Here is a 72,089-nt window from a genome sequence, read left to right as displayed (position 1 = left end):
AATTAGATCCTTTCCAAAGCAAGGTAAAATCTCTTAAGTTCATTCTCAAGTGCTTCATTTTTCCTATGTGGCTACAAAAGACACAAAGGAATATACCAATTAAAAGCAATGTGCACTTAAGAATTAATTGTTACCATCCTTTGGATATCACTTGGTTGTAGGCCTTTTGCTTGATTCCCACAAAGGTTAATCCTTATTCCCTACAACACAAGTTCTTGCTAGAGATAAATATGAAGTTAGTGATATAACAACTCAATTCATCTTTGGGTCAATCTTAAAGGATAGACAATGTAAGATTGATAGCTTGAGATAAGAATTGAGTTAAACCGCTCAAGCACCCCAAAGCTTCATATCATCTCTAGGTACCTGCAAAACTTATTAAGTACATACCCATCTCATGATAGGTCCATCAAGGTTAGCCAATAAGGACTTAGGCACCCAAATAGCCTTGGTCCTAGAATATGGTGAACTCATCACCTTTCTAGCACAAGAGTCAAATTTGGGTCTCCTAAGCATATTTGAATGTATTGACAAGTTAGGCTTAGGAGTTTTACCCTTTGGACAAACCTTGAATAGATGACCTTTTTCACGGCAATTGTAGAAAATGCGATGCTTGTCCTTGCAATGCATTTGCCTTTTGCTTTCATCCTTTTTGATGGTCATCTTTCTTGATCGTTCAAGGTCTTGATTCTTCATGTGGGGGCATGAATCAATTTCATGGCCCTTCTCCTTGCATCCATAGCACCTCCTATCGCTTCTCTTTGATCTTTCTTTATTGAAGCACATAGGTACATTGTTAGAGCAAATCATATAAGCATTAATTTTCTCACCATGGATTTTGCTCATGCCCTTCTTGGAAAGCTTGGTATTCTTTTGAAGGGGTTTTGTGCATGCCACAGTTGTCCCCTTCTCAAGCTTTTTCACCATATTATCACGGTTATCTTGAGAAGGTTGAGCATGACATTTTCCCTTCAATTGAGTCAAGCTCCTTTTTAGCCTCTCATTTTCTTCCTTGAGCTCTTTATTTTCTTGTGTGATAGAAATATCACTAATTCCTAAAATTTCTAGCTCAATGGAAGATTGGCTTGCTTGATAACAACAATTGTTAGCACATGGTAATATAGTTTCTATTTGAGTACATGTGCATATGTGAGGTTGGTATGATTTCAAATTAGTTAACACAACCTCATGAGCCATTTCTAACATGATATGTGAATCCATAAATTTATTATGAGAGTACATAAGCATATCATGTTTTTCTTGCAAAGCTACATTTTCAATATTTATCTTTTCTATTGTGTTCTTGAGCATAGCATTTTTATTTTCTAATTGAGCAATATATGATGAACGATGAACAACTTTAATTTGCTCAATTGAAATGTCTTCATACCTTTAGACCAAATCATCATGAGAGCACTTTAGCTTCTCATGCTCTTTGGTCAACTTCTCCAAGTCTTTAATTTTTTCGATGAGGATATCTTCTTGCTTATGAAGCACTTCTTTTTGTTCTTCTGCTTTTTTCATGAGTTTGAGCAAGCTCATCCGATTTTTCTTGCTTAGTTGAGCGAAGAATTGTTGGATATCATCCTCATCTTCACTATCACTTTCATGCTCCTCCTCATCCTCACTTTCGCTTTCACTGTCACTCCCATTAGCGATAAAGCACATATGAGAAGTGGATTTGAAAGACGAACCTTGTGAAGAGGTGGATTCGTCGTTTGGTCTCCATCGATCATTTTCTTCTTCTTCAATCTTGTTCTTCACCTCATCTTCCTTCATTTTGAGGAACATCCTTTCGGCGATTCTCATGGCAAGATCTATTGCCCTAGGATCAACATCTGCACCAAAAGATAAAGTCGAGGCAACCTCAACTTTTTCAAGCTTAGAAGCACTTTCGTTTCTTAATCCCCCCGACATGATCTTTTCCTCACGCGGTTAAGCGTTAGAACGAGGATTAGGCTCCGATACCAATTGAAAGTTGCCTAGAGGGGGGGTGAATAGGCAAGTTAAAACTTTTTCAACAAAAACTAGAAGTAAACTGGGTAAAACTGAATTGATCTCGAAATTCACCCAGTTAACTTTGGAAATGAGATGTTCTAGTTGATCCACAGGGTTCAAAGTAGTAGATCAGAGAAGGGCACTTCTCAAAATCCACACACCAATATATATATAAACAAATCTTCCACGCAATCGTGAGAGAACGAAGAACACGAATAAGCACAATGAACAAGAATACAAGAGACACAAGATTTATCCCGAGGTTCGGTCACACCACCAAGGTGCCCTACTTCCTCGTTGAGGCGCCCACAAAGAGCCGGGTCTCTTTCAACCCTAATCCTCCCTTTGCCGACCACAAAGGTCAAGCCCACACAATAATCTTTGCTCAAACGAGCGGGTAATACAAACTTTCTTGTGGTCTTCCACAAGATTTGGAGACTCACAAGCGACACCTAGTCATCTAGGAGCTAAAAGCTCCAAGAGTAATGAATCCACAAAGAACTAGATGTAGTACCAAAGCTCGAATGAAGAAGAGCAAGAAGGATTTAGAGATGAAGCACCAAAATCGCAGCTCTTCAATCTCACTCAAAGATTTCTCTCCAAAGATTTGAAATGGGAGAGGCAAGAGGTGTGTAGAGAGAGTGGGAGGTGTTTCTTAGGTTAGAAATGGGGTTTTGTGCGTGCTCTCCTATGGGGAAGAGTGTGGGAGGTGTATATAAAGGTGCCCCCAAAAGCTAGTGGCCGTTGGGGAAATCTGATTGAAATTCGGTTGAACCGGTTCTAAAACCGGTTGAACCGGATTCCACCAGTCGGTTTTTGGTTCACTGGCGGACTCAGTCGGAGACTGGACCGGACTCAAATTCGGTTGAACCAGTTTCAAATTTGGTTCAACCGATTTCAAATTCGGATGAACCGGATTCAAAATTCGGTTCAACCGGTTTCAAATTCGGTTGAACCGGATTCAAAATTCGGTTGAACCGGTTTTCCAAAAATCTGCACACGACTTTTCTGACAGGACTGACTGGCAGATTGGCAGTGATAGAGGGGAACAGTGCAGAAACCGGTTGAACCGGTTTTAGGTCCAGTTGAACCGGTTTTTGAACTGTTGCACAGATTTTGAGAAAACCAAAGTGAAACCAAGGTAAAATGGAAGTTTTAGATCAAGGATTTTGAGCTTTAGTACCAACACCAACCTTCTTTATGGATCCCCCTTGATAGTACGACGATTCCTATACTCAAGTTAAATAAAATATAATTAAGTAAACTCCTTGAGTCATTGGTGTCTCAAGTGTGATTTCTCCATGGTGTTGCTTCATAAGGATCACAAACATCTTTGTCTCACCTTTTGAAGCAAACACAAATCGAGCCTGTGACTTGTGCCATTTCACCATATATGAGTTCAAATCATGGCTTCAAGTCACCTTACTGATGCATCAACATTTTGTAACTCTTTATAGCTGATTAGTTCATCGACTTAGTGCAAGTACTCTCTTCTTCACCTTAGCCATGGTACCTCGGTCTACAAGCCGTCGCTTGGCCTTCACCTTCGCTTAGTTCCTCGAAGCCCTTTCCTTGCTATCTTCACCCTATCAAGCCATTCTTGAGTCACATCCTATTGAGCATCCATTGAGAGAATCATTTCTTCAATATTGTGAACCTTGCTTGAATGTCATCTAGATATAACTGCTAAGATCAATCAAGCTCTAGTTTGATTCTCATATATTCATATATGGACTAATAGTAATATGGTCAAGCCAATTCACGATTCCTCGTATCTTATTCACTTTGGCTTGACCAATCCTCTTAATCACTTCAACCTCTATTATGATCATATTTATGCATAGTGATTTCTCAGGACTTGTCCATATAATCAAACCAATATAGAGACCATATTATATCCATTTGCACTGTCTCACTGGTTATTTGACCTTGTGTTGAACCTTGTTCACTGATCATTATACACTATTCAAGTATGTTCATCATACTGAATTTCCTGTTCAACACTTAGCAAACTTGTTAGACCTTTAAATGTGTTGTTATCCAAATCACCAAAACTCACAAAAGGGATGAATGCACTTTCAATTCTTTATTATTTTTGTTATGTTTCTTAATATTTGTTGGGGACTTGTTCTCAAGTGCTATGAGTTAAGAACAAGGCAACACAGAAAATGTTAAACGTTAAAGTCCTTCGTCCTCCGAAGCATTATTTCCCTTGGGATATAACGATTTTCGGACGAAGGTAATGAAGGACAAACCTTCATCAACACAGCATATCATAATGAAGAAGGAATCATATGTGATACAAGGGATAACATAAACAATTATGTATAATTATCAATTCATTTCTATATTATTATTGTAGAAAAATGGAAATGATATCAAATTACAAGTGTACCTTCAGCTCGAAAGAAGGTAAGAGTGCAAGCGTGACGCAAAAGTAAATGCCAAGTCCGCGTGAACAGTACGGGAGTACTGTTCACCTATTTATAGGCACGGGACGCAGCCCGTGTAAATTTACATTCATGCCCTTTACACTTGGTAGTAATTCTATAGTAATCCACCGAGGTCCGAATAGCCTTTTCATCTTTAAGTCGGTTTCTTTTTCCGCTACCACGCCGAAGCTTTCCCGCTCACATCTTCGGCGTTGTATCAACCTTCGTATTACTTTGGGCTTCTCCTACTTTGATATCGACTTGAGTCCGAAGATACCTGTTCACACATTATACTCCAGAAACACTGTTAAATCCTATTTTTGAGGACCTTCGGAAGCCGAAGGCCCCCAACAGTAGCCCCTCGCAATATTAATTTGTTAAAATAATAAATTTAGATTGCGACATGAACGAAGGCTTTAAGTCGAAGGTCCGAAAAAACACCTTCCCTTTGCTAGAATAGCAACATTCACTGACAGGCGGGGTCTTTCAATCTTTTACGCACTGGGCGTATAAATAAGAGCATACCGTGAGCTCATTTGGCACGCTCACTTGCCAACTGTTTTCGGTCACCCAATTTTTAGCTCTTGCGCACCAAGATTTGCTTAGCTTTTTAAGCTTTTAAGCTTCGACGTTAAAAACAGTTTTTTAGTGTTTCCGAAGATGTCTGAAGATAAGAAGGCTGCTCCCGAGATGAAGCTGAGTCTCTCTGAAGAGAAGAACCTGGGGTTTCTTATAGCAATGTCGAAGACCAAGACAGAAAAAATCACCAAAGAGATTTTAGAAGGTTTGTCTGAAGATACTGATGACAGCGACAGTTATGATGTGGATAGTGGTGGTGAAGACTCCGAAGATCGCCCCTGGCGACCAAGCCATTCAGTTTTTGGCAAATCAAGTATCAAAGAAAATCATCTTGTCAACATGAGGGGAAGATACTTCCGGGATTTATCCATTGTGAGGGTCGACGAAGGAGAGAAAACTTGCCCGACCCCTGAGGAAAATGAAGTCGTAGTGTTCCGAAGCTTTTTGAAAGCTGGACTACGATTTCCCCTGAGCAGCTTCGTCGTAGAAGTGTTGAAAATGTTTGATATCTATCTTCACCAACTTACCCCCGAAGCAATCATAAGGCTGAATATCTTCGTGTGGGCCGTGAGAAGCCAAGGTCTGGAGCCTGATGCAAAAAGTTTCTGTAATATACACGAATTATCATACGAAACAAAACCTTGGGGTAAGGAACAGTATCACAATAATTTTGGCTGCTACAGTTTTGTTTCTCGATCTGGGTCAAGCTGTCTCGTGCCAACCTTTCGGAAGAGATGGCCCGGCGACTGGATGACAGAATGGTTTTATGTGAAGAATGACCTGACAGTACGAGAAGATATCAAAGGTATAATCATGCGCCCTATTTGGCAAAGCTTCGGCCTTCGGAGGCCGAAGGTTGAAATGAATGAAGCTGCCGAAGAATGCCAGAGAGCCTTCGGCGTTATCTGTTCTTTTATTGGAACGAGAGATTTAGTACAAGAGCATATTGCCTTCAGGGTATGGCCGCTCGCGGAGAGATGGGAAATGCCGCAAGAAACCATAAAAGAAACCGACGAAGGTGGACTTATGAGGCTGAAATATACTTTTAAGTTCGAAGATAAATTCGTTGAGCCAGATGATGACTGGTTAAAAAGTATTGAAAATTTAAGTGATGAACTGCTTGGGGCTTATTCGAAGGCCGAAGATACTGCACTGTCAGCAGCCTTCGGAGGCCGAAAAAAGAAGAGGCTGAATCGGGTGTTTGATGCGATCGGGTTCGTCTACCCTGACTATCGTTATCCCATTCGAGGGCAGAAAAGAAAAAACACAACTTCTGCGAAAGAAGAAGCTGCAACTGCTCCTAGCGAGCCCGAGCCGAAAAGAAAGAGGATAAAGGTCCTTACACATCGGCCGCGCTATATTGAACCAGCTTCGGTGCCTGAGTTCACCGGAGAAACTTCTTTGGCCACCGAAGCTGAAAAGCCAACCAAACTGACCTTGCTGCCAGAAGCCATAGAAATGGCCGAAACGCCAACAAGGATAGAATTGGAAGAACCGAAGATTTTGTTACCAGAAACAAAAGAGATGGCCGAAGCGCCATCCACAGAAAAAATGGAAGAAGTAAAAAAACCAACTGAGGAAAAAACATCAGAAGTTTTGAGTCCTGCAGCAAATGTTGAGACAGTAAAAAGTCAAAAGGTGCCAGCAGTGACTCCGAAGAGAAAGAGAATGGCTAATGTGCTAGATGTTCTGGAAACAATCAAATCTTCAAGCACACCTCCGAAGAAAACTGTTACCATTCCCGAAGCGAAAACTGAAATTTCTGATATTAAAGTTCCAGAGCAAGAAACTGAAGCCGAAGCTGGGTCCTCAGGGCCTACGAAGATTAAATCCTTGGAAACCGAGGACGAAAAAATAACAAAGCCAACTTTTGTTGAAGAAATCAGTATCATTGCCCCCGAAGCATCCCCTAAAGACTCTGATTATATTGTTCGTCATGCTTCGGGGAAAAAAATTATCAGAAAAAGAAAAGCAAGAGGCCCAACGCTACGCCCAAAAACTGAAGTATCCAAAGGGGGCGCTAATATTCAATGGCAGTGGAGAAGAAGACATTTTGTATTGTCTCCCTGACAGCAAGGAAATTTCTGTCTGTCGGGAGATGAGCAAGAGCTTCGGATTCCCAACATTAGAAGACGGGCTCTCGGTGCTGTCGAAGAATGATCTGGCCGACAGCCTGGCATATAATAGCTTAAAGGTGCAACAAATGGGATCTTTGTATTTTTTGCTGAGACCAAAATTTTTCGTTTGCTTAAATCTAACGGCATACACATATTCTTCTTTGCAGGGCCTGATACTTAGCAATGCCCTCAGGGCCCAAAAAGATGCTGAAGACGAAGGGTGTGCCATAGCCCTGAGCAACCTTCGTTCCGAAGTAATTGAACTGAGGAACGAAGTCTCGAAAAAGATAAGATATTACATTCATTAATAAATAGAATAAAGGAAGATGAAGCTACTTTTAAAGATCAAGCTGAAGCTCAGAAGCGCGAAATTGAAGATCTTCAAAAACAACTGGCTAGAGCCAAAGAGGAACGCATGCTTGAAGAAACGAAGCGAGAACTCAGCGACCAATGGGCAAATCATTTAGAGGGAACTGTTGAAGAGCTTCGTTCATCCAAGAAAAGATGTTATAACAAATCTATAGAATGTGTCAAGAAGTTGAAAGCTAGCTTCGCCAGTGTTGGCGCATTTTCAAGTGAAGAAAACTTTACGAGAGGCAACCCCGAAGGCCCTATTGAATGGATTAGCCATGAAGCTGAGGCCTTCGAAGAAATTTTAAACAGCCGTGGAGATATATGTGCTTTTTCGGGTGCCAGGGGAATTGCTACCATTTTGGAGAAAAAGGGTTGTGAACATGTAAAAATTTTGGCGCGATCCGAAGCCACCCTGCTCTCCGAAGATGCAAAGGATCCTTCGGCCGAAGCTAGCATGGTTGGTGGAAAATTTTTCACCGATATCTGGGACAACGGTGGCCGAGAAATGGCCCGAGAAATTATCCAAAGAAGCGAAAAGGGCATTCACGATGCTAGAGGAGTAGCTGAGGCTGCTGAGAAGAGCGCAGAGCCCAAAGGGCAACTAGGTATTAACTAATGGTTTTTATTGTGTTGTAATTTTTGGGTTTTAAACTTCATTTTCAGTTTGTAATAGCAATGTAGTCGTGTCCTGTCCTCCCTCAGATCCTACTAAAGCGTCTCCGGGTCCTCCCCCGAAAGATGACGATGAAATTAAAAAGATGGCTGAAGCTATCATGGATCAAGTTGTCAATCAACTCCTGAACGAAGCTGCAGAAGTAGTACTTAGAGAAGACTAAGTGCTACCGTAAAAACTTCTGAAATGTAATATGTGTAATATCTTGTAACCCTGAATGTAATAAACTTGTTTTTTATGATTTAATTCTTTACGATGCATGAAATTTTTCATACGTACCGTTTTTGAGTCTTTGACGAAAAAACACCTTCCCTTCTTTTCATGCTTCGTGAAGAAGAATTTTCATTTATCGCGACAATACCCAGTGTTCTGATGAAGAACATCCAAACTTCGTGAAAATATTTTCCGAAGCTACATTCCGAAGATCAATATTGTATCCCTTTCTTGTGCCATATGCAGAATGATGTATGATGCTTATGCTATGCAAAATGATGTGATAATGTTATGCTATGAGAAAAGGTATTCGTTCCGAAGCTTCACACACGTTCCTGCAATAAAATACATAATCTTTTTTGAATCAGCGTTGACTTTTCGCTGTAAGCCTCCCTTAGGAGCTTCTTCGCCTTTTACTTCAGCGGAATCAACGTTGACTTTTCGCTGTAAGCTCTGCATTCCCTTAGGAACGTCTTTGGAGCTTCTTCGCCTTTTACTTTCGACGGAATCAGCGTTGACTTTTCGCTGTAAGCTCTGCATTCCCTTAGGAACGTCTTTGGAGCTTCTTCGCCTTTTACTTTCGGCGGAATCAGCGTTGACTTTTCGCTGTAAGCTCTGCATTCCCTTAGGAACGTCTTTGGAGCTTCTTCGCCTTTTACTTTCGGTGGAATCAGCGTTGACTTTTCGCTGTAAGCTCTGCATTCCCTTAGGAACGTCTTTGGAGCTTCTTCGCCTTTTACTTTCGGCGGAATCAGCGTTGACTTTTCGCTGTAAGCTCTGCATTCCCTTAGGAACGACTTTGGAGCAAAAAACTTACACTGCGCTCCTTTTGGAACGACTTTTTGTTGCTTTGAAGAATTCATACCGTGTCTATTGCAAATTAATAATTCGAATGTCCTCCTTGCTATTGCAAATTTTCAAGCTTCGACAACTTAAGCCTGTGTAGAAGATATGTTTTCCTTGTGGCAAACAACAAAATTATTACTTGAAATTTAAAAAGTGTCCTTTACTACACAGAAGATGAAACTGAATGGAAAAGACTGCTGTCAAGGTAGGATATTTGTCAATAGATGTGCTTCGACTCTGGCACAGTGCTATTGACTGTGCGAGCTTCGGATTGTTCTCTGAAGTCCCTTTGATGTGGAGCATATTGGCTCCCTTCTGGCTGTTGACCTTGTTGCAACGGTGGTGGAGGCGGAGGCTGCTGCCAGGAAGCTTGAGGTTAACTCGCCGAAGCAACAGAAACTGCAGGGTGGTTGCCTACGTATTCTGGGATGTAAGGCGAATGGTACGAAGCAGTATGCATGACCTGCTTCGGCTGAGCTTGTTGTGCCGCAGCTTCGGCTATCTCCTTTTGCTTCTGGATGGTAACATGGCACATCCTGGTGGTATGGCCCTTGTTTTCACCACAGAACAAGCAAAATATTCTCCTTGGTTGATCTCCAAATCTTCCGCCGAAGCCCCTGGCGCCTCTGCCTCTCGGAGCTGATGGCCGGGAGAAGTTTTGCTGTTGCCCCGAAGCCTGTGAGGAACACTGTGGCCTTTGCTGCTGACTCCCCTTATCATCATTTTGAGTAGAGTTGTGAATTGACCTGACATGCCTCGGATAAAATCTTCCTCCGAAGCCCCTGGTCATTTCGGAAAACCTGAAAGCTTCCTCCCTTCTTTGACGAAAATCATTGTCGGCCCGAATATACTCGTCCATCTTCTGGAGCAGCTTCTCCAAAGTTTGAGGAGGCTTCCTAGCAAAGTACTGAGCTGAAGGTCCTGGCCGAAGTCCCTTGATCATGGCCTCAATTACAATTTCGTTGGGCACTGTTGGCGCCTGTGCCCTCAAACGTAAGAACCTCCGGACATACGCCTGAAGGTATTCTTCGTGATCCTGGGTGCACTGGAATAGAGCTTGAGCAGTGACCGGCTTCGTCTGAAACCCTTGGAAGCTGGTTAACAACATGTCCTTCAGCTTTTGCCATGAAGTGATCGTTCCTGGTCGAAGGGAGGAATACCAGGTTTGAGCAACACTCCTGACAGCCATAACAAAAGATTTTGCCATGACTGCAGTATTGCCGCCATACGAAGATACTGTTGCTTCGTAGCTCATTAAAAACTGCTTCGGGTCTGAATGGCCATCGAACATGGGAAGCTGGGGCGGCTTGTAGGACGAAGGCCAAGGTGTAGCCTGCAGCTCAGCGGACAGAGGAGAAGCATCATCAAAAGCAAAATTTCCATGGTGGAAATTCTCATACCAGTCATCTTCGTTGAAAAAACCCTCCTGATGAAGGTCCTTGTGCTGAGGCCTTCGGTTCTGCTCATCCTGAGTAAGATGACGAACTTCTTCAGAGGCTTCGTCTATCTGCCTTTGCAGTTCTGCTAGCCTGGCCATCTTTTCCTTCTTCCTCTGCACCTGTTGATGAAGCATCTCCATGTCTCTGATTTCTTGGTCTAGCTCATCCTCTTGCGGTGTCGGGCTGACAGCCTTCCTCTTCTGGCTTTGGGCCTCCCGAAGAGAGAGAGTCTCCTGATTGGGGTCCAGCGGTTGCAGAACTGCAGCCCCAGTTGCTGAAGCTTTCTTCGGCGCCATAGCGAAGGTTTATGATTGCCGAAGATGTTCAAAACTCAAAGAGTGGAAGTGAGTTCACCGGAGGTGGGCGCCAATGTTGGGGACTTGTTCTCAAGTGCTATGAGTTAAGAACAAGGCAACACAGAAAATGTTAAACGTTAAAGTCCTTCGTCCTCCGAAGCATTATTTCCCTTGGGATATAACGATTTTCGGACGAAGGTAATGAAGGACAAACCTTCATCAACACAGCATATCATAATGAAGAAGGAATCATATGTGATACAAGGGATAACATAAACAATTATGTATAATTATCAATTCATTTCTATATTATTATTGTAGAAAAATGGAAATGATATCAAATTACAAGTGTACCTTCAGCTCGAAAGAAGGTAAGAGTGCAAGCGTGACGCAAAAGTAAATGCCAAGTCCGCGTGAACAGTACGGGAGTACTGTTCACCTATTTATAGGCACGGGACGCAGCCCGTGTAAATTTACATTCATGCCCTTTACACTTGGTAGTAATTCTATAGTAATCCACCGAGGTCCGAATAGCCTTTTCATCTTTAAGTCGGTTTCTTTTTCCGCTACCACGCCGAAGCTTTCCCGCTCACATCTTCGGCGTTGTATCAACCTTCGTATTACTTTGGGCTTCTCCTACTGTGATATCGACTTGAGTCCGAAGATACCTGTTCACACATTATACTCCAGAAACACTGTTAAATCCTGTTTTTGAGGACCTTCGGAAGCCGAAGGCCCCCAACAATATTATAAATCTATGACTTATACCATTGTATTTGTATTCTTTATGTTGTAGCTTCGATATCGGTTGCCTGACGGAGAGGATTACATGGAGCACGCTGAACGTGTCTTCCAAAACAATGCAAAGAAGCTGGTGAAGGATGTCATATACTATGCGAGAATTCAGGCTACAAACCTGTATTTTCAAAAGCATCCGGAAGAAGCAGGCCCCTTGAGTAAAAAGGAAGGGTCCTCAAAGATATATTTTACTGAGGATCAATATCGTGAGGTTAGTATTCAATTTGTTTTACCCTTTATATTGATTGTTGTGATTGATATAATATGTAACATTGTGTGTGCAGGTGATGGTTCCATGGATGGCGTCCGTGCCTGATGCGTACTATGCTTGGTGTCGATATTGGGCTTCCGAAGGCTTCCAGAAAGCGTCATCGCATCACAGACAATGTCGAGGAACCAATCCTAACCACAAGTTTGGCGGTGACGACATGATACGAAAAGCTAAAAGAATGGTAAGTTTGATCTAGCTATGTCGATCAGCAAATAGTACGATTTCTTATGAATGTTTTTGTTTATACAGGAAGCTACGAGTGGCCAAAAGCCTAGTGACATTGAGGTCTACCAGGAGGGCCACAAAGGACCAGACCCGAACAACCCTGACCAGCTCTGCAGCCAGACAGCCACGGATCGCTTGGTGAGTTTTGGCCCAAAAGTACAAACGTTCAAAGTATAGAAATTCCTGCATTTGTAAGGTTGTGAATGATGTATAGGCGGCATATGGGGAGGAGATGGTTCGTCGCCATGGCCCTGACTTCGACTGGCGTCATGAACCGATGGATCCCTCGGTGGTGTACGCAAGTGGTGGTGGCAAAGCGCATGGACGGTAAGCTCTAACTTATGAAATTATATGGTTGACACTAAATTGATTATGCAGTAATCACATTTTTTGAATCACTTCTAGATACGCACTCTTCGACGGATTCATTGACTCGTCGTCGGTGAGATCTCAGAGGACGGGTTCGTCTTCCCGTAGCTCATGCTCTCATCGACCGAATGAGCAGGAGTTGGAGACTATGAGGATGCGTGAAGAGATGAGACAACAACGCGAATTTATGGAGGCTTGCAATGCCCATAACCAAGCGATGTATCAAGTGAGTACACATAATCCGAACTCTAAATTATTATATTTCAATACAACATCTTCAGTAGTAACACATATGTTTAACAGTTAATGCAGCAACAGGGCATGGCAACAAATGTTCCACCGCCACCACAATGGAGCCAATTTGCAAACACACTAGTTCCACCACCACAGTTCAACACCCCTCCGCCACATATACCTGCACCTGGAGATAGGGTACGTTTCATAACTCTCGATTAATTTATACACTTGTATACTTTTTGATATTTGCATTTAACGTGTTGATATTTGCTAACTTGCATAGGTTACGCTTGAAGCGGGTGGTAGTGGGTCTGATCCCGCAGCAGGGACTGGATTTGTTGACTCGCTCTTTGCATTCCCTCCTCCTGGTGGTGGTGGCGGCAGCGGTCAAAGCTCAACCACCCAAGTGGTGGTTATCTCTAAACACTTAAACTTATGTTTGAAATGTCGTACTCATTGGTGGATGTTGGTGGATGTTTATGTTTCAATACTATGTCATACTCGTTGGTGGATGTTATGTTTTAATACTATGTCGTACTCGTTGGTGGTGGATGTTTTAATTATGAATGCATGTGTTTGTAATGTGGCTGTTATCTGTGATTTATGTTATGTGTGATATATGTTATGTGTGCAGAAATAGTGACCTAATTTAGTGTTGTTTTTGTAGCAGTATAGGGTAATTCTCGTCGGCCCAGTTAATTCCCGTCGGCTATGGTCGAACCGACGGGAATTAACTAATAACGCTCGTCGGCCCAGTTAACTCCCGTCGGCCCTACGTGGCCGACGGGAGTTAACCAATAATTCCCGTCGGCCTGGAGAACCGACGGGAATTAATTAATAACTCACGTCGGCCCTACGTGGCCGACGGGAGTTAACCAATAATTCTCGTCGGCCTGGGGAACCGACAGGAATTAATTAATAACTCTCGTCGGCCAGCAAAACCGACGGGAGTTAGCCTTAATTCCCGTCGGCTAGTTAGTGGCCGGCGGGAATTAATTATTCCCGTCAGCCACCGACGGGGATAAACTTATCCCCGACAAGAAACGTCTGTCGGCTGACAACCGACGGGAATAAGCCCTAAACCGACGGGAATTACTTATTTCCGTCAGCCACCGACGGGAATAAACTTATCCCCGACAAGAAACGTCTGTCGGCTGACAACCGACGTCTGTCAGCATTTACTCTAGTTGGGGCAATGCTTATCGGACCCGGCAAGGGGGGCTGGCAACATGAACTACACGGATTATTCCGAGCCACTTAATCCTAGTAGACTCGCGCTCACAATTCTGACAGAATCATTACGAGCTAGCTAGCGTACGCCCATTATTACAACAACACAGGTGACCCTAATAATCACGCCCTGATACCGACGACGATTACGCGAGATCTTTCACTATCATGCATATATATAGACACACGAGAAGTTCACAATAATTTCGAGCTGAACCAACGGTTAATTTATCGGACGGCGGCTTTATTAAGCTAGGGAGTAGAGTAGGGAGAGAGAGAGAGAGAGCAGTAGCAGCAGCACTATGATGGTGATCGCTTTACCTTCTCTCTCGTCTTTTGCCTGCCCTTTCCTTTCACCGTCTTTCTTGCCTGCGTCGCTTTCTTCGTGTGTTACCGATCCAACTGACAAAAGCCGAGCGATTGCGCCGTGCGTTACGGTACGAGAGGAGCAAAAGTTTTGCCTCCAATACAAACAATTCAGCTCTATAAGGGCTAATTTGGTTATTAGGGATCCCGAGGGGATCCATGGGGAGAAATCTCCTTTCAATTTAATTTTGAATAGCAAGAGGATTTTTTCTCAAAGGATCCCAATCACCAAATCAGCTCTAAAGGAGTATGTTTATAGAGAAATGCTGACAAAAAAATATGTAGTGCTACTGTGCTATACTGGTAATATATACACATACACGCGAGAACACATACATAGTATACGAAAAACATTTTTTTGTTGCACAAATAGCTTGGAAAGAAAGTTAAAGTGTGTGCTCCTTTCGTGGATGCTACAGCTAGCTAGCAGGCCGTGGCCGACGTGAATGGACTAGTGCCGGACCTAGTATCCGATGCAAGGTTGGTTCTAGTCAAAATCTTCATACGTAATATGATAAAACCAAAAAAAAGAAACTCAATATGCGTGACTATGAATTAAATAAATTGCCACATTTTGTCCCATAACGTTCAAAGCAGGCTGTTAGCTTCGGATTAAAGTTGGCTGTTTAAACTGCTGCAACATTTATTTATTTTTCCTTTAAATTCGTCTTTTTAGACTTCATGCCTCAATTTCTTGAGAATAACAGCAGAATCTATTTCATTCTAGGTTCACAAATCCACAACCTCTACGCCCAATTTATAGTCCACTCCCCCCTTCTCCCATGCTCAAACCATGAAGAGTTGAAGACTAAGACCATGTTTGGTTCCTCTAACTAAATTTTAGTCCCTCACATAACAAATGTGAAGACCTGATAAATGCTGCTCTAGTAGTTATGGATGGCAGCAGCATGACACCTGATGTTAAAGAGGAAGTAGAAGCCGGTCCCGCATTTCCTACGAGCATCCACCAGCTCTTGCCATGACAGCTGCAAGTTTGGGATCAAGCATTCCTCTGAACCCAAGAAATATTGGCCTGTTAGTAGCAAGCAATTGCGCCGTGCAAGCACTAGGAACCAGGAACTCGACCAGATTCAAAACAATAATAAAACTATCTCCAGCAGCTTATCTATCTTTATCTAATTATCTTCATATTCAAACTTCACTCTGTAAATAGTACAGTCTACAGTGCAAAACAGTATTTTAGGTGACCATATAAATGAGGAAAACAGACCAAGAAAGAAAGACCAAAAACTCAAGATTTCTTACGTAAAAAGTGGTAGCAGTACTGCTCTAAGCCTGAATTCATCACTGAAAGCATCACTTGAAAAAAGCACCTGATCATTCTGAAAGCAATCCCCACGTGCAAGATTCGTCAGCTGAAGCATCTGAACTTGTGGCTGGAACTCCGCCAATTGATGCAGAATGCTGCCATTAGCTATCCAGGACATTGATGAATCTGACGAACACATTGAAGAGGATACCACTGCGCCTGCTGACAGTCCATGCGAAGTTGAGGAACGGTCACCTGTGGATCCTGTGCCTGATCGACCAGAAAATGAGTGTGCAAGTTCAGATATCAGGACTCTGACTGTAAAAGCCTCTAAGAAGCACGAGCAACCCTTGCTTGGGACTAAATCAGAGGGCCACATTGAGTATGACGAGAGACAGGCTCAAGTCAGAAAACTGGAAGAACATCGCATCTGACATCTACTCATACAGCAGTTGACAGCTCCAGTGGACCAAAGACACCAAGAAAACATGCAGATGTTACTGCTACCACCAAGTTCAGTAACCCAGAGACAAAAATCAGGCCTACAGTTACATCAGTTGTGCAAAATGTTAAGGAGATCAGATCGCCCTCAGCATAAACTGTGCCATCTCCATCACTTCCTTCAGGGAAACATACCGACAGCAAGATGACAGGGAACAATGTTGGCAACAATGCTCAAATCCTTCCAAAGAAGAGATAAGACAAGGTTAAAACAGGCCCACTGAAACTGTCTCGATCTATAAACATGTCTAGCAAGTTTCTCTCGAGTGTAATGTTGAGAAGAGTCAGAAAAGAGAAAATTGCTCCCCCAATAAATAGCAGCAAAAAGGTTTCTGGAACAGAAAATTCTAGTCAACTTTTAAAGCAATACTATCTACAGTGGCATAGTAATTGAAGTCAGAGGAACAACGCAGAAATTTCGAAGATGCAGAGCAACGAGGACAAGGCTTCTTAGATACCAGCCCAGATTCAGTCACGCCAGGTTCACTGATGTGGCGCCTGCTTTGAGAAATCACATGAATATCCAGAATGAGGTCACCCCATGTTTTATTTCTTTGGATGAACTGATTCCAGATGGCTAAGCTAGCCGTGTACTTGTATGGATTAACCAACTCCATTCTCTGGACCAAGCAAAAATGTAGGGAGTGAGAGGGTGATGCTTGACCCATTCCTCAACGCTTTCTCAGAATTATTGCTTCCTCAGTGAAGTCAACGATCTGCGGAATTGCTTTGCAAGTTCTTGGAAGAACTTGACATCTGAAGGTTTTGTTCTGTCGATCGCAGAATTGAAATGTCTCATTGCTACTTCTTGAATGTCAAACCTCTCCTGTTGAAAAAAAGAGAGTATTCCGTCGGTCAACTCGTGGCACTACCTAGTGAAAAATGCATGTGCTCACGCCACTAGACTGGGAAGAATGAGAAAGCATACATCAAGTGCGGCAACAGCAGCTTCCCTGCAGATGAGCTTTATGTCGGCGCCAGTGTAGCCTTCTGTGAGTCTAGCGAGTTCATTTAGATTCATGTCGGCACTGCATGGCATGCTGCGTGTATGGATCCGGAAAATATCTGCACGGTCAGCTTCATCAGGTGGTTGCACATCCAGCACCCTATCGAAACGACCTAGGGCATGTATCGATCTCAAAGTCAGATCAAAGGAGCAGAACGAGCATTATATGTGTGATCCAAGAAATAAATTTAAGCGCTGAGTAAATAACAATTGAACCAATAACCTGGCCTCAGAAGTGCGGGATCAATTTTGTCAGGGCGATTTGTAGCTGCAATAACAGTAACACCAACTCTCTGGTCCAAACCTGTTGCCACAATAGTAAATTATAAAGTTTACAGACCAATAGGAGCATGTAATGATGTAAATAATAAAATAAGTGAGAGAAGATCGTCAGCACATTGAAACTGCACATGGCTAGAACTGAACAACATTGACTACAAATATCATAATCAGATGATTGATGCTTGGTTTATGTCCAGGCAACAAAACACATTATTGTTATTTGCCAACCTCTAATGACAGCTTAACACACTTTAGAGAGTAGTAAAGAAATAAGCTGATTAGAATAAAACACGATAGTAACTTATACATCATAAAAGTGGGCATTCGCTGCAGCTACTGCTGCAGCAGCTGCCGCTGTTGTCTACAGTAACCTGTGAGTGGAACTACTTGGCAGCCACTGCAAAAAAGGGCTTCCGAATGGCGTGGTAGATGTTAGACAGATAGAGTAGCTTATGGGCCTAGCGTCCTGAGTTTTTTCTCCTGTAGGCCTATGGGCCAGGTGCAGCCCAACACTGGATAGCTGCCCTCAGCCTACATATGATTGCACCCTGCCACCAGTATAATTAATCTATTATTTGCACATATCTCTATGCTTTCAGTAGAGACCAATTGGATCTTGTAAAAAACAAAATAAGATAAATAGGTTATCAACACATTCCAACAGTGCATAAGCACAAGCAAAGGGCTGATACTCCAACCAAATAGCATTGACTGGAAACATCATAATCAGATAACTGATTGATGCTTGGTTTATGTACAGTGAACAAAAAACATTATTGTTTCCTGGGAACCTGTGAACGGGCTAGCTCAATCATTTTTTTTCTCGAACCACGCAGGAGATCTGCGAGTCATTTCATTAAGAAGAGAAAGAGGGTCCAGATACAGACTTAGACAAAAACAACAAATAAAAACAAAACAAGACCACAAGACCAGCACCCCTGCAAACAGGATCTGAGCTACTAGGACTCAGTCTGTTACATGGGTGAAACCTAGACCAAAAAAATGGGTCGGGCCATCAGGATCTGATCATCCCTGGCCCTTGCCCAAACCAAGAAATCATGCAGTTTGGAGGCGCCAGCCCACCACCAAAGTCAACATTCCTCCACAATTCTTGTCATCAGAACAGCAATGCAAGCTCAATCATTTAGCTAGCCTCAGTAACACTCAGATCATGGGTTCGACTCCCTGTGGGAGCGAATTTTAAGTTGGGGTTAAAAAAATCCCCCCGCCATGCCTCCCTGTATAGGAGCACCCCAGCCTGTTGTAAAGGTGCAGCCCAACCTGAGGGTTGTGGCGGTGGTGGTGTGCGCCAAGGTTAGGGGGGTTTCCCAGTTCGTGTACTGAGATCTTAGTGAAATACCGTGGGGCGGTCTTACCCCCACCGGCTGAGTCCTTTATTCTTTTTATTTAGGAACCTCTAATCACATGCTTTAAAACATTTGAAGTTTAAAAATAAACAGATTAGATCAAATCCTAGGGTAATTATTGGTGAGTTTATGAACAAATATGGAGATTTGAAAGACGAATTTCCTAATGAAGTATTAAAACTCACCATCCATTTCCACAAGCAACTGACTGAGGACCCTATCAGCAACAGACGTGCCATCATTTTCTTGCCCACGAGTTACTGCAAGCCCATCTATTTCATCAAAAAATAATATTGCTGGTGCATTAGCCCGCGCCTTTGCAAATAGCGATCTCACTGCCTTTTCTGAGTCACCGACCCACTTGCTGAAAAGTTCAGGACCCTTAACAGCCAGGAAATTCAATTTTGCTTCAGAAGCTGCAGCACGAGCCATCAAAGTCTTGCTGCAACCTGGTGGTCCTATCATTAGCAATCCTCTAGGGGGTCGGATCCCTAAACGTTCAAATGCTTCTGGGCATTTTTGTGGTAATTGGATAGCTTCAATCAGTTGCTCCTTGACACTGCACTGACCACCAACATCTTCCCAACGTACCTTCGGAAGCTCAAGAATAACCTGTATACAACATGATTCAGCAATTGGCATTTTTTTCATAAACCACATACATAGATAGGAACTGTCATAAAAGAGGCCTATGGCTAAAGTCTTGCAGGTGGACATAAGTGATACCTCGCGCATCGCACTCGGTCTAACTTTTGTTTTAGCCTTGTCAAAATCCTTATTGGTTACATATAGTGGTATTTCATCTGTATCATCATAAGACTCGCTACTTTTTATGTTACCACCGTTCATGCAAGCAACATATGATGACATGGTCAACTTTGAGAAAGATGACGATAATGAGCTTGAATCTTCAGTATCTTGACTATTACACTTATAAAAACTACAGCCAGGATGACCAAGTTGTTGAATTGAATTTTCTTTTAGGCTGATGTAACGCCGGAGAGCACTCAATGCAGCCTCATTGCACACTGCTGCTAGATCAGCACCCACAAATCCATGGGTTGCTAGAGCAACAGACTCAACTTCTTCATTGGTCAGAGAGTGATGAACTCCAATTAGAAGGTGGCGAAGTATGTCCATCCTCTGTCCTGGGGATGGCACTCCTGCAATCCAGTTTGAAGACAACAAAACATGATTAACTTAATTTTAAACTCAACAGCATATCAGTGTACAATGATGTTGAATTGAAGTCATTAAATTTGGTGCCCCAATCTTAGTGTCCAAAAACATCCTTAAATGGCTACTAAAAAGTAAAAACACACAAATGATCACTTACTACAGATGACAAAACGTACAATACAAGCAATCTATTGCTTATAAGCTTAAAATACTGACCAGTCCTAAATGCATTGTGCTACTTCATAAAATCAAATGCCAGGTTCCTAATACATTCTACACATTCATAAGCGCTCCATTTAAGTTGCAGGCGTTAATTTAAAAGGCATGTGTATGTGGAGTAAACTGCATCCACAGCCATTCGTGTTGAAAATATATGGATAGCATCAGAGCATTCTACCTATTTCAATTTCTTTATCCAATCTTCCAGGACGTCGCAATGCAGGATCAATGCTATCAGGTCGATTCGTAGCAGCAATCAAGAGAACACGGTCACTAGGGCCAATCTCATCCATCAGTTTTAACAGAGTGGCTACCATTCTAATAGATAACGCCTCACTCCCATCCTTCCTTGATGGAGCAATCGCATCCAATTCATCGATAAATATCTAATAGCAACAAAGATACATGATACTGTTATGAATGCTAAGATGATGGGTTAAGGATCCTAATTAGGATACCAATACTTCAAATATATAGTGCTCCTTGCTAACAAAATAGTTCAAGCTATCATCTTGGATAATCGGTGTGCAAACATTTCAACATTTGACCTGACTCATGCAATGTTTCAGAGATGATGAATCAGACAACTTGGTAACAGAGTCAGAAACCTGAACCATAATTGGAAAAAAAGTTTTTAAATAAAAATCAGAGTTGCAATTGTGAGGAGAAAGTAGGAGATGATCCTATATAGGAGCAATGCAATATTAATATAGGCAAGTTAGTTGCTTTGGTAAGACACTTCAATGCTCAACTATTGATGCTTAATGAGCATAGCATTAGAAACAGGCTTCAACTGAATATGTTGCTTGTATGCATCATAGAACATGCAGTGAAGAATTCAGCATCACTCAATCGCTGGGAGCAATTCACATTAAGAACAGAGGACAATAAGACATATAGTCAGGCTCAGGCATAGTTGTTTGCCTGCTGAACGTGCAAAATAGTGAAAAGCATAACAAGTTGAATTTCATGAATTTTGAATAGAAGATAGTTTTTTAGGCTTCAGGTTGCACAACCCATCAAAATATTAGAGCAGCGTGGGCTCGGTCTTTGCGTATTTCGGATGCTAACTTTTGTAATTTTGTTGCTGTCAAGTAATGAAATTTGGCTCTGTCGTTGCGGAAAAAAGAGTAGCTTGGGCTCAATATCATAGTGTTACCAGAAATAAGTTGCTAGTGAACACACTTCATGTTGAATACCCAGAGTAGGCATCGTTACAAACTAAAGACTTTTTTGTCCTAATAAAAGGGTAGCTTCAAAGTTATGAATTCTGGTATTAACACTTTAAAAGGTAACTCTACTGCTACTAGGAGCCCAGGATTCTTTTTGCAATTAACATAACGGTGAAGGTAATTGCAGTCAATTATTCAAAGAAAATCTAACCACAGCAGGTGCTGCTTGCTTGGCTGAAGTGAAAACATCGTACAAAGATTGCTCGCTTTCTCCGTAATAATGACTAATGATCTCTGGTCCATTGATTGTAAAAAGGTTGACCCCTGCATCATAGGCACAGGAAGAAGCAAGAGAGGTCTTCCCTGTTCCAGGTGGACCATAAAGAAGAATACCTTTGTATCTGCAAACAATCAACATATTGCAAAATTAAACCATCAAATTTATAGCCGAATATAGTGGCAACTGTATATCTGTTCACGCGATACCTTGGCAGACCAATTTGATCAGCTAGTGAAAATGAAATTATTCCTTTTATGGTTGCTGACTCTTTAGATAACCCACCAAGTGTTGGAGAATGATTGAAATCTGCATTTCTTTTATCATCATACTCGTGAGGTTCTGATGGTAAACCCGGTTTATCTGAGTCAAGCTGCTTTGTGCAGACAGAATCAGATAAATGAACTTTTGTGGTTCTGTCAACAAGGAATAAAACTGGGTTTTCCTGGGATTTAGTTGAATCCTCTGCATTAGACAGTGTATTCCCATTCTCATACAAAACATCTTGAGAAGAACTATCTGGTTCTGCTCCCATGACCACAAATAGAGACAGTTTTCCGCATATTGAGAGAGGAACAAAGTTTCCTTTAAGCAAGTGTCTACCATTGAGCCACCACAATGCTGAAGTATGCAACAACTCATTGATTTTCTCATCTGCTAGTGCTGATCTTGCAGTGGTTGGATCCAAGCACATTGAAGAGCCATTGTTGGAAGCAAAGTGATGCGATTCCTTCTTACGCAGTGGAGTTGAAGGACCCCTCTTAGGTGTCTCCATAACCATTGCGCTTCTTTCAGGATGGTAGTCAGACTCTGATTCAATGCCTTTGGAAGATCCAACATTAGGTGGAACTAGGCTAAGATAAAGATTCTTGCATTTCATTACCCGTAAAATATGAACATCATCACTACGCTTTGGGGCCTGAAGTGTACATAAGGGGCAAATAAACAATGATCGACCTACAAAAGGGTGTCCCAAAACACAAGCAAGATCCCAAGAGAGCTTGATACCATTCTTTGGAACCTAGTAAGATAACCCAGTCAAAAACTTTAACAATTTGTTATGCTTGCCACTTAGACATCAGGACAAAATAATAGAAAAGATATACCTCACGCGAGGGGAGAACTGTAGCAACCACAAAGTTTTTCCCAGCTTCACCATAAAGGAGATCATTGTCCAGATCAAGATCAAAGAATCTGTTGCACTCCTCAAATAAATTAATTAATGGAAAACCATCTAACTGATCACTGCTTGACGAAATTAGTGAGACCTACAAACAAGGAAACACACCTCAGCTTAGTTGTTGAAAACAAAACATACATGGAAATAAACTAGTAAGTTTGTGCTTTGGTGGAACTCTAAAGTTGGTTTCACAATCAATCAATCATAATAGTATAGCCTAAAGTCCAATTCTTATGGTGGCTGATAGTACAAAGCTACAAAAGAGAAACAATTCAATCAAATCCAGGTACAATCTCAAGAAGTAAGAAGTCCATGAAACTGGAATCTGGCCTATCTGTGCAGTATCTCAGAAGATCATTGTGACCTGATCCTGAGCTGCCCTTTGGCATTTGAAACAGTGCCCGTTCAAGAAATGAGGCTGCTGCCTAGGCCTGAGGACCAATGTTGCACTCTGATGCTTTTGTTCAGCTACTTTGTTCGCTGCGGGTGCGGCTTCTACAATATTTTGTCTTTATGGATTGCAGCAGCAGCAGTCCGAACAGCTGTAGCAGCTGCGGCTGCAGGGTTGGAAAACCTTGGTGGCTTTGCTAGATGATCTGAAGCACAGAAATGAGGTTTTGTTCAATGGATAGCCTCGTCGTCTTAGTTCAGCTTGCAAGGAAACATCTCATATCTGGAAGTACTGATAACTTAACTCTCTGAACTATGTACACCTCTTAAGGTCTGAGCAATATATTAAGTTTGGCGCCCTCCCACTAACTGAAAAGAAAAATAAAATATGCAAATTTCGGCTCATCAAGTCATCAACTCTACATTTCGGCTCATGAAGATGGGCTCAAGCCACCTTGACTTTCTACCGATCACTCAATCAGTTAAATTGGACCTCATAATACTGGAATGGTCATTAGTGCCCTTGTGTGACGATGAATTCAACCTCCCTCGCACAAAAGAAATAATACAAAATTGAGTGAGCAACGGTTCTAGCTGTAACGGAGTTGGTCCACGCTACCAATTTGCAGAAACAAACGGTCCTGAGCCGAAGGAACAAGGCTGAGGCATCAAAAGAGGAGCAGGCACAAGCTTACGGAGACAAAGCACCCAGGCCGCATCCCGGCGCCGACCATAGCGGCCTCGGAGAGCCAGAGCCTCCCCAAGCGGCCGCCGCGGCTCCCATCCCTAGGGGCCACTTCGGCAACGATGCCAGCAAAGTAGCCACTACCGCCGCGTGGCACGAGCGCCGGGAACTGCTCCGCGGCGGCGGCGGCGATGGATGGGAGGTCGACGCTTCTCTCGCCATCGCCAGTTCCGGAGCCAGCGGAGGGACAAGATGAAGGCGTGCGTGGGGACGGCCGCGGCGACGTCGATGGGTTCTTCTTCTTGCCCTTGGAAGGAGGCATCGCGGCGCGCGGTGGGCGAGGCGGGACGGGACGGGACGGGACGGCGGCGAGCCTAAACCCTGGAGGCCTGGACAGGAAGAGGGGAGGCGCAGGAGGTGGCGAGTCCGGTTCTGCCTTTGGGCCCAAATGAGACCTGGACACTGGACAGGAGGAGGGAAGACGGAGCGAGTCCGGTTCGGCCCTCGGCCCAAATGAACGGGCCCTTTAGATGGTTAGGTCGTTTGATTGTTTGGGTTCGATCAAACAATTGTTAAATGTGAACACGTATAATTCCTTCGAGGCGGAGAACCAAAATTCAAGCACATAGAACTACCTATACAATCCACATATCAAGCAATAACAAAATTGTCGGCGTTTCGACCCCGAGGTCACTGGACCGACGAGTAAAATTGCCGTTGCGTGCCCCAGCCCAGATGGGTTGGCGCGAGATGAAACACAAAGGAGGAAAAGATTGTGGCTCGTGTTATCCTGCGCCAGGGAGGATGTGCTTGCAGTAGGGGTTACAAGCGTTCGCGAGAGAGAGAGCCGGTTCGTCAGCCCGTCCTCCCGCGCGACCACCCTCTCGCATGAGGACCCTGAACCTTCCTTTTATAGATGTAAGGAGAAGGTCCAGGTGTACAATGAGGGTGTAGTTATGTGCTAACGTGTCCGGCAGAGAGGTGCCAGAACCCTGTGTACATGCCAACGTGGCTGTCGGAGAGGTGCTAGAGCCCTGTGCACACGGTGTCGTGGCCGTCGGAGGAGCGCTTGAGCCCTGTAGAAGCACAGCTGTCGGGGCTGCTGGGACCTTGCTGACGTCTCCTTGCTTTCGTAGGGGATTGAGAACCGCCGTCGTCATGGACGCATGCGGAGAGCCATCATTACTTGTTACCGGGGTGAGCCTGGATGGGACGCCGGTCTTGTTCCCCCATAGCCTAAGCTAGCTAGGGATAGGGTAATGATGTACCCCCTGTGGCATGGTCGGTCCGAGCCCGAGGTCGGGCGAGGCGGATACTCCTCCTGAAGCCGAGGCTGGGGTCGGGCGAGGACGCGATTCATCCCGAGGTCGAGGTTGAGGCCGAGCCTGGGGTCGGGCGAGGCGGAGACCACCTTCCGAGGCCGAGGCGGGGGCCGAGCCCTAGGGTCGGGCGAGGCGGAGACCACCTTCCGAGGCCGAGGCAGGGGCCGAGCACTAGGGTCGGGCGAGGCGGAGACCTCCTCCTGAGGTCGAGGCCCGAGGTCGGGCGAGGCGGAGCTTCCTGTTGCGCCTGAGGCTGGACTCAGCTGCTGTCAACCTCACCCTGGCGGGTGGCACAGCAGTCGGAGAGAGGCGAGCGGCGCTGTTTTCTTGTCAGGTCGGTCAGTGGAAGGGCGAAGTGATTGCGGTCACTTCGACCTTGCCGACTGAGGCACGCGTGTCAGGATAAGGTGTCAGGCGATCCTTGCATTCAATGCACCTGCGATATGGTCGGTTGGTGAGGCGATTTAGCCAAGGTTGCTTCACAACGAAGCCTGCCCGAGCTGGGCTGCGGGCGAGTCGAGGGTGCGCCCGTTGCTTGAGGAGGCCCTCGGGCGAGGCGTGAATTTGCCTGGTGAAAGGGAAATGTGCCCTTTGGCCATTTCAAAGTATTTTTGGTGATTGAGTGTCAACACAAGTGTTTAAATGTGAATCTATGCCCATGGATGAACAAAGTGCAAATCACAAGTAAAGGTATGTTTCTAAGCCTTAGTACATTGGTTTTGTGTACTAATATATTTATCTAAGTGTTAGAAACAGAGAGAAGAAGAAAAGGAGATTGTTGGCTGTGTACAGCCAACAGGCTGTCCAGGCTGCCTCGACCTGAAGACGCCGCTCTCGGGAATTTGCCGACGGCGTACGGCTAAAATTCACCGGACTGTCCGGTGTGCACCGGACTGTCCGGTGAGCCAACGGTCGGCCGAGCCAACGGTCGGCCGCGGAATCTGCGCGCGACACGTGGTCTGGCCAACGGTCGGAAGGAGGCACCGGACTGTCCGGTGTACACCGGACTGTCCGGTGCGCTAGATCTGCAACGGTCGGCTGCGCTGTTTAAGGAAATAAATCGGGCACCGGACAGTGTCCGGTGTGCACCGGACTGTCCGGTGCGCCCGATGACAGAAGGCAAAGATGGCCTTCCAGATTTGTTCTCAACAGCTCCTAGCTGCCTTGGGGCTATAAAAGAGACCCCTAGGCGCATGGAGGGAGACACCAAGCATTCCTTGAGCACTCTTGATCACTCACACATCAATATTGCACACTTGTTCGATATTCTAGTGATTTGAGCTCCATTCTAGTGTGCTAGTCTCTTGAGCTCAAGTCTGGGTCTTGTGTGTGCGTATTCGCTGTGATCTTTGTGTTGTGTGTGAGTTGCTAATCCCTCCCTTGCTCCGTGATTCTCTGTGAACATCTTTTGTAAGGGCGAGAGGCTCCAAGTTGTGGAGATTCCTCGCAAACGGGATTGAGAAAAGAAAAGCAAGAACACTGTGGTATTCAAGTTGATCATTGGATCACTTGAGAGGAGTTGAGTGCAACTCTCGTCCATTGGGACGCCACAACGTGGAGTAGTCAAGTTTTTGTACTTGGCCGAACCACGGGATAACCACCGTGTCATCTCTGTGATTGATTTCTTGTGGTTATTGTGTTTTGACTCCTCTCTAGCCACTTGGCCATACTTGGGTTAAAACTTAACAAGTTTTTGTGGCTTAAGTTTTGAAGTTTTACAGGATCACCTATTCACCCCCCCTCTAGGTGCTCTCAATTGGTATCGGAGCCGTTCTCTTCAAGAAAGGGACTAATCGCCCGAAGAGATGGATCCTAAGGGGAAGGGAATCGTGATCAACGACAAAGAAAAGGAGTCCTTCGTCAACGAGCCAAAAGATGATAAATCCAACGACTCTGGCTCGGGCCACAGACGTAAAGATGGGAAGAAGAAGAAGACAAGGCGCATCAAGGAGATCGTCTACTACGACAGCGACGAATCTTCCTCTTCCCAAAAGGACGACGACAACGACTACAGGAAGACGGTCAATTCAAACTTTTCATTTGATTACTCTCGTATTCCAAATAATTCGAATTCGCGTTTGCTTTCCATTCCTCTTGGCAAACCTCCACACTTCGATGGGGAGGACTACGGATTTTGGAGTCACAAAATGCGTAGTCACTTATTCTCTCTCCATCCAAGCATATGGGAGATTGTAGAGAATGGAATGAAATTTGATAGCTCGGATAGCCCTATGCTTATAAATGAACAAATCCATAGGAATGCACAAGCTACTACTGTTCTCTTAGCATCTTTGTGCAGGGAAGAATACAATAAGGTGAGCGGCTTGGACAATGCCAAGCAGATATGGGACACCCTCAAAATCTCTCACGAGGGCAACGACGTCACCATGCTCACCAAGATGGAGTTGGTGGAAGGCGAACTTGGGAGATTCGCTATGATAAGGGGAGAGGAGCCAACCCAAACATACAACCGGCTCAAGACCCTTGTCAACAAAATAAGGAGCTATGGAAGCACGCGATGGACGGACCATGACGTCGTCCGCCTAATGCTAAGGTCCTTTACCGTTCTTGATCCTCATTTGGTGAATAATATTCGTGAGAATCCCAGGTACACCAAAATGTCGCCCGAAGAAATTCTTGGAAAATTTGTAAGCGGGCGGATGATGATCAAGGAGGCAAGGTACGTCGATGACGCGTTGAACGGTCCAATCCACGAGCCTCAACCCATTGCTCTCAAGGCATCGAGAAGCAAGGAGGCACTACCAAGCAAGGTGGCGCAAATTGAGGCGGCCGGGCTTAATGATGAAGAAATGGCTCTCATCATTAAGCGCTTCAAGACGGCGTTAAGGGGTCGCAAGGAGCATCCCAACAAGACCAAGACGAAGGGGAAGCGCTCATGCTTCAAGTGTGGTAAGATTGGTCACTTTATTGCTAATTGTCCCGATAATGATAGTGACCAGGAAAAGAAGAGTGGAAAATGGGAAAAGAAGAAGAATTACAAGAAGGCAAAGGGCGAGGCTCATATTGGAAAGGAGTGGGATTCGGATTGCTCCTCGTCCGACTCCGACAACGAAGGACTCGCCGCCACCGCCTTCAACAAGTCATCCCTCTTCCCCAACGAGCATCACACGTGCCTCATGGCTAAGGAGAAGAAAGTAAGTACTCGAAACTCTACTTATGCTTCTTCTAGTGAGGATGAGTCTAGTGATGATGAAATAGACTATTCATGCTTATTTAAAGGCTTAGATAGATCTAAGATTGACAAAATTAATGAATTGATTGATGCTTTAAATGATAAGAATAGGCTACTAGAAAAGCAAGAGGATCTCTTGTACGAAGAACATGATAAGTTTGTAGAGGCTCAAAAATCCCTTGCATTAGAAATTAAGAGAAACGAAATGCTTGCTTGTGAATTGTCTACATGCCATGATTCAATTTCTAAATTAAAGAGCATTAATGATGACTTAAATACTAAACTAGTAGAAGCACAAAAATCCAACTCTTGTGTTGAACATGTTGAAATTTGCACTAGGTGTAAGGATGTTGATATTAATGCTTGTAGTGAACACTTAGTTTCCATTTCAAAATTGAATGATGAATTAGCTAGTCTTAATGCCCAACTTAAGACTAGCAAGAGTGAATTTGAAAAACTAAAATTTGCAAGGGATGCCTACACTATTGGTAGACACCCCTCAATTAAGGATGGGCTTGGCTTCAAGAGGGAAGCCAAGAACTTAACAAGCCATAAGACTCCTATCTCCACCAAGGAGAAAGGGAAGGCTCCTATGGCTAATAGTGTTAAGAAGAATCATGCTTTCATGTACTATGATAGGAGATACTCTAGAAATGCTTTTAGAAGTAATGATGTTTTTGATTCACATGCTTATGACTCTTATGCTATGACTACTTCTAGTTCTCATGTTATGCATGGTAGAAATGTGTTTAGAAGAAATGTTGTTCACCAAATGCCTAGGAGAAATGTAGTTCATAATGCTCTTAGGAAAGTAGTGAATGATCCTTCCGAAATTTATTGTGCTCTAAATGCTTCCTTTGCTATTTGTAGAAAGGATAAGAAAATTGTTGCTAGGAAGTTAGGGGCAAGATGCAAGGGAGATAAAACTTGCATTTGGGTCCCTAAGAATATTTGTGCTAACCTTGTAGGACCCAACATGAGTTGGGTACCTAAGTCCCAAGCCTAAATTTGCCTTGCAGGTTTATGCATCCGGGGGTTCAAGCTGGATTATTGATAGCGGATGCACAAACCATATGACGGGGGAGAAGAAGATGTTCACCTCCTACGTCAAGAATAAGGATTCCCAAGATTCAATCATATTCGGTGATGGGAATCAAGGCAAGGTAAAAGGGTTAGGTAAAATTGCAATCTCTAATGAGCACTCTATCTCTAATGTGTTTTTAGTAGAGTCTCTAGGTTATAATTTGATATCTGTCAGTCAGTTATGCAACATGGGGTACAACTGTCTATTTACAAATATAGATGTGTCTGTCTTTAGAAGAAGTGATGGTTCACTAGCTTTTAAAGGTGTATTAGACGGCAAACTTTATTTAGTTGATTTTGCAAAAGAAGAGGCCGGTCTAGATGCATGCTTAATAGCTAAGACTAGCATGGGCTGGCTGTGGCATCGCCGCTTAGCACATGTGGGGATGAAGAACCTTCACAAGCTTCTAAAGGGAGAACACGTGATAGGTTTGACTAACGTGCAATTCGAAAAAGATAGACCTTGTGCAGCTTGTCAAGCAGGTAAACAAGTGGGAGGAGCACATCACAGCAAGAATGTGATGACCACTTCAAGACCCCTGGAGCTGCTGCATATGGACCTCTTCGGACCCGTCGCCTATCTGAGCATAGGAGGGAGTAAGTATGGTCTAGTTATTGTTGATGACTTTTCCCGCTTCACTTGGGTGTTCTTTTTGCAGGATAAGTCTGAAACCCAAGGGACCCTCAAGCGCTTCCTCAGGAGAGCTCAAAATGAGTTCGAGCTCAAGGTGAAGAAGATAAGGAGCGACAACGGGTCCGAGTTCAAGAACCTTCAAGTGGAGGAGTTCCTTGAGGAGGAAGGGATCAAGCACGAGTTCTCCGCTCCCTACACACCACAGCAAAATGGTGTGGTAGAGAGGAAGAACAGGACGCTAATCGACATGGCGAGGACTATGCTTGGAGAGTTCAAGACCCCCGAGCGTTTTTGGTCGGAAGCCGTGAACACGGCTTGCCACGCCATCAACAGGGTCTACCTTCACCGCCTCCTCAAGAAGACGTCGTATGAGCTTCTAACCGGTAACAAACCCAATGTATCGTACTTTCGTGTATTTGGGAGCAAATGCTACATTCTAGTGAAGAAGGGTAGAAATTCTAAGTTTGCTCCCAAAGCAGTAGAAGGGTTTTTATTAGGTTATGACTCAAATACAAAGGCGTATAGAGTCTTCAACAAATCATCGGGTTTGGTTGAAGTCTCTAGCGACGTTGTATTTGATGAGACTAATGGCTCTCCAAGAGAGCAAGTTGTTGATTGTGATGATGTAGATGAAGAAGATGTTCCGACGGCCGCTATACGAACCATGGCGATTGGAGAAGTGCGGCCACAGGAACAAGATGAACGAGATCAACCATCTTCCTCAACTATGGTGCTACCCCCAACTCAAGACGATGAACAGGTTCATCAACAGGAGGCGTGTGATCAAGGGGGAGCACAAGATGATCATGTGATGGAGGAAGATGCACAACCGGCACCTCCAACCCAAGTTCGAGCGATGATTCAAAGGGATCATCCCGTCGACCAAATTCTGGGTGACATTAGCAAGGGAGTAACTACTCGTTCTCGATTAGTTAATTTTTGTGAGCATTACTCTTTTGTCTCTTCTATTGAGCCTTTCAGGGTAGAGGAGGCCTTGCTAGATCCGGACTGGGTGTTGGCCATGCAGGAGGAGCTCAACAACGAACTTCAAGAGAAATAAAGTCTGGACGCTGGTACCTCGTCCGAAGCAAAATGTTGTGGGAACCAAGTGGGTGTTCCGCAACAAACAGGACGAGCACGGGGTGGTGACGAGAAACAAGGCTCGACTTGTGGCAAAAGGTTATGCCCAAGTCGCAGGTTTGGATTTCGAGGAGACTTTTGCTCCTGTGGCTAGGCTAGAGTCAATTCGAATCTTGCTAGCATATGCCGCTCACCATTCTTTCAGGTTGTACCAAATGGATGTGAAGAGCGCTTTCCTCAACGGGCCAATCAAGGAAGAGGTGTACGTGGAGCAACCCCCTGGCTTCGAGGATGAACGGTACCCCGACCACGTGTGTAAGCTCTCTAAGGCGCTCTATGGACTTAAGCAAGCCCCAAGAGCATGGTATGAATGCCTTAGAGATTTCTTAATTGCTAATGCTTTCAAGGTTGGGAAAGCCGATCCAACTCTTTTTACTAAGACTTGTAATGGTGATTTGTTTGTGTGCCAAATTTATGTCGATGACATAATATTTGGTTCTACTAACCAAAAGTCTTGTGAAGAGTTTAGCAGGGTGATGACGCAGAAATTCGAGATGTCGATGATGGGCGAGTTGAACTACTTCCTTGGGTTTCAAGTGAAGCAACTCAAGGACGGCACTTTCATCTCCCAAACGAAGTACACGCAAGACTTGCTAAAGAGGTTTGGGATGAAGGACGCCAAGCCCGCAAAGACGCCGATGGGAACCGACGGACACACAGACCTCAACAAAGGAGGTAAGTCTGTTGATCAAAAAGCATACCGGTCAATGATAGGGTCTTTACTTTATTTATGTGCTAGTAGACCGGATATTATGCTTAGCGTATGCATGTGTGCTAGATTTCAATCCGATCCTAAGGAATGTCACTTAGTGGCGGTGAAGCGAATTCTTAGATATTTAGTTGCTACGCCTTGCTTCAGGCTCTGGTATCCCAAGGGGTCTACCTTTGACTTGGTTGGATACTCAGACTCCGACTATGCTGGATGTAAGGTCGATAGGAAGAGTACATCGGGGACGTGCCAATTCTTAGGAAGGTCCCTGGTGTCATGGAATTCTAAGAAACAAACCTCCGTTGCCCTATCCACCGCTGAGGCCGAGTATGTTGCCGCAGGACAGTGTTGCGCGCAACTACTTTGGATGAGGCAAACCCTCCGGGACTTTGGCTACAATCTGAGCAAAGTCCCACTCCTATGTGATAATGAGAGTGGCATCCGCATGGCGGAAAATCCTGTTGAACACAGCCGCACAAAGCACATAGACATCCTGAGAGCACCTAGAGGGGGGGGGGGTGAATAGGTGATCCTGTAAAACTTCAAAACTTTAAGCCCCAAAACTTGATTAGGCGTTAGCACAGTTTATGCCAAGTGGCTAGAGAGGAGTCAAAACACAATAACCACAAGAATTCAATCACAGAGATGACACAGTGGTTATCCTGTGGTTCGGCCAAGTACAAAACTTGCCTACTCCACGTTGTGGCGTCCCAACGGACGAGAGTTGCACTCAACTCCTCTCAAGTGATCCAATGATCAACTTGAATACCACGGTGTTCTTGCTTTTCTTTTCTCAATCCCGTTTGCGAGGAATCTCCACAACTTGGAGCCTCTCGCCCTTACAAAAGATGTTCACAGAGAATCACAGAGCAAGGGAGGGATTAGCAACTCACACACGACACAAAGATCACAGCGAATACGCACACACAAGACCCAGACTTGAGCTCAAAAGACTAGCACACTAGAACGGAGCTCAAATCACTAGAATGTCGAACAAGTGCGCAAGATTGATGTGTGAGTGATCAAGAGTGCTCAAGGAATGCTTGGTGTTTTCCTCCATGCGCCTAGGGGTCCCTTTTATAGCCCCAAGGCAGCTAGGAGCCGTTGAGAGCACATCTGGAAGGCTATTCTTGCCTTCTGTCGTCGGGCGCACCGGACAGTCCGGTGCACACTGGACACTGTCCGGTGCCCGATTTGTTTCCATAAAAAGCGAAGCCGACCGTTGCCGACCGTTGCAGATCTGGCGCACCGGACAGTCCGGTGCACACCGGACAGTCCGGTGCTCCCTTCCGACCGTTGGCTCGGCCACGTGTCGCGCGCTGATCGCGCGGCCGACCGTTGGCCCGGCCGACCGTTGGCTCACCGGACAGTCCGGTGCACACCGGACAGTCCGGTGAATTTTAACCGAAGTCGCCGGAGAAAAACCCGAGAGCGGCCTCTTCGGCCGAGGCAGCCTGGCGCACCGGACACTGTCCGGTGCACCACCGGACAGTCCGGTGCCCCAGACCGAAACAGCCCCTTGGCTGTACACAGCCAAGTCTTCTCTTCTCTTCTTTTATCTGTTTCTAACACTTAGACAAATATATTAGTACACAAAACCAATGTACTAAGGCTTAGAAACATACCTTAACTTGTGATTTGCACTTTGTACATCAATGGGCATATTTTCACATTAAGCACTTGTGTTTGCACTCAATCACCAAAATACTTAGAAATGGCCCAAGGGCACATTTCCCTTTCAATCTCCCCCTTTTTGGTGATTTATGCCAACACAACATAAAGCAACTAGAACAAGTGCAAAATCACTTCAAATAAAAACTGACTTTGAGTTTTATTCAATTTTGGCATATATGGATCATCTTTTGCCACCGCTTGGTTCGTTTTTGCAAATCAAACTCACATCTCTATCTCTAAGTCAAACACACATGTTGAAGCATAAAAAGAGTCATTCCAAAAGAGATTGATCAAAGATTTCAAAAACTCCCCCATAATCAACACTTCTCCCCACAAGAAGCCAACTTTTGAACATAGAGACAATAAGAGACAATAAAAGCTTTTGACAAAACAAAAACTCTATTCTACTATTTTCAAAATTTCTCAAGTGGTAGATTCTCAAGTGGTAGCTGATCCATTTATCACTTTGGCCTTTATTTTCTCCCCCTTTGGCATCAAGCACCAAAATGGGATCAATCTTGGCCCCTTAACCCCATTGCCTCACAAAAATCTTCAATTAAGATCAAATGGCAATAAGAGTTCATGAGATGAACTTGGAATTGGTTACCCTCTCATCGGAGTGCAGTGGAAGTCTTTCATGGTCCAAGTCCACCTTTTCCCTTTCAATTCTCCTTCGAGACTAAGTCAAACAAACTCAAGCATATGGTTAGTCTCAAAGGGTCAAGTTGTAACACATCTCCCCCTAAAACTGTGCATCACTTTGCAACGGACTTGTGAGGTCCAGGGAGTGTTTGTACAACTTGAGCACCACAATAAACAACAAAATGCAAAATGAACATGATCAAAGGCATAAACACATGTATGCTACAATTCAATCCAAGTTTCGCGAATCTAAGACATTTAGCTCACTACGCAGCCTGCAAAAGGTCTTCTCATCTAAAGGCTTGGTAAAGATATCGGCTAGCTGGTTCTCGGTGCTAACATGAAACACTTCGATATCCCCCTTTTGCTGGTGGTCTCTCAAAAAGTGATGCCGGATGTCTATGTGCTTTGTGCGGCTGTGTTCAACAGGATTTTCCGCCATGCGGATAGCACTCTCATTATCACATAGGAGTGGGACTTTGCTCAGATTGTAGCCAAAGTCCCGGAGGGTTTGCCTCATCCAAAGTAGTTGCGCGCAACACTGACCTGCGGCAACGTACTCGGCCTCAGCGGTGGATAGGGCAACGGATGTCTGTTTCTTAGAGTTCCATGACACAAGGGACCTTCCTAAGAATTGGCACGTCCCCGATGTACTCTTCCTATCGACCTTACATCCAGCATAGTCGGAGTCTGAGTATCCAACTAAGTCAAAGGTAGACCCCTTTGGATACCAGAGCCCGAAGCAAGGCGTAGCAACCAAATATCTAAGAATTCGCTTCACCGCCACTAAGTGACATTCCTTAGGATCGGATTGAAATCTAGCACACATGCATACGCTAAGCATAATATCCGGTCTACTAGCACATAAGTAAAGCAAAGAACCTATCATTGACCGGTATGCTTTTTGATCAACAGACTTACCTCCTTTGTTGAGGTCGGTGTGTCCGTCGGTCCCCATCGGAGTCTTTGCGGGCTTGGCGTCCTTCATCCCAAACCGCTTTAGCAGATCTTGCGTGTACTTCGTTTGGGAGATGAAGGTGCCGTCCTTGAGTTGCTTCACTTGGAACCCAAGGAAGTAGTTCAACTCGCCCATCATCGACATCTCGAATTTCTGCGTCATCACCCTGCTAAACTCTTCACAAGACTTTTGGTTAGTAGAACCAAATATTATGTCATCGACATAAATTTGGCACACAAACAATTCACCATCACAAGTCTTGGTAAAAAGAGTTGGATCGGCTTTCCCAACCTTGAAAGCATTAGCAATTAAGAAATCTCTAAGGCATTCATACCATGCTCTTGGGGCTTGCTTAAGTCCATAGAGCGCCTTAGAGAGCTTACACACATGGTCGGGGTACCGTTCATCCTCGAAGCCAGGGGGTTGCTCCACGTACACCTCCTCCTTGATTGGCCCGTTGAGGAAAGCGCTCTTCACATCCATTTGGAACAACCTGAAAGAATGGTGAGCGGCATATGCTAGCAAGATACGAATTGATTCTAGCCTAGCCACAGGAGCAAAAGTCTCCTCGAAATCCAAACCTGCGACTTGGGCATAACCTTTTGCCACAAGTCGAGCCTTGTTTCTCGTCACCACCCCGTGCTCGTCTTGTTTGTTGCGGAACACCCACTTGGTTCCCACAACATTTTGCTTGGGACGAGGCACCAGTGTCCAAACTTCATTGCGCTTGAAGTTGTTTAACTCCTCTTGCATGGCCAACACCCAATCCGGATCTAGCAAGGCCTCTTCTACCCTGAAAGGCTCAATAGAAGAGACAAAGGAGTAATGTTCACAAAAATTAACTAATCGAGATCGAGTAGTTACTCCCTTGCTAATGTCACCCAGAATTTGATCGACGGGATGATCCCTTTGAATCATCGCTCGAACTTGGGTTGGAGGTGCCGGTTGCGCTTCTTCCTCCATCACTTGCTCATCTTGCGCTCCCCCTTGACCAAGTGCCTCCACTTGAGGTACCTGTTCGTCATCTTCGGTTGGGGGATGCACCATAGTTGAGGAAGAAGGTTGATCTTGCTCTTCTTGTTCCTGTGGTCGCACATCACCAATCGCCATGGTTCGTATAGCGGCCGTCGGAACATCTTCTTCATCTACATCATCAAGATCAACAACTTGCTCTCTTGGAGAGCCATTAGTCTCATCAAATACAACGTCGCTAGAGACTTCAATCAAACCCGATGATTTGTTGAAGACTCTATATGCCTTTGTATTTGAGTCATAACCTAACAAAAACCCTTCTACAGCTTTGGGAGCAAACTTAGAATTTCTACCCTTCTTCACTAGAATGTAGCATTTACTCCCAAATACACGAAAGTACGATACATTGGGTTTGTTACCGGTTAGTAGCTCATACGACGTCTTCTTGAGGAGGCGATGAAGGTAGACCCTGTTGATGGCGTGGCAAGCAGTGTTAACGGCTTCCGTCCAAAAGCATTCGGGGGTCTTGAACTCTCCTAGCATCGTCCTTGCCATATCGATGAGCGTCCTGTTCTTCCTCTCTACCACACCATTTTGTTGTGGTGTGTAGGGAGCGGAGAACTCGTGCTTGATCCCCTCTTCTTCAAGGAACTCCTCCACTTGAAGGTTCTTGAACTCGGATCCGTTGTCGCTCCTTATCTTCTTCACTTTGAGCTCAAACTCATTTTGAGCTCTCCTGAGGAAGCGTTTGAGAGTCCCTTGGGTTTCGGACTTTTCCTGCAAAAAGAACACCCAAGTGAAGCGGGAAAAGTCATCAACAATAACTAAACCATACTTACTTCCTCCTATGCTCAGATAGGCGACGGGTCCAAAAAGGTCCATATGCAGCATCTCCAAGGGTCTTGATGTCGTCATCACATTTTTGGTGTGATGAGAGCCTCCCACCTGTTTCCCTGCTTGACAAGCTGCACAAGGTCTATTTTTTTCGAATTGAACATTAGTTAGTCCTATCACGTGTTCTCCCTTTAGAAGTTTGTGAAGATTCTTCATCCCCACATGTGCCAAGCGGCGATGCCACAGCCAGCCCATGCAAGTCTTAGCCATTAAGCATGCATCTAGACCGGCCTCTTCTTTTGCAAAATCTACTAAATAAAGTTTGCCGTCTAATACACCCTTAAAAGCTAGTGAACCATCACTTCTTCTAAAGACAGACACATCTACATTAGTGAATAGACAATTATACCCCATGCTGCACAATTGACTAACAGATAGTAAATTGTAACCAAGAGACTCTACTAAAAACACATTGGAAATAGAATGCTCATTGGAAATTGCAATTTTACCTAACCCTTTTACCTTGCCTTGATTCCCATCACCGAATATGATTGAATCTTGGGAATCTTTATTCTTGACGTAGGAGGTGAACATTTTCTTCTCCCCCGTCATATGGTTTGTGCATCCGCTGTCGATAATCCAGCTTGAACCCCCGGATGCATAAACCTGCAAGGCAAATTTAGGCTTGGGTCTTAGGTACCCAACTTATGTTGGGTCCTACAAGGTTAGCACAAATCTTCTTAGGGACCCAAATGCAAGTTTTATCACCTTTGCATTTAGCCCCTAACTTCCTAGCAATTATCTTTCTATTCTTTCTACAAATTGCAAAGGAAGCATTCAAAGCATGATATATTGTAGAAAATTCATTTACTACTTTCCTAGGAGCATTATGAACAACACTCCTTCTAGGCACATGATGAATAGCATTTCTTTTAGGAACAACATTTCTCCTAGTAACATTTCTATCATACACATTAGAGGAACTAGGAGCAAACATGGCATGAGAATCATGAACATATGAATCAAAAGCATCATGACTTACATTTCTAGTTTGTCTTCTTTCATGATACAAAAAGGCATGGTTCCTCTTAGCACTAGTAGCCATAGGGGCCTTCCCTTTCTCCTTGGCGGGAATGGGAGCCTTATGGCTTGTTAAGTTCTTGGCTTCCCTCTTGAAGCCAAGTCCATCCTTAATTGAGGGGTGTCTACCAACCGTGTAGGCATCCCTAGCAAATTTTAGTTTTTCAAAATCACTTTTGCTAGTCTTAAGTTGAGCATTAAGACTAGCCACTTCATCACTTAATTTTGAAATGGAAACTAAGTGTTCACTACAAGCATTAACATCAAAATCCTTACACCTAGTGCAAATTGTAATATTTTCAACATACGAGTTACTTGCTATTTCTAGTTTAGTAGTTAAATCTTTAATTTCACCTTTTAAAGAAGAAATGGTTTCATTACAAGTAGAAAGTTCACAAGAAAGTATTCCATTTCTTTTAACTTCTAGAGCAAGTGAATTTTGAGCACTAACAAATTTATCATGTTCTTCATATAAGAGATCTTCTTGTTTCTCTAAGGTTCTATCCTTTTCATTTAAGGCATCAATCAACTCATTAATCTTAGCTATCTTAGTTCTATCCAATCCCTTGAATAAACTAGAGTAATCAATTTCATCCTCACTAGATTCATCACCACTAGAAGAATCATAAGTATTAGCATTACGAGTGATTACCTTCTTTTCCCTTGCCATGAGGCAAGTGTGATGCTCGTTGGGGAAGAGAGCCGATTTGTTGAAGGCGGTGGCGGCGAGTCCTTCATTGTCGGAGTCGGACGAGGAGCAATCCGAGTCCCACTCCTTGCCTAGATGCGCCTCGCCCTTTGCCTTCTTGTAATGCTTCTTCTTTTCCCTCTTGTTTCCCTTTTCCTGGTCACTATCATTATCGGGACAGTTAGCAATAAAATGACCAAGCTTACCGCATTTGAAGCATGATCGCTTCCCCTTGGTCTTAGTCTTGCTCGGCTGTCCATTGCGACCCTTTAGCACCGTCTTGAATCTCTTGATAATGAGGGCCATTTCTTCTTCATTAAGACCGGCCGCCTCAATTTGCGCCACCTTGCTAGGAAGCGACTCCTTGCTCCTCGTTGCCTTTAGAGCAATGGGTTGAGGCTCGTGGAGTGGACCGTTCAATGCGTCGTCAACGTATCTTGCCTCCTTGATCATCATCCGCCCGCTCACGAATTTTCCAAGCACTTCCTCGGGCGTCATCATCGTGTACCTGGGATTCTCACGAATATTGTTCACGAGATGAGGATCAAGAACGGTAAAGGACCTGAGCATTAGGCGGACGACGTCGTGATCCGTCCAACGCGTGCTTCCGTAGCTCCTTATTTTGTTGATAAGGGTCTTGAGCCGGTTGTAGGTTTGAGTTGGCTCCTCTCCCCTTATCATGGCGAATCGTCCAAGCTCGCCCTCCACCAACTCCATCTTGGTGAGCATGGTGATGTCGTTCCCCTCGTGAGAGATCTTGAGGGTGTCCCATATCTGCTTGGCATTGTCCAAGCCACTCACCTTATTGTATTCTTCCCTGCACAAAGATGCTAAGAGAACAGTAGTAGCTTGTGCATTTCTATGAATTTGTTCATTTATAAGCATAGGGCTATCCGAGCTATCAAATTTCATTCCATTCTCCACAATCTCCCATATGCTTGGATGGAGAGAGAATAAGTGACTACGCATTTTGTGACTCCAAAATCCGTAGTCCTCCCCATCAAAGTGTGGGGGTTTGCCAAGAGGAATGGAAAGCAAATGCGAATTCGAACTATGTTGAATACGAGAATAATCAAATGAAAAGTTCGAATTGACCGTCTTTTTATAGTCGTGGTCGTCGTCCTTTTGGGAAGAAGAGGACTCATCGCTGTCGTAGTAGACGATCTCCTTGATGCGTCTTGTCTTCTTCTTCTTCCCATCTTTTCGCTTGTGGCCCGAGCCCGAGTCATTGGACTTGTCATCCCTTGGCTCGTTGACGAAGGACTCCTTCTCCTTGTCGTTGATCACAATTCCCTTCCCCTTAGGATCCATCTCTTCGGGCGGTTAGTCCCTTTCTTGAAGAGAATGGCTCTGATACCAATTGAGAGCACCTAGAGGGGGGGGTGAATAGGTGATCCTGTAAAACTTCAAAACTTTAAGCCCCAAAACTTGATTAGGCGTTAGCACAGTTTATGCCAAGTGGCTAGAGAGGAGTCAAAACACAATAACCACAAGAATTCAATCACAGAGATGACACAGTGGTTATCCCGTGGTTCGGCCAAGTACAAAACTTGCCTACTCCACGTTGTGGCGTCCAAACGGACGAGAGTTGCACTCAACTCCTCTCAAGTGATCCAATGATCAACTTGAATACCACGGTGTTCTTGCTTTTCTTTTCTCAATCCCGTTTGCGAGGAATCTCCACAACTTGGAGCCTCTCGCCCTTACAAAAGATGTTCACAGAGAATCACAGAGCAAGGGAGGGATTAGCAACTCACACACGACACAAAGATCACAGCGAATACGCACACACAAGACCCAGACTTGAGCTCAAAAGACTAGCACACTAGAACGGAGCTCAAATCACTAGAATGTCGAACAAGTGCGCAAGATTGATGTGTGAGTGATCAAGAGTGCTCAAGGAATGCTTGGTGTTTTCCTCCATGCGCCTAGGGGTCCCTTTTATAGCCCCAAGGCAGCTAGGAGCCGTTGAGAGCACATCTGGAAGGCTATTCTTGCCTTCTGTCGTCGGGCGCACCGGACAGTCCGGTGCACACCGGACACTGTCCGGTGCCCGATTTGTTTCCATAAAAAGCGAAGCCGACCGTTGCCGACCGTTGCAGATCTGGCGCACCGGACAGTCCGGTGCACACCGGACAGTCCGGTGCTCCCTTCCGACCGTTGGCTCGGCCACGTGTCGCGCGCTGATCGCGCGGCCGACCGTTGGCCCGGCCGACCGTTGGCTCACCGGACAGTCCGGTGCACACCGGACAGTCCGGTGAATTTTAACCGAAGTCGCCGGAGAAAAACCCGAGAGCGGCCTCTTCGGCCGAGGCAGCCTGGCGCACCGGACACTGTCCGGTGCACCACCGGACAGTCCGGTGCCCCAGACCGAAACAGCCCCTTGGCTGTACACAGCCAAGTCTTCTCTTCTCTTCTTTTATCTGTTTCTAACACTTAGACAAATATATTAGTACACAAAACCAATGTACTAAGGCTTAGAAACATACCTTAACTTGTGATTTGCACTTTGTACATCAATGGGCATATTTTCACATTAAGCACTTGTGTTTGCACTCAATCACCAAAATACTTAGAAATGGCCCAAGGGCACATTTCCCTTTCACATCCGGCATCACTTTTTGAGAGACCACCAGCAAAAGGGAGATATCGAAGTGTTTCATGTTAGCACCGAGAACCAGCTAGCCGATATCTTTACCAAGCCTCTAGATGAGAAGACCTTTTGCAGGCTACGTAGTGAGCTAAATGTCTTAGATTCGCGGAACTTGGATTGAATTGTAGCATACATGTGTTTATGCCCTTGATCATGTTCCTTATGCATTTTGTTGCTTATTGTGGTGCTCAAGTTGTACAAACACTCCCTGGACCTCACAAGTTCGTTGCAAAATGATGCACATGTTTAGGGGGAGATGTGTTACAACTTGACCCTTTGAGACTAACCATGTGTTTGAGTTCGATGATTTAGTCTCGAAGGAGGATTGAAAGGGAAAAGGTGGACTTGGATCATAAAAGACTTCCACTGCACTCCGATGAGAGGGTAACTTATTCCAAGTTCATCTTTAGACTCTTATTGCCTTTGTATTCCTATTGAAGATTTTGGTGAGGCAATGGGGTTAAGGGGCCAAGATTGATCCCGTTTTGGTGCTTGATGCCAAAGGGGGAGAAAATAAAGGCCAAAGCGATAAATGGATCAGCTACCACTTGAGAGATTTTGAAAATAGTAGAATAGAGTTTTTGTTTTGTTAAACTAGAGTTTTTGTTTTGTTAAACTCTTTTATTGTCTCTCCTGTCAAAAGTTGGCTTCTTGTGGGGAGAAGTGTTGATTATGGGAAATAGGGGGAGTTTCTGAAATCTTTGATCAATTTCTTTTGGAATGACTCTCTCTATGCTTCAACGTGTGTGTTTAACTTAGAGATAGAGATTTGAATTTGATTTGCAAAAACAAACCAAGTGGTGGCAAAGGATGATCCATATATGCCAAAATTGAATAAAACTCAAATTTATTTTTATTTGAAGTGATTTTGCACTTGTTCTAGTTGCTTTATGTTGTGTTGGCATAAATCACCAAAAAGGGGGAGATTGAAAGGGAAATGTGCCCTTTGGCCATTTCAAAGTATTTTTGGTGATTGAGTGTCAACACAAGTGTTTAAATGTGAATCTATGCCCATGGATGAACAAAGTGCAAATCACAAGTAAAGGTATGTTTCTAAGCCTTAGTACATTGGTTTTGTGTACTAATATATTTATCTAAGTGTTAGAAACAGAGAGAAGAAGAAAAGGAGATTGTTGGCTGTGTACAGCCAACAGGCTGTTTCGGTCTGGGGCACCGGACTGTCCGGTGGTGCACCGGACAGTGTCCGGTGCGCCAGGCTGCCTCGACCTGAAGACGCCGCTCTCGGGAATTTGCCGACGGCGTACGGCTAAAATTCACCGGACTGTCCGGTGAGCCAACGGTCGGCCGAGCCAACGGTCGGCCGCGGAATCTGCGCGCGACACGTGGTCTGGCCAACGGTCGGAAGGAGGCACCGGACTGTCCGGTGCGCTAGATCTGCAACGGTCGGCAACGGTCGGCTGCGCTGTTTAAGGAAATAAATCGGGCACCGGACAGTGTCCGGTGTGCACCGGACTGTCCGGTGCGCCCGATGACAGAAGGCAAAGATGGCCTTCCAGATTTGTTCTCAACGGCTCCTAGTTGCCTTGGGGCTATAAAAGAGACCCCTAGGCGCATGGAGGGAGACACCAAGCATTCCTTGAGCACTCTTGATCACTCACACATCAATCTTGCACACTTGTTCGATATTCTAGTGATTTGAGCTCCATTCTAGTGTGCTAGTCTCTTGAGCTCAAGTCTGGGTCTTGTGTGTGCGTATTCGCTGTGATCTTTGTGTTGTGTGTGAGTTGCTAATCCCTCCCTTGCTCCGTGATTCTCTGTGAACATCTTTTGTAAGGGCGAGAGGCTCCAAGTTGTGGAGATTCCTCGCAAACGGGATTGAGAAAAGAAAAGCAAGAACACCGTGGTATTCAAGTTGATCATTGGATCACTTGAGAGGAGTTGAGTGCAACTCTCGTCCATTGGGACGCCACAACGTGGAGTAGGCAAGTTTTTGTACTTGGCCGAACCACGGGATAACCACCGTGTCATCTCTGTGATTGATTTCTTGTGGTTATTGTGTTTTGACTCCTCTCTAGCCACTTGGCCATACTTGGGTTAAAACTTAACAAGTTTTTGTGGCTTAAGTTTTGAAGTTTTACAGGATCACCTATTCACCCCCCCCTCTAGGTGCTCTCACCTGGGACTACTGTTCCCACCCGAGGCTGGGCTCGGGCGAGGCGAGATCGCGTCCCTTGAGTAGACGGAGCCTTGACCTGAATTGCGCCCATCAGTCTCTGCAGCTTGTGCTGATGGTGATTATCAGCCGAGTTTAGGAGTGTTGGGGGTACCCCTAATTATGGTACCCGATAAAAATATAAATGACAAATTGGTAAATGAGATGATACTTGAAGTAGGTGCTTAATGGTGTTGATATACAAAAGCTTTGCATAATATGAGGACTCACACAAGGCACAACATAGAATTACCCATACAAATCACATGAGGTTTTGTTCGGTTATTTAAATTTCATGTGAATTGGTATGTATTGGCATGAATTAGTATGAATTTTGACTTGATATGGATTTAAACCGACTCAATATCATCCAATCCAAATGGATTAATATTAAAATGAACAAGCTCTAACGTGCATTACAAGAGCATAAAAGAAAATTAAGGTACTAACGTCATCTTGATTCTCTTCATTTCTTAGTATTTAAAAATGAAATGAGATGAAATGTATTTTATATTATACTCCACTACTACTTATCTGGAGGCCAGAGAGCTAGTACACCTTGATTCCGGTGTTGATGAGCCTGGCCAAGCTATACCCTAGCAATGAAAACGGATGGATACCCAAAACGGGTACCGAATACGGGTATCAAAATAGGATGAATTTTTTAATATGGATATAGATATTTTTTTGTTAGGACGGATACGAGTGCTATACGTATGTTAAACTCCCAAATACGGGTAGAATACGAAACTACTAATACCCGATAAATACCCATGAACCCGAGTAGAATACGGGTACCCATCAAGGTCCAAAGTGGTGATTGTCGGTGTGTGTCTGTGTCGGTCCTTTGTATGATGCGGCTTGGGCAGTTAGTCGGGCGGGCGCTGAGCCTGCTCTCTAGTGGTGGCCCATCTCTAGAATAGTGAAATCCGTTGGGGATGACCTTTTGGCCGGTCTGTTCATTGCGGTTTAAATCCAACGGCTTCTACTTTTTCTACGGTATTTTATCTCTATAAATTATAACTGCAGTAGTCCGAACGACTTTAATCCAGCCACATCACCGCATTAGGTAAGGCTGGCCGCTTGTTATCTTCTCAGCTGTAAAATTATTTAGGGCTTGTTCGGTTATTCCCAATACACATGGATTGGATGAGATTGAAAAAAAAATTAAGAAGAAGTTTGACTTGTTTGGGATTCAAACATATCCAATCTCACTCAATCCACATGGATTGAGAGCTAACCGAACAAGCCCTTATGTATTGTTTACCACATTAGCTTCGTTATTGACACATCGTTAGATGGTCCCATTGGTGGCTTTTGTTACCAGTGATGCATTCAAACTGTCTACACACAGGATGTGCACACCATCTAAAAATCTCTGCTTGTCTATTTCGTCACATTATTCGCCATAAAGTCCACACATTAGCATGCTTACGCAATGGTTTCAGTCAGGGCATTTGAGCGCAAAAGCACGATGAAAAATGAGATCAAAGCCTACATGATTATTTAAAGCCTACATGATTATTTGAGTTACTTATTATTTATTGACTTGCTCATAACACTTCACTTGCTATTTGGAACCGGAGGGGGTAGAGGGTTTACATGATTATGTATATTACTAGATATATACCCGTGCGTTGCAACGAGGGACACTTGTGCACGCATAGGTTACTATTTAGTGATGCTATCAATAATCAACTCAGCAATCATAACAAACATCGAAATATGCCATTTCGAACAACCAAAATTGGCTCAATGCCACTATTAACTGAAATAGGCAAATCCTAAGTTGATAATACATGATATGACGATATACCATGGCCTCCATATAACAATTTTGCATTGTAGGGTGAAAAATAAAAAAGGAGATCCTAAGCCTATTGAAAGAGGATGGTGAGTTGTGATTATCAAAATTATTTTAGCACACAAATATGGACCTCTTATCTTTTATGTTGTGGAAAATGTGTTGTGGCATGATTTCTACATTACTACATAAAGACAAGTAATATAACAATATTCAACTCATCTAAAGACGAATTCTCTAGATGCAGTCAGAGCAACTGAAGTTGTACGCATTCAAATTCAGGATTTCCTTACATAGACCATGAGGCAACCATATAATTTTTATTGGAGAGCATCTCGCAACATTTAGATCAAACAATCAGTACCATTTTTTGCATATATAGATCAAACAACTGTGTTAGATTGTTCAAGCAAACTGTTAACTAATATGAATCTACATGTGAGGTTCTCAACTACATAGTTTTGTGGACCGGGGACATGCTCAGTTGGGCGAACCATCGTGCTAACGTTGATGTCGATAGAATTCACCATAGCTCAGTTGACAGAAGAGACAAAGTACAATCCCAGTCGAGCACGCGAGTCAACTCGTTAGAGAACATTTTGCTGCCAGTGAGTCTATTTTGAGGAGCGACTGGTACACTAAGGCTACTGGCACCTCCGGTACGACGCTGTTGGTAAAACTTATTTCACCCTCCTATAGGAAAGGGAAGAGACAACATTCTTTCGCATAAGCAGACGTAAAGCCAACATTCTTTCGCATAAAGTTTTGAACTGATGGCTATGAACTATTCTAAAAATTGACTTTTTATAACTTGCATACGGATATATATTTCATTAAGATGTGAAAACGATTTGCAAGTATGTGGGATATGTTGCTTTACTAAACGGCTTGACCAATCTATATTTTTCGGTCCAAAACAACTAAAAATTAGTTGTCATAGTTATATCTGATATTAAATGCAAAGAAAATTATACAGATCATCGAGGTAGCAAATTCACGTAAAAAGTATCATGGTTGGCCTTTCCCCTATTTTTCATAAAAGTCTCTATATTATATTTGAGTATAGAGTTTAAAATAAAAAATGTGTGTGGTCTGGTGGCTAGGTGGATGTGAACGTGAGTTTAAAGCAAATAACCATGGTTCAAATCCTATTTACATATATTTTATCTTATTTTCATCGTTTAGTTCCTTGAAACTGTCCAAACACATGTGCTGATTAGCGCATTTATTTGTAAAATATAATTCCTACCGGGTATCAAACACATGCGCAGCAGGCTTTGCATTCACGCTTGTGCACATGCAGACTTTGCATGTAGTGGTGGCATTTGCAAGCACGGTTGCATGCGCAGCTTTAGTTGCATTCGTTGCATGCGCGGCTGGCGGGGCTTGCATGTACGCAGAGGACAGAGCTTGCATGTATGCAGAGGCTTGCATATACCCAGAGGGCGGGGCAGGGGCACAAATTTGGTCTACATTAGTCTCTTAATAGATAGTATAGATTATTTTATTTGTTTGTTGGATGGTTGAGCAATTAATATTATTAGGATGAACTACCCAATAAATATTTGTTATCAATCCGAGTAATATTCGTTATCTATTTCTTACCCGACTGAATTATTACCCAGTACCGTCTTATATCTGTTCCGAATTTTAACTAAATATATCTGATCTAGTATCCGAGAGAAATACATTAGTATAGGATACGAGACGACCTTGTATCTATATTCATCCCGTTTTTACCTCTAGTATACCCCTTCAAGAAAGAGAACAGTACATATGCAAGACAGACCTAGATCCTAATAATATAATATGCCACGCATTAACGTACCACAATGACAATTTTAATAATAATGCATCAATATTTATATTTTTTAGATTAAAATACATTAGTGCATTATCTCTATCGAAAAGTTGTGGCTTGTATTTATATTAGGGGTCACGGTAAGTCCATTTCGGTTATAATCATCATATTGGATCTATCTCCAAGCTTTTTATCTATTCAAATAGAGGAGTCAGGTTGAATTAGTATGTATGCAACAAATTATGCCTATAGAGGAGTTTCTTTTTAATAGCTCCTCTTAATCATAACTTAATCAAGTTAAGATTGTATTGAACTTGCAATTGTGTCGATGGAGATTTTGTAAATCTATCTGTTAGAATTGTAGCCCTCTGTTTGTAATGGGCCAGGCCCAACTCAGTCTATTAATATACAGGCCCACCCTAATGTAGGGTTAGGGTTTCTGTTATTCCAATATGGTATAGAGCCAGTTTTTTCTCCCTCCCCCACAGCCGTTGTCTCCCTTCCCAGCCGTCGGCACCACGCGTCGTCTCCCCTGCACAAGCGTCGGCCGCCTCCCTCTCCTCCCCCTGCTCCCTCTCCGTTGTGCCACCCTCTCCTCCCACTGGTCGCGCCGCCACCAGAGCTCCAGCGCCGCCGCCAGAGCTCCACTGAGTCGCGCCACCCTCTCCTCCCACTGCACCATCTCAATTTTGATGGAGTGATTTCTCAAACCAAACAACTCCTTTAATGCATGTATAAACCCATGGGCATGCTGCTGGTGAGTAAGATACTAAGCTGGTCCTCACATGGAGCACCACAAGGCTCAGAGAAATGTCTCTGCCAGTTTGTCCACCAACCTCTCTCAGCTCTTCGTGACCTTGGTTCTCAGTAATAGCAAAAGCAATCTCTCCAACTCTATTAACCGCATTGGTTTCAATCCCGTCAACTGATATTAGGGCCTGAACCATCTGTAACTTCATATAAAACAAAAAATCCGTTTTTGACTTCTTTGAAAAGCTAAAAGCATTCTTAAGATTGAGCAATACTCAATCCAAAACCAAGGGGTGTTTGGTTTCAGGAGTCACTCCATCCAAGATGAGGTGGTACATCATGAGTTTATTCTTCAAATTTGGTGGAATGATCATATTCTTAATGTTAGTACTAACTAACAATGAAAAATGAGATGATGATGGATTAACTCATTCCATTTAAAAAACCAAACAAAAAAGTGAGGAGTGAGAAGATGATGGACTAGCTTATTTATCAAACCAAACATCTCATAAATTCCTTGCTTTTTAAGGAAGAAAGTATTTCTTTTTTAGTACAACCTGAACTAAAATTTTGTTTGATCCAGAAAAGGTGCAAAATCTTCTTAGAATTGTTTTATAAAACATTGGAGACTTATGCGATATCTCACGAATGTGGTAACTCTGTTCTAGTAATTCTCCTGAGCAACATAGCTTCAACCATAGATACAACAAAACATCTTATTGTCAAAATGTAAAATAGGAAGACTCAAATCAGTAGTAGAAATCAGAACATTCTGAGATAATATCACTTATAATGGTGCTTACCTTCCGAGTTGCAACGTGCAATGGTCTATTCCCCTTGCTGTCATCTACATGGATAACTGAGATATCATGTGTCAACAACTCAAGCAGAATTTCTGCATTTTGGCCTTTTGAAGCCATGTGTAGGGCTGTTTGTCCCTTCTTATCTGTTCTGAAAACCAATCCCTAGATCCTTAATTAACATTTTAGTGACCAGCACCATTAATTTGCACATTGTTGCATCTGTTTCTACCATTTTGGGTGCTGCTTCTCCATGTCCAAGATCAAATGTTTCTTTTCTTGTTCACCTAGACGGTATTAAGGAATAAAATAGAGAAATATATATATATATATATATATATATATATATATATATATATATATATATATATATATATATATATATATATATATATATATGTGTGTGTGTGTGTGTTCGAGCAAAAAAAATTAGAGAAGTCTATATGAAGATGTTAAACGGTGACCACCAAGATTTTATGCCATCTAATTTTCTAAATCAAAGTTCAAATGCGCCCGAGCTCCTCGTGCCGCTGCTCTAGCTCAACGGCTTCACTGTGCTGCTCAACCTCACCATCATGTGACGCGCCAAGGAGAATGTCGCGGCCGGCCACCGCCCTCAACCCGGCGGCCGTCCACGTGTACCATCGCTGGCTCGGCGGCAACCTATGCATCGTCGTGCAGCTCCCACGCACGAGCCCCTCTAGCACCATGAAGGGCGCACCCGATGCGCTCCTGTTCCTGTTCGTCGAGTGGGGGAACATCTGCGACCGGTGGGGCAGAGGCCGCCGTGGCGGTGCTTTCTTCGTTGGCGAAGCGCGGCAGCGTGAAGCCAATCGCCAGGCTGGGTGGCGCCGTGGCGTGGCTGGTGATCGAGACACAACGTGGCACAGAGTGGCTGCGGGAGTGCCCAGTGGCCGCGCTGGTGCTGCTACGCTGACGCGCGGGAGTGCCCGACAGTCGCCCTGTCCCCAACGCGCAGAAACGGTAGGTACTGCACGGCCACGACGTCTGCTCCGCTCGAAGGTCCGGGCGGGGGAGCTCGATCCTCGAGTGGTCAACGACCATAGGCGTGGGCCATGTCACCTCCGATGTGATGGATGGCTCAGACCTTCGGACGCTTCGGCGCCGTCGGGAGCCCCGGATGGAGCGCAAGCGAGATGCGCGCGGTACCCGCGAGGACGAGGACGGGACTTCCTTTTTTTTCTTTTCAGATTGCTCGTTTGGAAGGCTCGCGTGGAGAAGCACAAATACATACTTCTCTAGAGACCGTTCGTCTTTCTAGGCATCGAGGAGGCGAGGGGCGAAGGGGGGGGGGTCCGGGATGAAGGCAAGGCCAAGGTGTGGGACCATGGCGGTTGTTCGCCTTCCCAGGTGTCGAGGAGGAGACAAGAAGCGAAGGGGAGGGAGTTGATGGAGGCCGGGCCGAGGTGCGGGCTTACGTCGAGCAACAAGGTCGCGGTCGTCGAGCGAGGAGGAGGCGAGGGGAAAAGGCAATGGAGGCGGGGCCACGACGAGCAGCAAGGCCACAAGGCGAGGGAAGCATGCTGCATGCATGGAAGAGAGGCGGAGCACAGCGAGAGCGTCAGTGGGGAGGTGGAGAGTCACGGAGGCAGGGCGCAAAATTTCCAGAATCTTCTGGACGTGGGACTAGGGATGAAAACAAACAGGAATTATACCGTCCCGTCCCGTATTCCCGTTTAAAACCGTCCGTTTTCGTTTTATCTGGAAAATGTGAAAACGGTACGGGAACCGAGATAGGTATATCCGGGAACGGGACCGGAAACGGTTGAAGGTGTTTCCCGCCCGTATTTACGGTATCCCGTATTGTATCAGGAATTTCTTGTTTTATTCCGTTTTACATTTTGCGGATCGTGTGCATGTATCAAAGCCCATGAATTCTTGGCCCATTGGTCACTGTCGTTTCCCATAGGGAGTTTCAAGTGCACGAATATACAACCTGTGTGTGTGCAGCAGCTCTGCCTCTGCTCGGCTGGACGACTGCATCTGTGCTTGAGGCCTTGAGACATTGTAGCTCTGTTTCCTGTGTGACTCTGTAGTGTGCATGTGCCTCATGGAGCTAGGGACCCTAATAAGTGAAGCTGCTGGCCTAGACGCTGGACTACTGCTAACCTCGCGTTGGTCGTGGGCGTACTGTGTAGTGCGCTGTTTTTTTTGTTCTGGCGCTTGTGTGTTGTCACTGATGTGTGCATGTAGTTGTTCCGACTACTGTCTGGCTACCGTCCGTTTTCGGTGAATATTCATTCGTATTTGTTCGTTTTCGCATACCCATATATTCCGTAACCGTTTTCGCTACCGCCTTTTCCGCTCCCGCTCCCGTTTTCGGTAAAAAAAATGGTAACGAAAATGGGAGAGGTAGTTTCCCGCCCGTTCCCATTCGTTTTCATCCCTACGTGGGACGAGGCTATGATAGTATTGACCGCTGATGTGCGATCCAACAGCGAAAAAGCGATGAGGCGGAGGAAACGAGAGGAACTATCGAGAGGCAGAGGCAAGCCGTTGATGCACAATCCAGTGGCTTGAAAAAATTATGCCGACGTGGCTAGGCTAGGAAGCCGTGTTTTGGAGCTCCTTTCATATATAGGAAATATTATGATAGTGTGAGATGTAACACGGAAGAAAACTATACACCTATAGTATACACCTATAGTTTTTTCTACTAATGGCCAATAAAAGTATATAGGGTAAGAAATATTTATCATAAAATATAGATGATAGAAGATTAATCAGTAGCATGTCACCAATCAATTTAGAATTGAAAACCAAGGATCATGCAAGTGAAGTCAAACGATGTACCATCAGGGTTCTCATGTCATTGTCTACATCATTCTAACCAACTTGCCCACCTCCATGCATGGTTGAGCTTGGTCTGGCAACTCAAGTGTGGCGTACGAGGAGTCCTATAGGATTGAAGTGGGCTGCTGATAAACGCATGGTTTTGATAGTCATGCACCAATAAATAAACAATCACTTGGCCCATATATAACAAATGAACAAGTTATGCCCCCTACTTACGAAACATTTCGACGAGTGACTCTTCCCCTTCATCTTCCTCCGTCTCTCTAGAGAGGGAGCAAAAAGGAGAAATAGAGGGGGCAAAAGGATAAAATCAAGGTATGGCTGACGCCACACCTCGTCATAACGAGTCTTCCGTATCTATCAATAATACTTTTATAATTTGTATTATCTTCAGGACTGAGAGGATCATCACTATATACGATAATTTATTCAACATAGTGAGAGGACTAGAATCTGGCTTACAATTGCTCACGTTGACACATTTTAGGATGTCACGGGCATACTTCTCCTGTGATAAAACTAAATCAACATGAATCTTTTAACTTTAAATTTAAGAAAATAATATAGATCTCCAAGATCTTTAATGCAAAATTGTCTCTTAAATCTTTAAGCAATGTAGAGACTACTTTACTAGATGAGATTGCAACTATAATATTATCAACATATCTCTACTACTAATTATGTTAGTAGTGTAGGCGTCCAACCACCGCATGGCGCACGTTCTGCCGCGCCCGCATCCCGCGTACGCCCGCAGCAGCCCCAGCCACGCATCCCGCAGCCGTGCCACGCCGCATGCCGCAGCCTCCCCGCTCCTTCCATCCTCGCAAGGATCCCCCAGCTGCTCCTTCCATCCTCGCGGATCCGAGCGCGCATCCCGCAGCCGCCCCACGCGCGCATACCGCAGCCGCGTCGCGCCATATCCCGCATCCTCCCTGCTCCTTTCATCCTCGCGAGGATCCCCCAGCCGCTCCTTCCATCCTCGCGGATCCGAGCGCGCATCCCGCAGCCGCCCCACGCGCGCATCCCATCCTTGAGGATCCACCAGCCGCGCATCCCATCCTCGAGGATCCACCAGCCGCAGCCGCTCCTTCCATCCGCGAGGAGCCCCCAGCCGCTCCTTCCATCCTCGCGGATCCGAGCACGCTCCTCCCCTTAATCGCGGCTACCATAAACGACGCCGAGCAGGCCTGCGACTTCAGGATCACAGGCAGCTACCACGACGGCGCCTGCACCGTCTCCCTCGGCGACTCTGACACCATCATCACCAAGGCAAGTGCGCTCTCGGCTCTCCCTCCTCCTACCCACCTGTTCTTGGACTGACACGGATTGTTGGTTCGGTTGGCGTTGCAGATCGACCGACGGTTCAGCGTGGTGAGCGCGCTGCTGGGGAAGAACTCGTACAACGTCACCGTCAACCTAGGGATCGACTATGCCTTCATTGTCGCGCTCGTCGTCATCCTCGACGAGATGCATTACCAGCGATGACACGCACGCTTCAGTTTTGGTTCCAAGCCGCGTGCCTTCCCTTCTGCTGTTGCGTGGAATCAACGCTCGCCCATTCTCGAATGTGCCCATTCTACAGAAGTATGGTTTTACAAGTAATATAATTTTCCAAATGTGCATACATTGTCAACAATTTTCTGTGAGTGAAGTTCATGAGTTTAATAGTTCGTTCTAAAATTACCTTTTTCTTGTATCAAATTACATAGGAGAATTCAAGATTAATGTTGAGTACAACCATGCTACTCTATCTAGACATTGGTAAGGTCTTCTTTTGCCTGCCTAACTTCAGTTGTATAATAGCTTAAAGAACTGCATGTTAAACTTGCAGCTGTCACCATGAACTAGAAAATGCATGGATTAAAAGGCTGCTTGTAAATATTGATGCAAACAATGTGGATGATATGCAGAATAGGCAGACTATTTCTACTACACAAACTCTAGAGGTTAGTAGATCTATTATGTTGCTTGTAAAATTTTTCATTCATGATTTCTATAAATTGCTCTTCTTATGCATTAACATATCACCTTTTTACTGATAGGATTTGTTTACATGGTTTCAGCATCTGGCGGTAAAGTTGTTTATCATTTTCATACCTACAATCTGAATGACTTTATTGTGCCTGTGTATTTGTTGCTACCACAACATTGACTGTGCCTAGATTTCATTCCCTGTGTATTTAAGTGTCTTATTGGACTGCTTTTGATATTTGACTGTTGTAGTATCTTTGCTACCATGCGTGCTAGTTTTTCAAGTTGACAAGTAACTGTATTGCAAAAGAATATGGTACTTATGCACCTATGGAGAAAGGGAAGAAGCATACTTTTTTTGGCTCTGGTATGTGCAGCTCCCATTTTAGATTTTACCAAGTATCAAATGTACACTTCTTATTGTTTGATGACTAACATCATGCAGAGGTATTAATTTTAAAAAATGACGCTGAACCTTAAAACATATTCAAACCATTCCTTTACATCATGCAGAGGTACTGTATTAATTCCATGGATCGATGAGTTAAATGGCTATTTTAAGCTAAAGCTTGTTTTCCTTTACAAGAGGGGTTTTTATCTAAAAGAATATCTTTGGAGTGGTTCTTTGACATTCTATGAAACCATCCTTTTTATTTGATGCCACATGTCAGATGTCATATTTAAATGTGCATACACAAATAATTGTTTTAGCTGACCTAGAGTTTATCTAAAAGACTCTGATAGGCTGAATGTATGAGTTGTTTCTTGCTGTAAATATGGATTGGTAATGAATAGAGAAATTAGGTCAGCTAAATAGTATTACAAAAATATATGAATCCTTGGGAAGAGTTCTTTCTGGAACTGATAAAATGAATTGGAATGTGGAACTGTGGATTGATCAATCTATCAAACCTATTCTACAATTGTAGTTTGCAAATAGTAAATATGTACCTCTCTGTGTTCTTAAGTCTTAACTTAATCTCCTAATTCTTGGCAGGCTACAATTGTTGTATATTTCTATAAATGTGAACAAAGAATAAGGTTGATGGAATTTAGTTGATTATTAAATGATTTGTAAATGCTCAATGTCCTTGAATTGTTTTAGTTGGTAAACTGATTGGTTGCAGATATACAACACTGTATTAGATATGTTTGAGATGTTAACTGACAAGTTGTAGATATACAACACTAGATTAGATATGTTTGATCCTGAGTGTAGGTTTCTTTTGCTCCATTTTATTGAATGTTTTTTCCTTCATGGCTTGCAGTTCTTGGTAGGAAGACACAATATGTACTCTCAGGAAGTCCTGATGGTACTGCCATGGCTTGGAAGGTTGATTCTGGCAAAGGAGAGGTGACTTCATTATCTTTTTGCCTTATTTAAATTGTGTACTTAATTAGTAGTAGGGATGAAAGAAGAAACTTTTGACCAAATTTAGAAAATAATTCTTTCGAGGCACCAAAAGTTACACCTTGGCATTGGTTAGCAGCTTTATAAAAAATTTTGAGATTGATAACTACGATGGTTAATAGTGAAGTGTATTGGGGTCATAGGACTAAATTCAAGGAATGCTATTGAACAAAATTAACAAGTCGAGACTGAATTAGTTAATTATCTTGCCAATATTTTTTTCCTTTCTTTTTTTGTGTAAGTGCGTAAAGGTGTGTTACATGAACTCTGGGAAACTTGCCTTTTAATCTTCTCTTGCAAAAGAAATTGCTTCTTAGTTCAATTGATATAGTTACTGAAACTCATATTCTGTTAAGCAAATATCTTGTTATCTGAAGCATTCCCACAGAGCCATTCTATTATTCAAGTTGATGACAAATATAATTTAAGTTTGTTTCGTCATGCTATATACTTGTTCTATATATTCAGCTCATCCTTTGGGACATTTTGTTGCTAGGAAGAAGACTATTTACCCACCTCAATGTTTACAAAGGGGGAGAACATCCGCACCAGGCTCTAAAACCTATCCTCCTCCCTATTAATGAAAACAGAATACAAAAACCGGCTAGATAACCACATGATTGAAAAGGACGTAGTGACGTGTTGATGACAAATATAATTTAAGTTAGCTTTGTCGTGCTATATACCTATTCTATATATATTCTGCTCATCCTTTTGGGACATTTTGCAACTAGGAAGAAGATTATTATAGTTGGTCCATCGGATCAATTGTTGTAGATTTCATAATAACTTGTTTGACTAACGTGAAAAACTGGAATCTTCATTGTTTTTGAGCGACCACCTAGGTCTTCATGTGTGCCCCCAAGGTCCTGAGTCACGACGACACAAGGCATCACAAGGCTCAAGGTCAGAACCTCATAAAGAAGCTGAAAATTAAAAGAATCATCATCGGTTCAAGGTTAGAACTGAATCTAGACATCGGACATCTCATTCAGAAAAAAAGAAGGAAGCGTCTCTTCAGATATGCTGCTCTATGTATAACCTGCACACAAATAGAACTATTGGTCTATTCTAGAATGAAAAACTAAACTAAGTTGTACAAGAACATGTTAAAGCAAGTTGTGGTTCACCAGTGCTGTTAGGTTTAGCTGGTACTCAATGGAAAACACATCTCCACCAGGTATACTAGAGATCTGCTGTGTTAATTACCGATGATCTACTTTCATTAACCTTAGAACCATATTTGGAAATGACTTGGTGAATATAACTATTTAAATATGCTATGTTAATTAGTGTATATATCTTTTTAAGCCTTATTTGTCTACTATGTGGTTGATTGATAATATGATCTCTGTATTTTGGGGGCCAAAGGAGCTCACTGGCGCTATTGATTTGATCAGCCACTACAAACTACATCCATTTTTGTTTGGTCCCAGGAAAAAGAATCTTTTGTTTTTTGGGCTAATTCTCAATTGTGTTGTAGTGTAGTAATAGCCTTTTACTTCTATAGATAGGCAGCTGGTAGCCCCAAAAATCTGAGCAGCAACCGTGATTCAGTGAACTAATGGTAACCTTACATATATAATCATAGTTTTATGTGCTTTCCCATGTGCAATAATAGGATCATCACATGACTAGCAGTTTAAACCATTGATGCTTGTTTAAGGGAGTTACATTGCCCCCCACATGGCAGATGTATACATGCAAACCATTAATAATTCAAGTTTTTTTAGTATAGATCTGCATAGCATTGAACTGGACAACTTACTGTGTTACTCAGTGTAAGGAATGATCTACTTCTGATCTATATTGTTCCTTGTTTTTTCTCTTTTCTTCTTTTTATGGGAAGCGGGACTGAAGATAAGATGGTTGCCTTGTCATTGGCCACTGTCGGTGTTTTGGGTCCGACCGCGCACCCAGGGTTGCCCCTCAAGGTGCTTTTTGGTGTAGGACGGTGTTATCGACTGTAGCTCGATGGTTTGTGCTAGTTGCACGAGAAACAGTGGACAATTGTGTACAGGTTCGGGCCGCTTTGAGATGCGTAACACCTTACGTCCTAGTGTGAGCACTTTATGTGGTGGGTTACAAAGAGGTTCTCTGGTATTGGAAACGTAGAGAGCTAGTGTGGGTGGCTAAGTAGAATGAGGTCGATCGTCTTGAAGGGGTGCCCCCTAGGCCTTATATACTCGACCGTGGGGCATTACATGTGGATATGATAACAACGTGTGCCTAAGTAATAGTGAACTACCTGAGTCTATCTTCCTATAATTCAGCCGACTCATCCTCGCTCAGTTCCGATGTATGGGGCCCCTGCGCGGGAAGGTCGGGTCACTGTTGCGATCACGGCTCAAATCCATTGGGCCGTCTGGGCCTACGTCGATCCAGTCTTGTGTCAATCTGCCTTACTGGACGTTTCTCCTAGGGCCACGAAGGGGTGACCTCGCGAACTATTGGGTCCACGGGCCTTTCGTGAGGTCTTTTATCCTTCTGGTGGACCCGAGGGATATCTGTCCCCCACAAGCCCCTGATCTTTGGGTTGATTTTGAAATAACCGGCCCAAAGATCCTAGGTCCAGCTTGCAGTCTTTGATTTTACCAAGAAGTGTCTTGAAAATAAGCCTGCCGGGCCACTACTTCTGAACTCTGGGTGATCCGGTAACAACGATCTTTTACTGTCTTCTTCCACTATTACTCCTCGAAGTTTGGTGTTCTGTCTCTGGTTCATGCTTCAGAGGTCAGCATTTTGTACTGTTGAACTTTGAAGTCCATTGGGTGAACCAAAGGTGCACCCAATGGGTGTAGCCCCCGAGCTTCGAGTGGATTTTTGTAGATAATCCACTCGAAGGTCTTCATTTCAAGTCTTCTCAGAAATTATTTTTATCTTCCACCTGTGCTTTTTCAGAGGTCATCCTTGCCTTAGTTTTGTCGTATGCTTTAGAGGTCAGCATTTTATCTTTTGGGGATGATTATTCATTGGGTGCACTGGGTGTAGCCCTCGAGCTTCGAGTGGATTTTTGAAAATAATCCGCTCGAAGGTCTTCATCTCATGGTGTCTCTTTTTTTCTTTCTTTAGAAATCATCCTTTTCTTTTGTCGAATGCCTTAGAGGTCAGCATTATGTCATCAACGTTATGCTTCAGAGGTCAGCATATATTTTTGTCTTTGAAGCCGAGTACGTGATCTGCTCATATCTTGCTAGGTCTAGCAATTTATTTGATCTGCGACTGATTGGACGTTCGATAGATGACTTTTGGCTAGTCTTCATATCACTTCGTGCTTCAATGCTTCTGTCGATTAGACTTGTACCTCATCGGCTATATTTGGCTTTCCTCTGATATCTGTTGATATCCTGCTTTTGTCTTGGGGTATTCATTGCATATACTGTATGGATGTGACTGCTTGGGAAAATCTATTGAAAATTCCTGGACGTCCCCCCAATGGGTGTAGGCAAGGGATGGCTTGGTGCACTGAGCGTTTAGCAAACTGCTTCTGAGTAGTAACTTGATGCGACCGCGGGTGTAATCATATCGCCCAAGCAGTTGACTGAAGACCCAATGGGTGTAGTGTTACGTGGAACGGCGTCAGCCGCCTGACGTGTCTTCAGACGGTTTGAATTGCATATTGAATTTTTGCGACTGTTCGGTGGCCGTGGTAGGAGGTGAGCGGTTGCCTTCTTCTTCTATAAATAGTGTTCTTGCTTCTCCGACATTATCACATCTCTTACCACTGCTCGTTGTTTACTTTCTTCTCTTTCCTTCCACTCCACCATGGGCAAGAACAGGAAGGGTGGTAGTTCTTCGCATCACTCCGGTGACAAACGCAAGCGTGAGCCGACTCCTCCCTCGGAGGACTTCGGCGACTTGGAGTACTCGGAGGAGGAGTTCTCCTCCGAGTCCGAGGGTTCACCGACTCCTGCCTCTCCCCCGGTGTCGTCTGATGACTCAGACGACTCCCAGGGGATCACCGCAGAGGTATGGACCTACATCCGGGCCGTCGAGCGCGCCGGGCTCGAGGGCTCGGATGAGTCGGAGTACTCCTCGGACGAGGAGAACTCCTCGGACTTGTCCGAGGAGGGCGGCAGCGGTGACGGCGGTGACGGCGACGACGACGGAGGCGATGGTGATGGTGGCGGAGGCGACGGCAAGAGCGGTGACGGCGCCGGCAAAGGTGGCAGCGGCGACGGCGGTGGCGGCAGCAAGGGCAGCAGCAGGGGCAGCAACAAGGCCAGTGGCTAGATGCCACTGGTTTTAAATGTTAGTATAGATTAGTAGTAAAAGTAGTATTAGTGAAATAATGTAGTAGTAGCTAGTAGTATAGTGTAGTGAAATATGATGTAGTAATGGGGAGGTCATTAACTCATAATGAGTTGATTTGTAAGTTCGGTAGTGCTTCCCTTATAATGAAGAATGATTTCGCTCCATCTCGTGTGTATCATTTTGCCTTCTTGCTGATCGTCGATCGTGTTAATGCCTACTGCAGAGGCTGTTTCTGAACGTAATGCTTGAGTAGCGACTTAGAATCATTGAGTCGTGCTTCAGACTGCCTTCTTTGCGATGCCAGCGCTTTAGTAGTGGTGGCCGAGTGATTATTAGCGATGTTGGGGCTTTTAGAAGTGATAGCCGAGTGATAGCGGGCCATGTCGGTGTTTTAGAAATAACGACCGATCGGTTACTGGCGATGTCGGCGTTTTAGAGGTAACAGCCGAATCCTCTGAAGCCACGTCACTGTTTTAGGAACAACGGCCGAGTGACTGCTGGCGTCGTCAGCGTTTTAGAAGTAACAACCGAGTGATAACGGGCCACGTCGGCCGCTTTGGAAATAGTGACCGAGTGAAGTCTGGTAACGTCAGCGTTTTTAGAAATAACAGCTGAGTTAATTTGGGCTGCGTCGGTCGTTTTGGAAATAACGGCTGAGTGATGACATGGCACGCCAGCGTTTTAGAAATAACAGCTGGGTGATGACATGGCATGCCAGCGTTTTAGAAATAACCGCCGGGTGATGACATGGCACGCCAGCGTTTTAGAAGTAACCGTCGGGTGATGACTGGACGCTTTTTAGAAATGGCGTCTGGCCCGGGAAAACCCCATATGTATTACACTGTCGCATGCCTCTGCGTTCTGTGCCCTAGTTTTGCTTTTCTGCATCCAGGCCTTCTCTGCTATCTTGCAATATTGCCTTCGCTCCGTTCGCCAGCACGGTTGAGATGGCGCCCAAGCGGAAATCCCAGAGTTCGTCTGCCGCAGTCATTCCCCCATCGATCCCAACAGTCAGTTGCCTTTCGCATGTAACCATATGTCTGTTGTCTCTGAATCTGACCTTTTCCATCTCGTATCCATCGGAGTTCTTCCTCCGAAGGAGCTCTGTTCTTGGCGGATCTGCCGTGGGGTCACTGTTCCGACAGAAGACACCCACGAATCCGTCATTTACGTTCCTTTTCTCATCCGCGGCCTTGCTCTTCCAATTTCCCCTTTCTTCCGCGGTCTCCTTGACTTCTATCACTTAAATCTGTCCCACCTGAATCCCAATTCCATTATGCAAGTTTTCGTTTTTTTTCACTTGTGCGAAGCTTTCCTTGGTATTTTGCCACACTTCGGTCTATGGAAGTACTTGTATCACTGTCGGCCTGGGATGGCTGGAGGGCAACACCAGCTTATGGGGGCGCGAGTTTGGAGATGTGCCGTGGGAGGAAGACCGACTACCTCGACATCCCACTCAATGACAACATCAAAGGATGGCGCCTGGAGTGGTTTATCGTGGAGAACCACGGGAATTCCCTCCCCCCACGGTCAGGGAGACAACCAGATGTTCGTACTCCGAGCTGGACCGAGTCCCCCATAGACCTGGAGGTGGCCGAGGCAGGGGCTCTACTTGCTGAGGTTGGATTGTTGAAAGAGAGGGGTCTGACTGCAGAAGTTGTGGTCGCTGATTTCATTTTTAAGAACATTCAACCTTTAAAGGACAGAGCATACCCGACTTATCTGTATCGAGGCCTCACTGATTCGACCCGGGTTACCAACAGAAGAATTCCTGCTGTGGACCTAGTCAGCCGGCTCGAGATGATACTCAGGGGCAAGGTGTCGAACATCGGTGCTCCTGTTGCATACTCAGCCTGGAATCTGCCTCCTTCCAAGGCTTTTACTAGTTTTGTGTCGAATCCTCCTGCTGGTGATAGCGGTTTGGGCCTTAGAGTGCGACCCTCCCTCGAAGAGGTTAGTGCTTTGGTTGCCTCACTTGGTGAAGTCCCTGATGACGAGAGGCAGGTTCATTTCGAGGTGCCTTTGAATCCAAGTGATGCAGAGATAAGTGTCATGCTGGATATGTTGGCTGAAGATTCCTCTGAGCAGCCCATGCTGAAACACTGGCTGTAGCACCCATCCCAGAGGCTGACAAAGATTTGGATACTCAGAGGTCTAATATTGTTCGCTCGAAACGTCCTCGCCGAGCCACTCAACCAACTTCTCCTGCTGAGGGGAAGAAAAAGAAAAAGAGACATCTTCGCCGAGTGTCATGCTTGGATCAGGATGCTGGTCCTTCTGCTCCTGCTGCTGAGGAAGTTCCAGTACCAGTTTTTGCTGAAGCTGACCCCAATGGGTGTGACTTAGATGATGCTGAACCCAATGGGTGTGATCTGGCTAACGCTGATCCCAATGGGTGTACCGTCTGCATTGTTGATGAAGATGAGGAAGAGGAGGATGAAATCCCTCTAGTTCGGAAGAACAGCCGACGCTACATAGCCAGCGGGGAAAGCAGTGGTGTTCCTTCTCCAGCTTTATCTGCCCTCATTGGTCTGCAATAATTGACTCTGGCCAACTTTGATCAGACTCTTGAAGATATGGTCCCAGAAGATCTGTTGTCAGAGCCGGTAGATGGTGGAATGATGGATATTTGTGCTGATGTGCCAGATGCCGGGCTGGAGTTATCTCGAGCAGCGTCCCATGCCTCGTTGACCTTAGAGCGCGGTCTTAAGGGTCAGGAGGCTGGTCTGGATTGTTCTGCTCCCATAGAAGTGGGTGAAGGTCCTTCAGCCTTAGAGGTGGCTGTTATAGAGAGCTTGGCCCTCAAGGATGGCGCTAGCGCTTACCCAGCCCCCGAGGGTGTCGCCGGGGAAGATCCGGCTCGGATGGGTAGCGCGAGCTATGACCCAGCCCCCAAGGGTGTCCGAGTTGGTTCTCCCTCTCACACTTCCATGGACGTTCACGTAGGGTCTTCTCCTCCGCATTCTGGTTGCATGGCAGCAGCTCAAGCTTCGGGTCAGGAAGTCGCCTTAGAGGCCAGCGCTCCTGATGACAGAGTTTTGACCTCTGCTGATGATACTGACCTGGTCCCCACTGATGCATTGCGGGTTGTTCTGGTTGGTGATCCTTCATCGAGCCGTCAATTAACTTCCCACGACTTGGGAGTTCCTTCGTTCTTTTCCAACCTCTAGGTAACATGGTTTTTACTGCTATGGTTGTACCCCAGGTGTGGTATTGTTCTTACACTCATTTGTTTTTAATGTCAGGCATTGGTTGATGAAATGGTTGGTCAGCTGAGGTCGCAGGGTGCTTCTGTCCCGGAAAGAGCTCTATCTCTAGCGCATTGGAATCCAGTGCTGCTTCAGCGGCGAGTATCTGATTTGGAGATGGCAAATGCTGGTTAGTGCCCTTTATTTCTTCTTTGACTACTTGATTAATCTGCTTTGTAGCTGAACACTCTTACTTGACTATTTCTTGACAGATATGGCTCGGCGGTACTCTGATCTCGAAGAAAAATATTCTCAAGGTTAGACTGAACTGGCCCGAGTTTCTGCTTCTTTGAATGATGCTAATACGCTGAACTCCACTCTCCATGCTCAGCTCGACTCTGAAAAGGTGACCAGTGAATTAAGTTTTATTTGGCTTTGTCTACTGTGCTCTTAGTGCTTGCTTGACGTTGGAGAAACTAATTCTTGTCTACAGGAGGAAAAACATGCTCTTGCCACTTCTCGCGACAACCTTGACAAGCTATATCGTGATGCCAACAACTCGTTGACCATCTTGGAGAGGAGTCATCGCTTCACCATGGAAGATTTGGATAATCATCGTTATAAGCTGCAAGAGTCCTTGCATGACATGATTCGCCTCAGGCAAGTGGTGTCGAACAAGGATACTATTATCAAGGATTTTCGTGCTTCCAAGAAATCAGTCGTCCAGGAGCTTGAAACTGCTCGGTTAGCCGTCAAGGCTGCTGAAGAGACTTCTGCTACTCTGAGGGCCCAGCGCGACAAAGCTATGGACAAAGCTATTCGCGCGGGGCGGATCCTGATGAGGAGACCCGGCGTGGTCGTTCCTGATGACATAGTGGCTGATGTGAATGCCGCTTCTGATTCCTTGAGTCGTCCCTCTTCGTCGGTTGCTTGAGAAGAACATTACCAAATAGAAACGTTGAATGCTTTGAATACATAGTTAGTGTGCCTGGATATTTTGTTAGAAAACACTTTTTAGTACTGAATGCCGCTATTGTTTTCCCATTGTTAGAATACAACGGTATCTACAATCGCAGAAGTAAATGCAGTATAACATTTCTTTGTGGGGCATAGAGGTCGCCCTAAGATGAGTAATTGCAAACGTGCTTGTGTTGGATTAGGTAAGCGCGAATGTGTCGTGCCGTTTTAAGTTATTACCAACTTAAACCGACCGCTCCGTTAGTAGGGTATAGTGGTCACCCCGAGTCAAGTAAGCATGAGCATGTTACACCGCCTTAAGTCATTGCCGACTTAAGCCGATTGCTCCGTTAGTAGGGTATAGTGGTCACCCTGAGTAGAGTAAGCGTGAGCATGTTACACCGCCTTAAGTCATTGCCGACTTAAGCCGATTGCTCCGTTAGTAGGGTATAGTGGTCACCCCGAGTCAAGTAAGCGTGAGCATGTTACACCGCCTTAAGTCATTGCCGACTTAAGTCGATTGCTCCGTTAGTATGGTATAGTGGTCACCCCGAGTCAAGTAAGCGTGAGCATGTTACACCACCTTAAGTCATTGCCGACTTAAGCCGATTGCTCCATTAGTAGGGTATAGTGGTCACCCCGAGTTAAGTAAGCGTGAGGATGTTACACCGCCTTAAGTCACTGCTGACTTAAGCCGATTGCTCCGTTAGTAGGGTATAGTGGTCACCCCGAGTTAAGTAAGCATGCAGGTTGACAGTGAACATTTCGAGTGCCTTTGAAGTCTTTTTATTGATGATATATTTCCCAGTTTACAGAGTGCATTGTCGTCCCAATAGCTTTTGAGATATAGCTAGGGATAAAATTTCTTGAGATGTTCTATGTTCCATGAGTTCCCAACTTCTGTGCCGTCCATCTGAGTGAGACGATATGATCCAGGCCGAGTGATCCATAGAGGCGACAGTTTGTGCCGTCCCTCCCCCGTTAGAATTCAGCGGAGGACGATGTCTCCCACTGCGAAGGATCGATGCCGTATGGCCTTGTTATGATAGCGCCTCAGAGTTTGCTGATATCGGGCCGACTGAATCACCATATTCAATCGTTCTTCTTCTAGTATGTCGACGTCTTCCAGTCTAGTAGCTTCAGCTTCTGCTATGTTTTCAAAGATTAACCTTGGTGCCCCAAACTTGAGATCAGCAGGTAGCGCTGATTCCGAACCATAGACCATAAAGAAAGGTGTGTTTCCATGCAAAGCTCGACTAGGTTGAGTTCTCAGGCTCCAAACAACATACGACAACTCTCTGATCCACTTTCCTGCGAACTTTTCATTCTTGTCGAAGACTTTCTTTCTGAGCGCCTACAATATCATCCCGTTGGCTCTTTCTACCTGCCCGTTGGCTCTTGGGTGTGCCACCGAGGCATATTTGATCTGAATGCTCTTTTGCTCGTAGAAATCGAAGAACTCTGAGCTTGTGAAGTTGGATCCTAGGTCGGTTATGATGCTATTCGGTATTCCAAACCTAAATATTATGTCTTGTATGAATTCCACTGCCTTAGCTGAAGTTAGAGAAGCAATGGGTTTGAATTCTATCCATTTAGTGAATTTATCGATAGCAACCAGTACATGAGTGTATTCTCCTTGAGCCTTCTTGAAAGGTCCAATTATATCCAATCCCCAGCACGCGAACGGCCAAGTTACGGGTATGGTTTGCAGTTGCTGTGCTGGTAGATGTTGCTGTTTTGACAAGTATTGGCAGGCTTCGCACTTCTGGACTAACTCGGCTGCATCACTCTTTGTTGTTGGCCAGTAGAAACCCGACCTAAAGACCTTCCCAACCAGGGTCCTGGATGCTGCGTGTATCCCGCATTGCCCAGCATGAACCTCTTCTAGCAGTTGCTTTCCGGTGGCTGAGAGAATGCATTTCATGAGGACTCCCGATGCGCCCCTTCTGTACAGCGTTTCCCCAATGAGAGTATAATGAGCTAATTGCCTTGCAATTCTTTTGCTGCATTTTTGTCGTCTGGCTCCTCCTCATTTTTTATGTACCTGATGATCGGCTCCCTCCAGTCATCAGAATTTGACTCTGGTTGGCTCAGAGCGTTGCATTCCTCCACCCGATCTAGTGAGATGCTCGGGTGCAGTATTTCCTGTACGAAAACTCCAGGTGGGACCTGAGTCCGACTGGACCCGAGCTTGGACAATGTGTCAGCTGCCGTGTTGCGATATCTCTCCACATGATGAAATTCCAGTCCTTTAAATTTGTCTTCTAGTTTCCGGACAGCAGTGCATTATTTTCCCATGGAATCATTTGAGCAATCTCATTCTTTGTTTATCTGACTTATGACTACCAGAGAATCTCCATATACCATCAGTCTCTTGATACCTAGTGATATGGCAATGTTCAATCCATGAATCAGGGCTTCGTATTCTGCTGCATTGTTGGATGCTGGAAATAACAATTGAAGAGCATATTTGAGTTGTTCACCCTCAGGCGCAATAAAGAGGATCCTTGCACCTGCTCCCTGCAGCTTCAACGAGCCATCAAAATACATTCGCCACACTTATGTAGTTTCCGGGTTATCCGACACCTGTTGCTCGGTCCACTCTGATACAAAGTCAACCAGTGCTTGAGTTTTGATTGCGGTGCGAGGTCGAAACTCGATGTCATGAGATCCCAATTCACAGGCCCACTTGGCTATTCTTCCAATGGCTTCTTTATTGTGGAGAATATCCCCTATCGGGAATCCAGTGACTACTATGACTTTGTGGTCGTCGAAGTAGTGACGGAGCTTGCGTTCAGTTAGAAGTACTGCATATAATAGCTTTTGAACCTGAGGATATTTCTTCTTTGAAGGGCCCAGAACTTCACTGATGAAATAGACATGGTGCTGTACTGGGTATGCATGTCCCTCTTCCGCTCGCTCGACTACCAATGCAGTGCTCACTACGTGAGTCGTGCAAGAGATGTATAATAGCAGATCTTCAGCCGGTTGAGTCGGCGTGGCGGTTTTAGCACTGGTGGTGTTGTCAAGAATTTTTTTCAGCGCATCTAGAGCTTCTTGTGCTTCTAAAGTCCACTGAAATTTGTCCACCTTCTTGAGCAACTTATAGAATGGTAAACCTTTCTCTCCCAACCTTGATATGAATCTGCTCAGAGCGACCATACATCCGGTAAGTATTTGTACTTTCTTCTGTGATCGTGGTGCTTCCATTCTCATGATAGCCTCGATCTTCTCTGGATTGGCTTCAATTCCCCAGTGGCTGACAATAAATCCGAGCAACTTTCCTACTGGTACTCCAAAAACACATTTTTCGGGATTAAGCTTCCATCGATATCGCCGTAGACTGTTAAAGACCAGCTGTAAATCTTCAATGAAATTTTCTGAATTCTCTGTTTTGATCACCACATCATCCACATAAGCTTCTACACGCTTGCCCTAGTGATCGACTAAGCATGTTTGAATAGCTCTCTGATAAGTCGCTCCAGCGTTCTTGAGGCCGAACGACATGGAGGTATAGCAGAAAGCTCCGAATGGAGTGATGAATGCTGTTTTTTCCTCGTCTTCTTTTGCTAGACTGATCTGATGATACCCAGAGTAGCAATCCAAGAAAGACAACATAGAACATCCATCGGTTGAATCCACCACCTGGTCTATCCTGGGGAGCCCGAAGGGATCCTTCGGACAGTGTTTGTTGAGATCCGTATAGTCGACGCACATGCGCCAATCCACTTTATTCTTTTTGAGTACAAGAACAGGATTAGCTAGCCACTCAGGATGTAACACCTCTCTAATGAACCCTGCCGCGACCAAGCGAGCCAGCTCAGCACGGATGGCTTCTCTCTTGTCGGGCGTGAAGCGACGTAACTTCTGTCAGATCGGCCTCACCTGGTGGTAGACCTTCAATTTGTGCTCGGCCAGTTCTCTCGGGACTCCCGGCATATCCGCAGGTTGCCATGCGAATATGTCTCGGTTATCTTGCAGAAACTGGATGAGCGCGCTTTCCTATTTGTCATCCAGACTGGAACTGATGACAGCAGTTTTGCGCTCGTCGGCGAACCCAAGGTTCATTCTCTTGGTTTCTTCAGTCGGCCGCATAGAGGTCACGGCTTGAACTTCATTCGCGGGTACCGCGAGGTCTTCCTCAGGCTTTGAGTTTGCCTGCGTAGAAGAAGTCGCCGATGGTTTGGTAGTGAGGGCCGCCTGAATGGCCACTCGGAAACACTCTGCGGCGCCTTGGAAGTCAGCACGCACAGTTATGATTCCTTGTGGTCCTAGCATCTTTAATATCATGTATGTATAATGCGGAATGGCCGTGAATTTCGCCAACCCAGGCCTCCCGATGATGGCGTTGTATCCGCAGTCGAAGTTTGCCACCTCGAACCTCAGGAACTCGGTTCTGTAGTTCTCTAGAGTTTCGAAGGTGACCGACATGTAGATGTGGCCTAGCGGATATTCTCCTTCAGTCGGCACGATGCCGAAGAAGGGTGTGTCTGACTCGTGGAGCTCTTTGAGGGGAACTCCCAAGCCTTGGAGCGTCCGGGGGAAGGTGACGTTGATGCTGCTTCCCTCGTCCACCAACACCTTCTTTACCCTGCTCTCTCGGATCACCGGATCGACGAGGAGCGGGTACTTGCCTGGGTGGTCGAAGTTGAGCCACTGATCTGCCCGGGTGAAGGTGATCGGGTGCTCAGACCATCGGTATGGGGCGGGTGGACCGGTAGCCGCCACCAGTATCTGACGGTCGTTGAGCTTTTGTTGTCTCTTGCTTTCCAGTGACCCATGTCCGCCAAAGATGACGTTGACTTCTCTGTCAACGCGCGAGAAGGCTCCACCTCCTCCCTCCTCCTGTTGCTAGGGTTTAGAGATGGCAATGGGTACCCGCGACCCGATGGGTATTTACTCTATTAGGGTATGTATGTGGGCTAAATATTCTACCCGTGGGTCTGTTATTAGACAAAAATCTTCACCCAATGGGTAAACGGGTATTAGAACGTTCCACCTTCACCCATACCCGTTAACCCGTGGGTATAAAATACCCAATATAAACTTATCCCAAGCATGAACTTAGAATTTAGTCATCCATCTTTTTTACTATTTAATAACCTTTTAGGCCATTATGTCATAGAAGGCTTAACGACAATTTAATGACCATGTAATGGAACATGTAATTCACCCAATGTGTGTTGAATGAACGGTTAAATGATGCTAGAAAATTTTGTAATGGTATTTAGATGGATATACTTGATATTTGTATAACATAATATTTTGATAGATGTTTAATTTTTGTGGGTACGGGTGACCCGATGGGTGACCCATACCCACGTGGGTATGGGTATGGGTGTAAATCCATACCCACCAGTGTATATGGGTGACCCGGTGGGGTTATTTTTTTGTCGTGGGTATGGGTATGGAGTAGTAATACCCGGTGGGTATTTACCCATTGCCATCTCTACTAGGGTTGTCGCGGTTCTCTTGGTCCTCCTCGTGGTGGGGGTGGAGGTAGAGGTTGGAAGGGTCGGCCGTTCCCCACGGAGTGCTTGAAGTCTCTGCAGTTCCGGAGGGTGTGGCACATGTCCTTGTGGTACGGGCACTGGGCGTCGAGGATGTCGTCCAGCGTGCGTTCGCCTTCACGAGGTCCTCCTCGGGCGCGAGAGGCGGGCGGTTCGGCGGTGTGGACCTCTTCACGAGGCCTCTTCTCCTAGCGTTTGTCGGGTTGCTGGTTCGTGTCACGTCGCGGTGCTGTCGGTGCCGGCTTTGTTCCTCCGATGAGGTCTAGAGCCCGTTCATCGGCGGTGATGTAAAGGTCGGCTTCCCAGAATAGCTGCTCTGAAGTGGTCGGCGCCTTTTGTAGTATGGCTCGGACGAAAGCCGAGTCATTGGATCCCCGGTAGAAGTCCTCGATCACTGCTGCCTCCGCGACCTCGGGGATACGATTTCTCATGGTCTGGAATCTTTTGAGGTACGACCGGAGAGTTTTGTCCCCCCGGCGCTTGATGGATTTGAGGTCCCATGGTTGCGCTGGCTTGTCGGAGAGAGACTGGAAGTTGGCGGTGAAGCGCCGACTGAAATCGCTCCAGTCGTCGATGCAGTGTCGTGGTAGGTGTCACAGCCATTGCAGCGCGTCTTGCCCAAGGACGATAGGTAGGTACGCGGTCATCACATCCTCGGTTGCCCCAGCGGCTCGGGCGGCGGTGGTGTAGACGGCCAGCCAGCCTCCCGGATCCTGCTTAGGTTCATATTTGTCGACGTTGGAAACCTTGAAGTTAGGGGGCCATTGAATGGCCCTGAGGCATGGAGTAAGCGCCGATACTCCACAATTGTCTTCTTGTCGTCGGTGATGATGTCTTTCCCGGAGAGGGGAGTAGTTGTCATGGTGCCTCGGCCGTCCTCGGGTGGTGCCACCAGTTGAAGCCGTGGCCAACTCGGTCCTGGTAGCCTGACTCCGTGCTGGGATGCCGTGATCCCGGTCGTACTCTTCCCGGAGACGGATCTCGTTCTCGTGTCGTCGTTCGCGCGAAGCGTTGATGGAGCTCCATGCGTCCCGCCGACTGTTGATGGCGTGTCGTAGATCGTTCGGCGAATGAGCGAGGGGTAGAAGGTGGTTGGTTGCCTGAGTGAACAGCCGCCGATAGCCCTCGGCGTCGGGAGTCCGCGGGAGGCCATCAGCTATCCGAGCCAACACTCCGCCGACTTCACTCGGCGTGTTCATGGCCCGGGCGAAGTCGGGGTTCAGATTGCGTCTGAAGAGTGGATTTTCTCGAGGTTGCCTTGTTTCCTGCTCGGCCTGTTCTTGAGCCTACCGACGGTCACGTCGTCGAGAGTTCCTTCTTTCTTTGAGGACCCGTTCTTTTAGAGTTTCTCCTACTTCTGAGACCTCGTCTCGTGATACGGGCTGCGCCGGATCCCGTTCTCCGGCTTCGTGATGCTGCCGAATATTTCGGCGTCGGTTCCTCCGTCGGCGAGACTCCCGATGAAGAGGTTCCTCTCCTGGTGCAGTTGGTTCATCGTCGGAGATAGGATTCGATTCCACTCTTCCCCCGATGAAGAGGACATCGGGGTAGAATGGAGCAGCTGTCGCGACGATCTTCTTTCTGTTCTCCTTTGAGGGCGGAGGCACAGAAAGAGCAGCTTGACGGCCCTTGACCTCATTCGCTTCTTTTCTCCTTGTGATCCGTGTCCATTCTTCCGTCGGAGAACTAGACAGCGGTGTTCTCCGGGTAGATGAACCCTCGGCTCCTAGCTTGCTGAAGGTGATCCTTTCCCGAAGCGCTGGAGGTTGCACTTTTCCCTGTTTTGCTCCGATTCTCTCAGAGATCTTTGAGGACGACTTTCTCTCCGATGGGTTCGCGATGCGATGTAGAGTTCCCTCCTCATCCGCTACAGATGAGATAGTTCCAAAGCAGAACACGGACCCGGGATGGAGGATGATCTTGTGCTGGAAGGTGACGGCCATTGATCTAGCTTGGATCGACGACACACCCCCTACCTGGTGCGCCAGCTGTCGGTGTTTTGGGTCCGACCGCGCACCTAGGGTTGCCCCTCAAGGTGCTTTTTGGTGTAGGATGGTGTTATCGACTGTAGCTCGATGGTTCGTGCTAGTTGCACGAGAAACAGTGGACAATTGTGTACATGTTCGTGCCGCTTTGAGATGCGTAACACCCTATGTCCTGGTGTGAGCACTTTATGTGGTGGGTTACAAAGAGGTTCTCTAGTATTGGAAACGTAGAGAGCTAGTGTGGGTGGCTAAGTAGAATGAGGTCGATCGTCTTGAAGGGGTGCCCCATAGGCCTTATATACTCGACCGTGGGGCATTACATGTGGATATGATAACAACGTGTGCCTAAGTAATAGTGAACTAACTGAGTCTATCTTCCTATAATTCAGCCGACTCATCCTCGCTCAGTTCCGATGTACGGGGCCCCTGCGCGGGAAGGTCGGGTCACTGTTGCGATCACGACTCAAATCCATCGGGCCGTCTGGGCCTGTGTCAATCCAGTCTTGTGTCAATCTGCCTTACTGTACGTTTCTCCCAGGCCCACGAAGGGATGACCTCGCGAACTATTGGGTCCACGGGCCTTTCGTGAGGTCTTTTATCCTTCTGGTGGACCCGAGGGATATCTGTCCCCCACAGCCACCACTAAAGCATGTGATGCTAATGCTTCTTTAATTATGAATGGTGATCTTCATTCTCTCCATCCTACCTTCAGAATCTAAGGACGCCGTCAGATTTTTCCTGGCCCTGTTGTGACACTGAAGATCTTTGAAGATAAAGTTCTGCTCAGTGTAGTAATAGCCTTTTTCTATGATTTTTATTACATATAACATAATTGGCAAAACAGTATTATGTAGGATTACCATTAGCTATCTCTTTCTACAAGTTATGGCCATGTGGGGGAATTTGTAGTAGTGAAACAGCTAAATTAAAATAGCCCACAAATAGATTATGAAACATTTTCTCATAATAATATAACACATATTTTGTATATAAGTTATCGTGGTATTATATGTTCCTGTTGCAACAATGCACTGTCAATATTGTATGAGTCTTTGAGTGTAGTAGCAAAAGTCTTGGCACATCATTGTTTTAGTTATTATCATATGAACAACCCA

General features: G+C 45.0%; 1 protein-coding gene, 1 long non-coding RNA gene and 1 pseudogene across 6 annotated transcripts; 2 read left to right on the top strand and 1 right to left on the bottom strand.

The window, feature by feature from the left end:
- Nucleotides 1–15,055: 15,055 nt before the first annotated feature.
- On the bottom strand, nt 15,056–24,493 carry LOC100502003 (uncharacterized). 5 transcript variants are annotated; one of them, XR_565003.3, is made up of 12 exons: nt 23,982–24,493; nt 22,823–22,984; nt 21,926–22,737; nt 21,651–21,840; nt 20,446–20,653; nt 19,596–20,032; nt 19,055–19,481; nt 17,444–17,524; nt 17,143–17,333; nt 16,673–17,040; nt 15,710–15,983; nt 15,056–15,455 (listed from the first exon to the last, which is right to left on the bottom strand). XR_565003.3 is itself a non-coding variant. In XM_008679508.3 (10 exons), exons 1-10 carry the CDS (start codon nt 24,291–24,293, stop codon nt 16,903–16,905), a joined length of 2,958 nt encoding a protein of 985 aa, XP_008677730.1. In that variant the 5' UTR covers nt 24,294–24,493; the 3' UTR covers nt 15,575–16,902. The 5 variants fall into 5 exon arrangements, 1 of the variants encoding a protein (XP_008677730.1); XR_004857685.1 differs by having other exon boundaries at nt 15,056–15,623; nt 15,710–17,040; XR_002268647.2 differs by having other exon boundaries at nt 15,778–17,040.
- LOC103655134 (uncharacterized) lies at nt 15,614–16,749 on the top strand (annotated as a pseudogene).
- Nucleotides 24,494–53,052: 28,559 nt separating the features above from the next.
- LOC103652897 (uncharacterized) lies at nt 53,053–56,983 on the top strand. Its single transcript, XR_002269012.1, has 7 exons — nt 53,053–53,282; nt 53,408–53,459; nt 53,530–53,644; nt 53,741–53,770; nt 53,922–54,036; nt 54,938–55,023; nt 55,926–56,983. It is a non-coding gene; the product is annotated as an uncharacterized lncRNA (long non-coding RNA).
- Nucleotides 56,984–72,089: the final 15,106 nt, after the last annotated feature.

The sequence above is a fragment of the Zea mays genome, chromosome 4 (assembly GCF_902167145.1).
Source record: "Zea mays cultivar B73 chromosome 4, Zm-B73-REFERENCE-NAM-5.0, whole genome shotgun sequence".
Lineage (NCBI taxonomy): Eukaryota > Viridiplantae > Streptophyta > Magnoliopsida > Poales > Poaceae > Zea > Zea mays.
Note: the sequence above shows the minus strand (reverse complement) of the source record. Positions and strands in the feature narration are given on the sequence as shown.

Bases quoted from the DNA above. Each gene is read 5' to 3' on its own strand.
- LOC100502003 (XM_008679508.3), bottom strand. From the start codon at position 24,293: ATGCCTCCTTCCAAGGGCAAGAAGAAGAACCCATCGACGTCGCCGCGG. The intron at 19,482-19,595 runs GTATCACTTATG...TGTTGTATACAG, and splicing joins GACCGAGTGCGATGCGCGAG to GTTATTCTTGAGCTTCCGAA. The intron at 17,041-17,142 runs GTATGCTTTCTC...TTTTTTCAACAG, and splicing joins CTGCTGTTGCCGCACTTGAT to GAGAGGTTTGACATTCAAGA.